Here is a 72,089-nt window from a genome sequence, read left to right as displayed (position 1 = left end):
GATTGTCCTTAGATTTACATAGATGAGGAGGGTTGGCTCAACATCGCCGGCTCAATAAGACTCCCATTTTAGGGATAAGACCGAATAGATACCTGGGGACATAGGGTGCAAGACGGAGTTCACGCCTACCCGATTTAGGGATAAAAGAAAGGTTGTTCTCTCAAGTACTGAATCCAGGTCTTGAACAAGGGGTCCCACCCTTTCATTGGGCTAAGAGATTTTGGTTTAGTGATTGGATCACAAACCAGTTGTTCATTAGAGGTTCAGTAGGGACTTAAGGAATAAGACGTAATCTCGGGGATAAAACAGATATTTGACCTAGCCGTTATTACGAACAACCTGTGAAGGGTCGACTTGCTGATTATGGTTAAATCATGTGGACATAATATATCTACAGTGAGGGGAGTACAACTATGAGCTTTAGTGGAGTGACCCATTAGTTAACGAATGAGGATTAATATGGTCTAATGAGTTTAGCCAATTAATCTTGGATCGTTGGAGTCCATGATCTGTAGGTCCGCGAGGTCCCCTACTAGCTCGTAACGGACTAACTCTAGAATAGTGTGAGATATAATTACATGTTTAATTTGAGAATTAAACGAAATAGAAAATTTTATATATATTTAAATATGATTTAAATTTATATATATTTAAATATGATTTAAATGTATATAGATGGATTTGTCTAAAAATTAATTTAGTACTTGATATTAAATTAATTAAGTTTTATTTAAAATTAATTTATGAAATTAATTTTACTTTTAATTTTTAAAATCAAAACGAATTTTAAAATCAAGTTTTGATTTTTGAGATAAAATTGAAAAAGAGAAAACAAACACAATGGAAAAGCTTGATTTTCCATCATCCATCTCTTTACTTGCTCACACAAAAAGCATTCAACTTTGCCTTGTCTTCTCCAAGCATGAGCTGAAACTCATGCAACTCTCTCCTTTGCATGTTGATCTGCAATATAATGAAGAGATTGGAATGAAAATTGGACATGTAATCTATAGAGAATTTTAGAGAAAATTCAAGTTCAAGAAAGGGTTCTTCATAAAGATTGTTGCTGTGATCTTTTCTTCTTCATCCCTTTATTCAAGCTTGTTTTGAGTCCCACAACTCAATCTAAAGCACCAAGAGAATTTTGGGGAAGATCTTGAGGTGGTATGCAACAAGATTCGGAGAAAATAGCAACTGGAGAATGAGCTTTAAAGAAGTTCTACAAGAGGTATGTCTTGAAACTCACTTGTTTTCTGCAAGAGCATGCTTTATATTTTGCCAAAATTAATGAATTTGAGTGCTTAGATGATTCTTGTGCTTCCGTTGTTGCTGATACAATCCTACAATTGGTATCAGAGTATCATATAAGCATTCAATTCGGTTTAATTCTGGTTTGATGGGTGATTTATATGAGAAATATGAAACTGATGCACTGATATGGTTTTCTGAGTTTTGGCATTTTAATTCCCTTTAATTTCTCATTTAAATTTGTAATTGACTCTTGTTTGATGAGTTTTTATGTGTTAGCAAGAGTCTGTAATTTATTTGGAGTCATTAGAGTTGAAATTAAGATGTAATTGAAGAAACAAGTGAAGGAAGTCGAGCTGTTGTTCCAATTTTTCAGCTTCTGCTCAAAATCGTTATTGAGGTTCAGTTGCTAAGCGATTGTCTAGCTCTAGACGCTACACGATGTGAAGAAAATCTAGATGATCGTATAGAAATGGACGCTGGTTGTTGTGATGTTCAATGCTAAGCGATCGTGTACCTGCAGGAGCTAAACGATGCCTTCAATTTGCTATACGATAGCACTAAGCGACCATTTAGCTTTGGCGTGAGAACTAAACGATACGTTGAATTTACTATACGATCGTTTAGCTATGATGCGCGCTAAGAACTAAACGATACGTTGAATTTACTATACGATCATTTAGCTAGGATGCGCGCTAAGCGATACGATGAAGTGCTACGCGATAGTGCTGAGCGATCGTTTAGATGCGGAGATAAGCAATCGTGGTTACCAAAAGCTAAGAGACACAATGTTGTTCTATATGATGGAGCTAAGTGATTGTTTAGCTGCGAAAGATACTAAACGATGACATGAAGCATTAGGCGATGGTGTTAAGCGATCGTTTAGTTCTATATGATAGAGCAAAGCGATAACTAAGCGATGGAGATAAGCGATTGTGTAATTCTATACGATAGAGCTAAGCGATCATTTAGCTTCGGCATACACTAAGTGATCGTGTAGTTCTATGTGATAAAGCTAAACGATCGTTTAGTTGAGGCAAACACTAAGCGATCGTGTACCCATTTCACAACACAAGGCGATGGAGCTAGACGATTATCTTTAGCGCTACATGATCGGCCTTTGCAAGACTTTGAGGTTGGACTGAGAGCAGCCGGTTCGATCAATTTTCTTAAGGTCCAATCCAGTTTAGCTTCAAAGTGTTTTGGATGGTTCGGTTTAGACTCATTTAGTTCGATTCAAGGTGCTTGGGTTCGGTTTAGAGTGGTTCGTGCGGTTCAAATACGATTTTGAAGCTGATTGTAGTAGTTAGGTTTTTGTTTGCTTGTTTTTGCCAAAATTAAAACTATATCAGTTTGTATTTAAATATTTATGCATTTGATGTATGTTATAATTAAATAAATCTTGTATGTGCATATAGTATGCCATTTAGATTTAAAATCCCACCATAGGAAGCATGTTACATGCATTGAAAGTATGTTATAATTGTTATAATATATAGTATGTATGTTAAGGTTTATTGTATTTAATATAAGTGTTATATTACATATTGAATGCCTTATGTATGTTATGGATGTTTAGCATGTCTAAAGTTTTATAAGTTGTTATAAAATTAGGCGAGACATTTAAAATCCATGAACAACATCTGCATGTTCACGTAGGTGGACCACCTGTTTTAATTGTTAAAACTTATAAAACCCAGGTTACAAACTCAACTGGTATATAATCCTGTCTAAGGTTGGGGGTACTTAAGTTGACGGTTTACGGGACACCTCCTACTTAGGGATTATGGCCGAATTATTGAGCGTTAGTAACCAATTTTATAAGCATACATGAGTGATGTGAGGTAATAAAATGATTTATCACCTAGACATCGTAGGTTAAAATCCAACCATAAGAGTTATACTTGGATAAACCACATAGACTTATGGTTGTTTTATTAGCTGAAAAGAACCTAAGTATAAATCTATCCAAAATAGAATACTTCAGTGGCAGTTTAATAACTTATATATGATAGAGTTATTAGAAAACTTCGGTGGGAGATTAATAACATATATGATACATTATTTTTAGCTTTCACATCTCTAAGAGTTCACAATCCAGATTTAAGCGGTACCTTGTGTCACCCTGGGAGTGACCTCCATTTGGAAAGTATTTTTTAGCTTAAATCTAGATTTCGGTGAATAAGAGGAAGTTGTTCAAACATATGTCTTTTATACGATATATAGATTTCAACTGCTACGTCTATACATAGTTTACACCGTGAGATTCATATGACACTTCGTGTCACCCTGGGAGTGACCTCCATTCAGAAAGTACTTTGTATGAGTCAATATCAAGGTAAATGGAGGAAGTAGTTTATAGTAAGTGGGTGAAGGATATGTGTCAATATATCCTACGGTCTTCTCCATTGGTTTGAACCGTGAGATTCCTATGTTGCGCCTGTTGGTTTGCTTTAGGTGGCCCTTTGCTAGTCGTTTAGCGATGGCTATCCCCTCAGAGGGTCGTAACATAGGATTTAGAACAGCCCAAGCTTCAGTAAAATGAATAGGATCTTATAGTTCCGTCTTGGATGTTGTCTTTTATTTCGGAGGCAAATTCTTACCGTTCTATAGGATCCGAAAATGGCAGGTCACATTTACAAGAATTACTAAGTTGTTAGTAAAGATCTTGACCGAAAACGATAACTAAACGACTATAGGAATTATTCTGGAGAAAATAGGAATAAGAATTATTCCAGAGATAGTGTTTGGTCAAAATTGTTTGTTTTAGTGAAGGAGTATATGTCTGCCCTTCGGTAGCACATATTCTGACTCATTAAAGTATCGTTGCAAATAGATAATGGTTATGAGTACATTATTGTTGGGGTTGATGCCCTAAAGTCTCGTGTCCTATAGTTTGTAAATAGTTTGTACGAACGCTTGTGTTGTTTAATATATAATATTTTACTTCATTTCTTGATTTCTCATTTGTATGTTTTATTTGCTTTACCACAAACCAATGAACATAAAATCCTTAGTTATTTGTATGTAACTTAAGCATGTGTGTGGTGACATACAAGTGGATCATGTATTGAGTGATAACCAAAATGGTCTGTAGTATATGGATATAGGAGGGAAACCTTATTCTGGTAACGCTATGGATGCGACCCGTCACAGATGGTCTGATCCTGATAATTTGTGTAGGGGACATGAGAGCGGGGGCGTCCTATACAAAGAGTTTGTATAAGACTTGTTTGATTGCATAACTGTTTGATTGAATGTGTATGTGGTAATTTTGGTCACAATGATATCGGAAAGATCCAAACGCGCTCATGGATGCTCTTTGTTAAGAGATCCTCCAATTATTACTTTTTGCTAAAACTTGATTTTGGATTTAGTTACAGTTTGCTAATTAGAATTGGTTTGACTTTTATCAGCATATCGAATTCTTCTAGAAAACTCGCTTCCGATTTAAATAACAGTAAAATTAAATCAACAAACAAGTTATTAGTGGTTGATTACACTGATAGAGTTTTAACAAAGGATTGTTCTCTATCTCCCAACTCATCTAAAATCATGAATTATGTAGACAGGAATGTAGAATTTGAACAATAAGATAAATATGATTTACTTGTTATCGAACCACGTTTAGTGGAAAGCAATAAAATCTGGATAATTGATTTAGGTGTCGCTAATCATGTATATACTATCTCACAGGAAACAAGTTCCTGGAGACAGTTGACAGAAGGTGAAACAATCTTTAAGGTAAGGACCAAGGAGATTGTTTCAGCCAAAGCAGTGAGAGATATAAAGGAATTTATAGAAGATAAGTACATTTATTTGAAAAATGTATATTATATTTCTTCTATGAAAAGGAATCTAATACTTGTCTCTTGTTTGCTAGAACAAAATCATAAAATTTATTTCGAAAATGATGAAGTGTTAATCAAAATGGGAAATAAACAGATTTGCTCTGCAAAATTAGAAAATAACTTGTACATGTTAAAACCAACTGAGGTCAAAGCCATTTTGAACATATAGATGTTTAAAACTGTTGCGACTCATAAAAAGAATAAGATTTCTCCAAATGCCTATCTTTGGCACTCGAGACTGGGTCACGTAAATCTCAACAGGATTGAGAGATTGGTTAAGAACGGTCTTCTAAATAAGTTGGAAGACAGTTCATTACCACCTTGTGAGTTCTGTCTTGAGGGTAAAATGACAAAAAGATCTTTTTTTGGATAAGGTCTTAGAGTCAAAGAACCCCTAGAGCTGATTCACTTAGACCTTTGTGGGCCTCTAAATGTTAAAACGAGAGGAGAGTATGAATATTTCATCAATTTTATAGATGATTATCCTAGGTATGGGCATGTTTACCTAATGCATCAAAAGTCTGAAACTTTTGAAAAATTCAAAGAGTATAAGGCTGAGGTTGAAAATCAATTAGGTAAAAAGATTAAACACTTCAATCGGATCGAGGTGATAAGTATATGAACATAAAATTCCAGAACTATTTGATGGAACATGAAATTCAGTCTTAACTCATAGCTCTTGGCACACCTCAGTAGAACAGTGTGGTAGAAAGGAGAAACCAAACCTTGTTGGACATGGTTTGTTCCATGATGAGTTACGTTTAGTTACCAAATTCTTTTTGGGGACACGCAGTTGAGACTACGGTGTATATTTTGAATATGACCCCCTCGAAAAGTGTTTATGAAATACCTTACGTGCTCTGGAGAGAACGTACAGGAAATTTATATCACTTCAGAATTTGGGGTTGTCCAGCACATGTGTTGATGCAAAATGCTAAAAAGTTGGAACACCGTTCAAAAGTATGCCTATTTGTAGGCTACCTAAAAGAAACTAATGGTGGTCTCTTTTATGATCCTTAAGAAGATAAAGTATTTGTATCGACACATGCACCTTTCTGGAGGAAGATTATATAAAGAACCATCAACCTCGCAGTAAGCTAATAATAGAAAGAATGTCCAAAGAAATGACAAATACATCAACAAGAGTTGTTGATAGAGCAGGTCCGTCAACAAGAGTTGTTAATGAAACTGATACTTCACATCCCTTCTCAAGAGTTGAGAATGCCTCGCCGTAGTGGGAGGGTTGTGCAACAACTTGACCGGTACATAGGTTTAACCGAAACTCAACTCATCATACCAGATGATGGTTTAGAGGATCAATTGTCTTTTAACCAAGCAATGAACGATGTGGACAAAGACTAATGGATTAAAGCCATGGACCTTGAAATGAAATCTATGTATTTTAATTCTGTCTGGGATCTTGTAGATCAACCAGAAGGGGTAAAACCCATCGATTGCAAGTGGATTTACAAGAGAAAACGAGACAAAGCCAGTAAGGTACAAACCTACAAAGCTAGACTTGTGGCAAAAGGGTTTACCCAAAGAGAGGGGGTAGATTTTGAATAAACCTTCTCTCCAGTTTCCATGATAAAGTCTATTAGAATACTCTTGTCCATAGCCACGTTTTATGATTATAAAATATGATAAATGGATGTCAAGATAGCTTTTCTGAATGGCTATCTTGAAGAGAGTATCTATATGTCTCAACCAGAAGGGTTTATACAGCAGGGTTAAGAGCAAAAGGTTTGCAAGATTAATCGATCAATTTATAGATTAAAACAAGCTTCTAAATCATGTAATATGAGATTTGACGCTGTGATCAAATCTTATGGCTTTGAATAAAATGTTGACAAACCCTGTATATACAAGAAAATCGTCAACAAAACTGTCGCTTTTCTGGTGTTGTATGTTGATGATATTCTACTAATTGGGAATGAGGTAGAATATCTAGCTGACGTTAAAAGATGGCTAGCTTCGTAATTCCAAATGAAAGATTTGGGAGAAGCACAGTATGTTCTTGGAATCCAAATAGTTCGGAATCGCAAGAACAGAACATTGACATTATCTCAAGTATCTTATATAGACAAGATGTTATCTAAGTATAAAATGCAAAATTCCAAGAAAGGATTTTTAGTTTCAGGCATGGAATTCACCCAATATTCTGCTAAGGCCGATCGTGTAACGCCTGAAGGTAATCGTAGCGTCGTCGCCTTGGGTTGAGAGGTACACGATCGCATAGTATTTGTTGAAAGCTAGACGATAGTTTAGCTCTATCGCATAGGACTAGACGATCGCTTAGTTCCATCGCAGTGCAATAGCTTAGCTCCATCGCATAGTACTAAGCGATCACATAACACCATCGCCTAGCGCATTCAAGTCATCGTTTAGTATCCGCCTCAGCTAAACGATCGCATAACTCCATCGTATAGAACATCACCGTGTCGCATAGCATTTATCTATACAATCGCTCAACTCTGCGACCAAACGATCACTCAGTGCTATCGCGTAGCACTTCATCGCATTGCTTAGCACGCATCGTTACTAAACGATTGTATAGCGCCATCATTTAGCAAAATCAACGTATCGTCTAGTTCCCACGACTAAAACTAAACGATCGCGTAATGCTATCATATAGCAAATAAACGCATCGCTTAGCTCCCGCAAGTACACGATCATTTAGCGTTCAATATCACAACGACCAACGTATATTACTAATTTACTAATTTTGGTAAAAACTAAAGCATGCTTTTCATAAAAATGGGTTTTCAGAACATACCTTTGATGAACTCTCCAAGAAAAACGTTTGTTCAGCTGTTGTCTTCACTTGATATCAACGTGAACCACCTCAAAGCCTTCCCTATGCCCTTGGAGCTTTAGGCAGAGTTGTGGGACTCAAGAACAACTTGAACAAGTGAAGAAACAAGAAAAGCTCACAGCAACAAATTGAAGAAGACAGTTTCTTCTTCACCATAATTTTTCTCTCAAAATTCTGCATTCCCTTCTTCTCCAACAACTCCAATCTTCTTTATATATTTAGATGAACATGCAAAGTGATGGAGTGCATGGCTTGCAGCTCATGCTTGGAGAATCAAAGTAGAGAAGATAATAGTTTTTGTATGAGCATAAAGATGATGGTAATGGAGAAAATCCATTTTCCATTTTGTGCAACCATGCAAATTGTTTTTCCATTTTCTTTTTAAAACAAACAATTATTTTAACAATTATAATTCAAAATTGATTTTCTTAAATTAATTTTATAAATTAATTTTAAAAATTTAATTAATTAAATATCAAATATTAAATTAATTTTTGCATAATAATCATCTTCATATATTTAAATATTTATTATCTTGTTCCATTTAATTTGAACGTTTCAAATTAATTTCTCAAGCTACCCTAAAGCTTGCCCATTTACGAGCTAGTAGGAGGACCTCGCGGACCTACAGATCATGGGCTCCAACGATCTAAGATTAATCGGCTAAACTCATTAGACCGATCTAACCCCCATTCGTTAACTAATGGGTGATTCTACTAAAGCCCATAGCTGAACTCCCCTCACTGTAGATATATTATGTCCACTCGATATGACCATGATTAGTTAGTTAACCCTTCACAGGTTGCTCGTAATAACGGCTGGGTCGAATCTCTATTTTACCCCTGAAATTACCTCTTGTTTCTTAAGTTCCACTGATCCCCTAATGAACAATTGATTTGTGATCCAATCAACAAATTGAATCCCTCTCAGGATAATGAGAGGGTGAGGCCTCTTGTTCAAGACCTAGAATGAGCACTTGAAGGGAACAACCTTTCTACTAACCCTAATCGGGTATGAGTGAATTCCCTCTTGCACACTATGTTTCCAGCTATTCATCCGGTCTTATCCCCAAAATAGTAAGCTTATTGAGCAGAAGCAATTAGTCTACTCTCACAGTTTTCAGATAAAAGGATAATCCCGAACAAACAGGAGTTCAGAGTTAGCTCAAGATTAAGGTTAAGTTACCTAGCTCATCACTTTGAAATAGTTAGTCTTAAACAGTAAACAACATTATAAAGTAAGAGCGACAGGTTTCATGGTCCAATCTTGCACAAAACTCATTTGCACAGGACACCCCCGGATAACTTCGTATGTAGCACTCTATAACACTTTGTAACAACTAAAGAGTAGGTTGCATCCAATAGTGTTACCAGAATAAGGTACCCAACTTTATTCATATACCATAGATCATTTGACTATTTACTCGAACCTGATCTACTTGTATGTCTCTACATAAAGTTCAAGTATTCATATAATAGTCAAGGGACTTAGGTTTATTGGATTTCTAAAAAACAATATATTCAACAACAACTTTATCGAATTCTCAGAATAAGTTATAATGTTTACAAACCACAAGTTTTAGGACATAGAACCTAACAATTCCAATATTGTGCATCAATTTCTCAAAGGTTATGGTTCATAATGATTTTATAAATAAGTCTATTATGTTATCCTTTGAACAAATTTGTTGTACAATGATGTCACTATTTTCTTCAAGATCATGAGTGTAGAACCAAGTGAAATATGCTTTGTTCTATCTCCTTTAATATATTCTTCTTTAATTTAGGATATGCATGATGTGTTGTCTTCGTATAATATTGTTAGATTTTTATAAGAAGACAAGCTACATGTTTCACGAATGTGCTGAGTCATTGATCTTAGCCATACACATTCTCAGCTAGCCTTGTAAATTGCAAGAATTTCAGCATGATTTGGAAAAGTAGCCGTTATGATCTGTTTCACTGATCGTCATGATATAAAAATTCTTCTACATGTACTAAGTAACCTATTTAAAATATAGCTTATATGAGTTAGATAACTAACCTGCATCTTCACAACTAACTAGATCATAATTAGATTTAGGATAAAATAAATCAATATAAACTAATTCTCAAACAAAACGTACTATATGTTTAACTCTACTCCAATATCCTCCTTTGAGAACTCATCTTAGTATGTTGTGGTGGAGCAATTGAAATATATATTGCACATAAAAAAAATTCTCAAATAGGAAATATCTGGCTCATGGTCATATGTTAATTGTAATGGCACGTACTAATGATAAGCTACTGGCCTAATGTGTACAAGTGATGTCATATGCAAAATATCATGTCCTCATATAGATGTAGAAACCTTAGCTCTTATAAGCAATGGTTTAGCAATTAACTACAAATGTTTTATCAATGATTATGCTAAACCATTTTGTGTATGAACATGAGCTACAAGATGTTCAACATTTATCTCAATTGACATACAATAATTATCAAAAGCTTGAGATGTAAATTTACCAGTATTATCAAGAAAATGTTCTTAATTGTATAATCAAGAAATTATGTTCTTAACTTAATTATTTCAGCAAGTAATCTTGCAAATACAAGATTTCGACTTGATAATAAGTACACATATGACCATCTGCTGGATGCGTCTATTAATACCATAAAATATATAAATGGTCCACTTGGTATGTTAATAGGTCTACATATATCACCATGAATTCATTCTAAAAATGTTGGTGATTCAATCCCTATTTTAGTTGATGATGGTCTAATTACAATTTTCCTTGAGAGTAAGCATCACATGATAATTCATTAGATTGAAGAATCTTCTGGCTCTTCAATGGGTGTCCATTTGAATTCACAATCATTCTTCTCATCATTATAGACCTTGGATGACTTAATTTGTCATGCCAAATTGTAAATATTGGATTTATGAACTTCAGGTTCATTGTTGCATATGTTTCAATTACTCGTATATGAATATAATATAATCCATAAGATAAAGCAGACAACTCTTCCAATACATGTTTTTCATATAAGACAATACATATGATATTAAGACATTCAATATTATTCTTTCTATCGGTCTCGATATGATAATCATTGCAACGTATGTCTTTAAAACTAAGTAGAATCTAAAGAACAATGCATTGTCAATTGTAAATTTTGTTCCTTTAGGCAAAATAATATTTGTTCTTCCAAAGCCTTCAATCAGATTTGCAGAACCTAATATCGTATTGACTTTTTCTTCCAGCATTATCAGTTTGGAAAAAAAAAATCTACTTGTAAGTATAGTATGTGTAGTTGCACTATCTGCCAGACATAAATATTCTTTACTCATTTTTAGTCACCCAACATATGAAAATGATCCAAGTTTCTTCATTAAAAGAAAATAATTACAATAAAAAAAACAACATTCGGAATGTACAAAATTTAATATTAACCGAGGGAAAAAATATGAAAATATAAAAAAGGGACAAGATTAATACTAAATATTCTCAAAATCAAAAGAAACTCTTATTTTGCCATCAATTATACCAATTTTCTCTTTAGAAGATTTGAAAAACTTTGTCACATCCAAATATGTTATATTGGATGGGTAAAATATCTCATTATTCTGGTATACAAAATTTGCTATTTTTCCTTTTTCCTTCAAGGAGGCTTGAAAGAGATCAACTAAGTGTTTTAATATATGATAGGTATGTGACCATTGCCAAGTCAGTTCACATCAGAAGTATTTATTTTCAACACTTTTTGAACTCTTATCTTGTGGAGTTTTTATTTTGTGATCATCATTTTATGTGATTATCTTGAAATTTGAATAATTAGAACGACCACTACAAAAATAGTAATAATTTATTCCTCTGCCATGGTCACGACCTTGACCACCACTATCAGACCCCCTCCTAAATTACCCTCTAAATCTGAGAAGGGTTGTGAACACAGCAGTTGTCAATCCTCTTATGACAACTACTGTCCAACCTGTTCCTATGCACTTATCCCCTTAGCACTTGTTAAACCTCATTAGCAGTTTATAGTTTCTACATCTTACCATAATCTCGTCATCAACCATTGCACGTATATATACATTGCTAGTCAGCTATCATACCAACATACATTAACATGTTTTGGAAACTTAAGTTTAATACAACAATGATTTGACACAAGTTCTACCATTTCCTATATGATATGTACAAACAAAACCAAATCTGATGGTGTTGACATTCAACATACGGAAGTAGTTAGGATCTTAAGCACTCTAACTACATGAATTTTAAAGATTAAGCATTCATATTCATAGTTTTCCAAAAATTAGGGTTTATAGAAGCAACCTTTGCAGAACCTTTCAAAGCTCCAATCTCCAGCTGAATTTTCCTCTCCAACAGCTTATAGACCACCACAAGTGTCTTCCCTACTAACTCTGGCCTTAAATTAGATTGTGGGATCCAAAATTAGAAGAGTTTTAAGGAAAACTTGGAGACTTTGAGTGTTTGTGGAGAACTTGAAAGAGAACACTTTTTTCTCAGAAATCAAATGCATGAAAAAGCCCGCAGCTGAATTGAAATTGATTTTATTCAAATTCATCATGCAATCATATTGCACATTAGTTTGACACCAAAACAAATAAAATTAAGTGGAGTAATAGGTGGGATAAGAGGAAATTCCCCACTATAATAACTGTACTCATTTTTATTGATTTTTCTTAAAAATAAAAAATTTAAATTCTTAATTTTAAAATTAAAAATGAATTTTAAAAAAATATTAATTCACTAATTATATTTAAATAAAATCAATTTTAAACAAAATTAATTCTTACAATTAATTTTAAATAAATAATTAGAGAACTTAATTAATTAATTTTAAGTTAATATCAATATTAAATTAACATAACACCTGTTCCAAACATGAATCTCTATTCATGTAATTAATATTTATATCATATTTAAATATTTTTCAACTCTCCAATTTTGTTTAATTCGATAATTAAACGTTTAATTCTATCATATATAATTAACAATTCTCGTAATTCAAATTTGAATGTTTCAAATTCTATCATCACACTTTTCTAAGGTTTAGATGAGCTAGTAGGGGACCTAATGGACCTACAGATCATGAACTCCAATGATTCGAGATTAATTGGCTAAATTCTTTTAACCAAATTAATCAACATTCGTTAACTATCGGGTCACTCCACCAAAACTCAGTAGCTGCACTCTTCTCATTATAGATATATTTATGTCCACTTGATTTAACCCTAATCAGTAAGTTGATCCTTCACAGGCTTCGTATTTACAACTAGGTCAAAATTACTGTTTTACTCCTGTAACACATCTTGCTCCTTAAATCTCTGTTGATCTACTAATGAACAATTGGTGCTCTTACCAATAAATTGAGTCCCTCTCAGTCATAGTGAGGGAGGGCTCCTCGTTCAAGACTATGAGTCAGTACTTAAGGGAACAACCCATCTATTATCCTTAAAAGTGGGTAGGAACGAGTTTCACCTTGTAAGACTATGTTCCCAGCTATCTACTTGGTCTTACCCCTAAAATAGGAGGCTTATTGAGCGGCGATGTTGAGTCACTCCCACCGTTGCAGATTAAAGAATAGTCTCGAATAAACAAGAGTTCATAGTTAGCTCAAGTTTGAGATTGAGTTACCTTAGGTCATCGAATTGAAATAATCAGTTTAACAGTAAACGGTGTTATAAAGAAAAATAACTATTTCGCGGTCCAGTCTTATGCAAACATCTTTTGCATAGGATGCTCCCACTCGCATGTCTCTACATGAACGATTTTGGGATCATGTCATTTATATCAAAATACAAAGCGGGTTGCATCCATAGTGTCCCTATGATAATATACTCAACCTTATCCTTATACTTATAAATCATTTTGGCTATATACTCAAACATGTGTTAGGGTTGATGTCCTAAATCTCGTAGGGTCCTATAGTTTGTAAACACCTATATGAACAAACTATTTGTGATATAATAATATGAGATATTGTATTCATTAAAGTCTATGAAATATTAGATATTTTAGTTGCATTAACCACAAACTAATAAATTAAGACCCCTGGTTGTCATTATAACTTAAACATGTATGTGGAAACATAGAAGTGGATCGTGTTTTAAGTCATAACCTAAATGGTCTGTAGTATATAGATAAATGAGGGAAACCTTATCTTGGTGACGCTATGAGTGTGGCCCGCTTTGAAGATGTTACAAGTGTTGTAAAGTGCTACAAATGGGTTGATTCTGACCATTCATGTATTAGATATGCGAGCGGGGATGCTCTATACAAAGGAGTTTGTATAAGATCGGACCACAAAATGTTTAGTCTTGTTATATAACGTCGTTCATGACAGAGACTTTCATTTCACTAGGATGACCATAGGTAACATGACCTTAATTATGAGTGAGTTGGGAACTCTTGCCTATGAGGGCAGTCATTTGATTTGCATGGGTGCGAATGGCCAGATTGCCGACTCAAACCTACCATTTTGAGGATTCGTTTGGTTGGGAGTTGGGAACTCAGCTACACAAGATGGAATTCACTCCTTCCCCAAGTAGGGATAAGTAGATGAATTGCTCCCTTAAGAGTTGATTCCGGGGCTTGAACAATGTGACACCACATCTTCTCTCGGCCCGAGAAGGGTTTATTTATAGTAGGACTATGATTTATTGTTCATTAGAGGAATTAGTAGTACTTAAGAAATTAAATGTAATTATAGGGGCAAAACGGTAAATTGGCCCGACTGTACTTACGAGCAATCTGTGAAGAGTCATCGTACTGTTGATTGGTTATGTCCAATGGACACAGAAATATATTTGTAGCGCGAAGAGTGCAACTATTGATTTTTAGTAGAGTGCCCGACAGTTAACAGATGGTGGATATCGTGATTAAAGAGTTTAGTCAGTTATTCACGTATCGTTGGAGCTTCAAGTTACAGGTCCATAAGGTCCCCTTGGTAGCTCAATTGATTCATGTTGAGAATCAGTTTTTGGATTAGTTTAAAGTGTTCAAATTAACAAGAGGGAATTTGATTATATATGATATAATTAAATTAATTCAATTGTATATGATATAGTTGATTTGATGTATTAGATACATTAATTGGAGGAATTAATGTTAAATGCCATAAAGGAGAAAAAGAACTATGGTTTATATATTGCATGAGATGTGATATTAAAACTATAGGTTATGAATATATTATTTATTTATAATTAAATCAATTATGGGATAATTGATTTCAGTTTTTTCTCCTAATAACCAACTTAGTGGAAAGTTGTGATCAGTTATGGAAACTGATGGATAAAATGAAAATCGGTTTCATTTTTTCATAAACGAACAATAAGTGAACGCACATTAAACAAATAGCTATAAGATAGCTTGAGAGAGTAAACGATGTGCATTGAGCTTTTCTATACGATAGTCGCTCACTTCTGAACGATCAAGTACCTAAAACTACATGATAGTCTCCTGTCTTGTCCCACTTACTCGATCGTCTACATGATCATGTAATTCCTCCTTCCCTCTACCAAATCCATATAGAGCCCACAACTCCTGGATTCTCACACCGAGAATATCAAGGTAGCCTCGTGGTGTTGTTTGTTTGCTATTCGAGGGTCAAGTGTTGCTCGTTGCTGTTCGAGGATATTGTTGTGTTGTTGAGCATTCGTGCTATTGAACGTTCGTGTTGCTAGAACGAGGGATACAAGAAGAAAATTTCTTTGAGGGTATATTCCCTCGATCTTTAGTGTTATTTTTCATGGAGCATGTTGTAATTGAAAGTTTATACATAACTATTGTTGTTTGATTGTAAATGTGTATGTTTTGTCACAATGGGGTTTGAAACGATCTTGCTTCCGCTCACTGGTTCTCTTTAGTAAAAGTTCCTTCAACATGATCACCTTTTATGTCTCCACATAAAGTTCAAGTATTCATGCTATAACAGGGGTTCATTAGTGTATTGGATTTAGGCTATTATTGAAGGAAACAGTGAAGGTCCTGAGCGGAAGTGGAGATTAGTCCAAAATCCCATTTTTTTAATGGAAACTTATGCATTCAACTTTAAATTTAAAACATGCAATTAGAAGTTGAGAAAAGAGATAAGAAGATACTAATCATTGAAGATCAACCTTCTTCACGTGAATAATTTCTCCAAACCCTAATTGGCCACCACCAATCAAAACCTCATGTACTCTTTAGGATGAGAATCCAAGGAGTTGTATGGGCTCTTGGTATTTTGGAAGGGATGAAAATTGATAGAGAGGAAAATTGAAAGGGAAGTAGATGAGAGAATTGTTCTTGAAGAGATAAAAGAGATTCTATGTTCTTCTCTGTAAAACTCAAGAGATAAGAAGAAGGTAACCACTCCTCTGCACACTCCTCACACACGCACGTAATAGATAGAAAAAGGGGGAGAGAGTTACAACCCTCTCCCAAAATTATTTTTCAGAAAATAAATTAATTAAAGAAAAACTATGTTAATAAAACATTTAATATGTATTTATATGATAACCACTTTATCATACAATATATAAATTAAACTTTATGTTATATCAAATAGAACACATAACCTATAGTTTAATATTGTATTAAATACAATATAACCTATAGTTTTCATTCTCCCATTAATGCATGGTATTTAGTATAATTCTCATTTATACTAAATTTAATTATATGAATCCAATTCACATATTTAATATTTGAATGATATTCAAATATTTATTTCCTCTCAAGTAAATTTTATATTATAATGTATCAAATATAGTATAGTAATTATATCATATATAATTAGATTAAAATAATTATATCACATATAATTAATTTGAACAATTCAAATTAATCCAAAATTGGTTCTCATTTAATCCCTATTGAGCTATAAAATGGACCTCATTTAATATTCGAAAATAACATGTTTGTCTGGCTATGTGTTGAAAATCCTATGCAAAACTTGTCAATTAAAAAATCATTATTAAAACTTGTCAGTCACTATCTTAAATTACTCATCCAAGAGTCCGTAGGCTTCTCCTATTTGCATTTTCCTTGTAATAAGAAGAGGTCCCATGGTTAGTGTCATTAGCTCATTTTTGTGTTTAACATATAAACTTAACTTCATTGCATACGAGTAATGTCTTCGCGACATGACTAAGCTCATTGCATCGTTTATACTTAGCTAATTTACCTTCTACTTGGCTTCTGATAGGCAACCCTCGCAACCGGGTGCTCGAAAAATCACGAAGACACGCCTTTGTGCCTATGCGATGAATGTCCGCTGCTTACAATCGTATACATCTTTACTAATTGTCTATGCGATTCTTCGCATCCTTTGTCTGATCAACTGCTTGCTTGTCCTTTTCATGCAGCTGCATGCTTATTCATTCACAGCATCATTTCCAGATTTCAATCTCTAGCTTTAACAACTTTAAGTCCAACCATTATTTCACTAAAGTTCTTTCTAAGAATTTGCTCATAAACACTTTAACTTCCTAACCTTAGAATTCGAGCATCAAATTATTCTAAATAGGCTAGAAATCCTCTACTCTTATCGAGCTTGCCGAAAATTCCTTCAATACAATTGAGCTTCAAGTGGCAGCAATACTTTCTCTTAGGCATCTAAATTTTTTGGTAAAATAGCATCCTTTTTTGCAAAGCCTATTTATACTTGAGCTTGCATGTAAATCTTGTCTTAATTATATGCCACATGGTATGGTAATCCTCTATTAGCATTTCTAAGGCTGCCTTTTAGTCCACTTACTAATTGATTAAGCTGAGCTCTTCAGCTTAAGTTCATCGAATTGGGTTTGCGATCACTTAAGCCCTTTCTTAGTCATTACATACTCATATCCATTATTGCATTATCTTACCTTAAGCATTTTTTGTAAGACTTACATAATTAACCTTTCCTCATTAACTTCCTTAACTTACTTTATTGCATCATATGAGTGACACTATCATCGCATCAATCCACGATTTTTCCTCGTTTATCAATGTCCAGCCTTCTGGCCGATACTTACTTCGCAATCCTTCTAATATTCTGCCTTTGCATCCTCTTGGAGTGCTTGATTAGGCAACTTAGTCGTTCGCCCATTGCCCACATTAAACTTCACGAACCACATATGAATTTGGTCGCATACTTCTTTACCAACCTTAGCCAACTCTTACTCACACAATAGCCCGCTTAACTTCTTCTATGACCTTCACCACATTTCATGGACCATACATAGCCATAATGCCTCCTTCTTGGACTTTTGGCCGCATAGCTTGACATGACTGTTGGGGTTGATTCCTTAAATCTCGTAGGGTCCTATAGTTTGTAAACATTATTGAACAAACTCATTGTCTATTTAATAAAATATATGATATTTTATTCAAACCCATTGTCTATTTAATAAAATATGTGATATTTTAGTTGCATTAACCATAAACCAATAAACTAACATCCAAGGTTATTTTGTAAGTTAAACATGTATGTAGAGATATACGGGTGAATCATGTTTAAGTGATAACCTAAATGGTCTGTAGTAGATGGATAAGGTTGAGTACCTTATCCCGGTGACACTACGAGTATGACCCGCTTTGTAGATGTTACAATTGTTGTAAAATGCTACAAATGATTTGGTCCTGATAATTCATGTATAGACATGTGAGCAGGGATATTCTATACAAACGAGTTTGTATAAGACCAGACCATGAAATGTTTAGTCTCATTATGTAACGCCATTCATAATAGAGACTTATATTTCACCAGGATGACCATAGGTAACATGACATGAATCCTAAATGAGTTGTGAACTTCTGCCTATGAGGGCAGTTTTTTGATTTGTATAGGTGAGAGTGGTCAGATCGCCGACTCAACAAGTCTACCATTTTAGGGATTCGTCTGATTGGGGAGTTGAGAACACAGCTACACAAGAAGGAATTCACTCCTTCCCCGAGGTCGGGGTAAGTAGATAAACTGCTCCCTTAAGGGCTGATTTTAGATCTTGAACAATGTGGTGTCATACCCTCTCCTGGCCCGAGAGGGGTTTAGTCATAGTTGGACTATGATCTATAGTTCATTAGAGGGATCAGTGGTACTTAAGGAGTTAGATGTAACTACAGGGGCAAAACGGTAAATTTGACCTAGCTGTACTTACGAGCAATTTTTGAAAGGTCATCGTACTATTGATTGGTTATATCCACTGAACATAGAAATATATCTGTAGTGCGAAGAGTGCTGTCAGTCTTTAATGGAGTGCCTGAAAGTTAACGTATGGTGAATAATTTAATTAAAGAGTTTAATTAATTATTCATGTACCGTTGGAGTTTCAAGCTACAGGTCTATGAGGTCCCTTGGTAGCTCAATAGAATTAATTGAGAATCCGTTTTTGGATTAATTTGAATTGTTCAAATTAGTAGAGGGATTTAATTATATATGATATAATTAAGTTGTTTTAATTATATGCGATATAATTATTATAATGTATTTGATACATTATAGTTTAGTGAGAGGAAATAAATATTTGAATATGATTCATATATTATTTTATGAAATGAATTCATAGTTGTTAAATTTAATATAAATGTGATTTATATTAAATACCATATCAGAGAAAAAAGAAACTATATGTTATATTGTATATATGTGATATAATATTAGATCCATAGGTTATATGTTATGTGTGATATAATATATATATATAATATGATAAGTTGGTTATCATATTTATATTTATATATATTTAATATCATTTTTATTTTATTTTAAATAAAAATGTGTGAGGAGTTACAACTCCTTCCCCCTCTTTTCTTTCTACCCACGTAAATGGGTAGTTGGAGTATTTGGTTTTTTGAAAGATAGGAGAGAGTCTTCTTCTTCTGGTAATCTTATTATTGAGATTAACAGTGAGAAAAGAGACAAAAGAGTTTCGTGTTTTGGAAATGTTGCTGAACAATTTGCAAATCTTCTTTTTCCTCTCTACTAAGTTTCCTTCAATCCAAAATAGCCAGAGCCCACCATTCCTGGGTTCTCAGCCTGAGAATACCAAGGAAGTCTTTCTGGTTGTGCTCGTTCTTGTTCGAAGTGTTATTGAAGAAAGTCTTCAAGTCGTTCATGTGTTGTTTGAGGGAATCTTGAAGAAAAGTTTTCAAAGGTAAGGTTTCTAAAACCTTTTGTTAGCATGTTGTAATTTACATATAAATGCATATTTTGTTTCTTTCTTTTACTATAAAATTTATATTCGATGAAAAATGGGATTTGGGATGATCTTGCTTCCGCTTACGGTCCCTTCAGTTTGGGATCCTTTAATCACTCCGTCTCATTGAGCTCCCCAAGAACTCATCCTCCCACACTTAAAGTATATATTTATTTTTCTCTATCGTCCAAGTACCCGAGAGCCTCACATTCTAACACTTAGAATATTTTCCTCATATTAACCTTTACATACAAACACAATAAACCTTTCATATATTTAAACTATTACAAATATCACAATACATACTTACAAGAGCTTAAATACCTAATTAAGAGTACTTAAACATAATTAACTAGTAAAAGAAGGTTATGGGTTTACAACGACCATGATCATTACTAAAATTCATAACATTCACTTCAGGGAATGGTGTCGTTCTGGTTGGTCGAGATTCATGATCTTCATCAATAACTCATTATTTTGTTTGACCACGAGAGGACATGGAATTAGTTTGAAATACTGTTTAAAATCATTCTCTCGATATTTCTACTATAGGAACATATCCGAAATGTAGAAAAACGTCTTCTCTAACACATTGATTAAAATCATCCATTTATGACAAGTTTAGGAAGAAAACTGTTTTCCGATGACCCTATTTTTATGGCATCCATGTGTATTTTGGTTCCAAGCAATAGTGATAAATAATTATTATCATTAATATCAAATGCTACAAATTCTAATTTTATAATATTTGCATAGTAACATTGTTACAAAATATTATATTTATATAAGAAACTTAATATATATCAAATATGTAAAACAACATTTAATTTATTAATTATAACGAAAAGAGAAAAGAATAGCATACCTTTAAAACCTACCTTTAGTGAGGAAAACGATAAGAGCTCGTACTGATAACGTGTTGTGAACTTGAGGAGCACAATGGGAACACATATACCAATAAAATATAATATTAAAATAAATAAATATAATATAATAATAAAACAAATAAATATTAGAATAAATTAGACATAATATACAAATATATGAAATAAATAAAATAAAAAGGATGGATTTTTCCACTTTCTCCAATATTTTTGGATTTTGCCCAATGTGTGTATTTTAAAACTCATAAAATGCCACTATTTATAAGCGATTTGGCAAGTAGGGGTGGATTACATGGACATTAATAATGTGTAATGTTGAGACATATGGACAATACTTTGAGAAATGAGGGCATGACATATGGTCAATGGACATTAAGCATGAGCCTTTAATAGGCATCTATTATCATAATATTTATAATACCCCCCATAAATGCCCATTACATATATGAAACATGCCTCGTTAAAACTTTACTAGGAAAAAACTCATTGGGAAAAAAATTCTAGTGAAGGAAAAACAGTACATGTTTCATATAATCTAATACTCTTAAAAAGAATACAATATATTTACTCCTCCTCATAGAAATATCACTTGAGATCTCCAAGTCGCCGCATTCCAATGTTGTGCACAAATTTTTTAAAGGTTGTTGTAGGTAATGACTTTGTAAACAAGTCCCCCAAGTTATCCTTTAAACAAATTTGTTGTATAGTGATGTCACCATTTTCTTCAAGATCATGAGTGTAGAAAAGTTTTAGTGAAATATGTTTTGTTTTATCTCTTTTAATATATCCTTATTTGATTTGGGATATGCATGTTGTGTTGTTTTCGCATAATATTGTTGGAAGATTTTTAGTAGAAGACAATCACATGTTCCACAAATGTGCTTAGTCATTGATCTTAGCCATACACATTCTTGACTAGCCTCGTGAATTGAAATTTTTTTGGCATGATTTAAGGAAGTGGCTGTTATGGTCTGTTTCACTGATCATGAGAAGAGCCATTTTCATTTTCAAGTAGTGTTCGATCGATTATGTATTAATCAATATTCGATTGATTAGTCTGAGGTTATCGATAAAAAATATTTGTCTAAGTCACTTCGTTTCTTTTTGTCCTTTTTTTTGTCCAAGTTTCTTCTCTTTTTGTCTAACTCACTTCCTTTTTTCTTTGTGAGTTTCGGGAATATCCCCATTCATAGGTCTGAGATCCACATCTATGAATTGAAAGGTCTGAATGATCAACCCTGCAATCAGTTGTTAGAATCAGTCTGAAAATCGTTCATTTGAAAAAATGGAAACCCCCAAAAATCGAAATTCTTGATCAATGGAGGAACAATATCACCATTTTTGTTCAATTCAATAAGATACCAAAGTGGATGATTGACTCATTCCATACTAGAAATAATCGCAGGAAATCCTTTGATAACACTTCTTCCTATTTCTCAATGATATCCCATGATCAAAACAATTGGCTAAATCCCGTGAAACCATTTCATAGAAGTTCATTGATATCTTCTTTTTATAAAGCAACTCGACTTCGATTCTTGAATAATCCACATCACTTCTGCTTCTATTGTAACAAAAGTTTCCCTTTTTATGTGGATTATGTGGAAAAGGCCTGTATCAATAATTATGATTTTCACGTATGGACAATTCTGTTCGTTCGCAACAAAATATTTTATTTGTGCGGCGGTAAAAAAAAACATGCTTTTTTGGAGAGAGATACTATTTCACCAATCGAGTCACAGGTATCTAACATATTCATACCTAACGATTTTCCACAAAGTGGTGACGAAAAGTATAACTTGTACAAATCTTTCCATTTTCCAATTCGATCCGATCCATTCATTCGTCGAGCTATTTACTTGATCGCAGACATTTTTGGAACACCTCTAACAAAGGGACAAATAGTCAATTTTGAAAGAACTTATTGTCAACCTCTCTCAGATATGAATCTATCTGATTCAGAGGGGAAGAACTTGCATCAGTATCTCAATTTCAATTCAAACATGGGTTTGATTCACATTCCATGTTTTGAGAAATATTTACCATTCGAAAAGAGGAAAAAACGGAGTCTTTGTCTAAAGAAATGCCTTGAGAAAGGGCTGATGTATAGAACCTTTCAATGAGATAGTGCTTTTTCAACTCTCTCAAAATGGAATCTATTACAAACATATATGCCATGGTTCTTTACTTCGACCGGGTACAAATATCTCAATTTGAGATTTTGAGATACTTTTTCATACCTATTGCCGATACTAAGTAGCAGCCACAAATTTGTATCCATTTTTCATGATATTATGCATGGATCAGATATATCATGGCGAATTCTGAAGAAAAAATTGTATCTTCCATAATGGAATCTGATAAGTGAGATTTCGAGTAAGTGTTTACATAATCTTCTTCTATCCGAAGAACTGATTCATCGAAATAATGAGTCACCATCGATATCGACACATCTGAGATCGCCAAATATTCGGGAGTTCCTCTATTCAATCCTTTTCCTTCTTTTTGTTGTTGTATATCTCGTTCGTACACATCTTCTCTTTATTCCTCCCCCAGCTGGTATTTTGCCTGTATGGTGTTTACTGGGGGGGACCCTCGATTCGGAAGGTATGTCACTATCGGGCTACTATCGAGATATACATGTCTGCCTCCCTTGAAAGCTCCTGGTGTTGCGACTATCATCGGTAAGTTGCGTCGGATCAACATCGGGATTAGAATCCATTGCAAAAGCAACTAAGTCAACGTCTATTTGCTCTGGATCTACTGGCCCGGACGCTTGAATCTATTCCACCGCAAACAACTGAATATACTACTGGCTTCCGCTGCTTCTGTTGTTATTATTCTCACCTGTCACTACGTCACCTCAGCAGCTGGGACTGGAACTACTTCCTCATCTGGCATTCCCCAACCTTTTCTATCGAGATCGCCATGATATAAAAGTTGCTCCATATGTGAATAGATAACCTGTTTGAGATATAATCAGATAAATATTCAAAATATGCATAACCAACCATATCAAAATTTGATTTATTTGAATAAAACAAACCCATATCAATCGTTCCTCGGAGATAACAAAGTATATGCTTAATTTCGTTCCAATTACTTTTAGTTGCAGAATAACTATATCTTGCTAATAAATTTACTGAAAATGCAATATCTAGTATTGTATTATTAGCAAGATACATAAGTGCACCAATTGCACTAAGATATGGTACTTCAGGACCAAGAAGTTCTTCATTATCATCTCGAAGTTGAAATATATCTTTCCTCACATCTAATGAACAAGCTTCCATTGGAATGTTCAATAGATGTGCTTTGTCCATATAAAATCTTTTCAAAACTTTTCTTATATAAGTTGACTAATGAACAAATATCCTATCTGATAAATGCTCAATTTGCAAGCCTGCACAATTTTTTTTTTCCCGAGATCTTTCATCTCAAATTCTTTCTTAAGATATTCTATTGCCTTTGAAAGCTTTTCAGGTGTTCCAATTATATTTAAGTCGTCAACATATACAATTATAATAGCAAATCATTACTGTGACTTCTTTATAAAAACACAAACATTGTTGGGAATGGTGTCCTAAATCTTCTGGTAGTCTCGTAGTTTGTAAACTCTGTAAACATATTGTTATTAATAAAATAAGTGTTATCTTATAAGTATTTACTCAATCCAATAAACTAAGATCCGAGGTTATTTTATGTAAATTTAAACAAGCATGTAGAGACATATAGATGGATCTTGTTTAAATTAATAACCGAAATGGTCTGTAATATATGGATAAAGGAGGGATACCTTATCCTAGTGACATTATGGATACAACCCGCTTTGTAGATGTTACAAGTGTTGTAAAGTGCTACAAATGGTCTGATCCTAGTCATTCATGTAGAGACATGCGAGCGGGGGTATCCTATACAAAGAGTTTGTATAAGACCGGACCATAAAATGATTAGTCTCTTTATATAATTCCGTTGATAATAGAGACCTACATTTCACTAGGATGACCATAGGTGACATGACCTGAATCCTAAGTGAGTTGAAAACTCCTGCTCATGATGGCGGTCCTTTGATTTGTATGGGGGTGAGTGGCCAGATTGCCAACGCAACAAGCCTACCATTTTGGGAATTCGTCTGATTGGGGAGCTGGGAACTCAGCTATATAAAATAGAATTCACTTCTTCCCCGATGCAGGAATAAGTAGATAAATTGCTCCCTTAAGGGCTGATTCCGGGTCTTGAACATAGTGGCCACACCCTCTCTTGGGAAGAGAGGACTCAGTCATATTGGGACTATGACTTATTGTTCGTTAGAGGAATCAGTGGTACTTAAAGAATTAGATGTAACTACATGGGCAAAGCGGTAAATTGGCCCAGATGTACTTACGAGCGATTTATGAAGGGTCATCCATGGTTGATTGGTTATATCCAATGGACACAAAAATATATCTGTAGTGCGAAGAGTGCAACTGTCGGTCTTTAGTGGAATGCCCGATAGTTAACGAATGGTGAGTATCATGATTAAAGAGTTCAGGTAGTTATTCACGTACCGTTGGAGCTTCAGGCTACAGGTCCATAAGGTCCCCTTGGTAGTTCAATGGATTCAAGTTGGGAATCAGATTTTGGGTTAGTTTGAAGTGTTCAAATTAACAAGAGGGGATTTGATTATATATAATATAATTAAATTAATTAAATTATATATGATATAATTGATATGATATATTTGATACATTATTAGATTGGAGGGATTAATATAAATATGGTTTATATTAAATATTATAAAATAGGAAAAGTACTATGGCTTATATGTTGCATATGATGCAATGTTAAAAATATAGGTTATAAATATAATATGATAAGTTGGTTAGTGTATTTATTTATAATTTATTAATTATATGATAATTAATGTTTTTTTTTTTCTCAATAACCGACTTAAGTGGGTTGTTATTCACGGTTTTATGGTAACTGTGAGATAAAAAGAAAAATGGTTTTTCAAATTCATACGAATCGTCTCACAAAAGAATACTATCGAGTAAAAAGGTTTTACTACATGATAGTTTAATAGAGACTAAACGATCAAGCGTCGAGTAACTTTACGATAGACTTCTTCTTCTACACGATTGAGTATCAAGTCTATACAATAGACTTATTCTACACAATCGTTTGATTGCATACTCGATCGTCTACTTGGTCGTTTACCTCCTCCTTCCCTCTATCCAAAATCATACAGAACCCACAACTCCTAGATTCCCACACCGAGAATATCAAGGTAATATTGTGGTGGTGTCTTGTTCCGTTCGAGGATCAAGGATCGAGTTGTACTCGCTGGTGATCAAATATCTTCCAGTTGATCGTTGTGTTCGTGCTGTTTGGACGTGTTGGTGACTGATCGAGGGAAATACGTGAAGAAATAGTTCTTCAAAGGTGTTGTCACTCGATCCTTTATGTTTAAATTAAGAAGCATGTTGTAATTTATTCTTTGTGCATAATCTTTTCTGTATGACTATAAATGTTTGAATTCTTTCACAATGGAGTTTGGAATGATTCGCTTCCGCTCACTGGTTCTCTAGTATTAGAGTTCCTTCAGACATATTGGATTGTTTTGATATCTTCCTTTCAACAAATATCCACTTAGGTGATTGTACCACATTCGTCCTGATTGTTTCAATGCATATAACGATCTCTGTAACTTTATTAAATACAATTCCCAAGAATTTGATTTATGTGTTTCAGGTACCTCAAATCATTCTTGAATTCTCATATAAATATTATTATCAAAAGATCCATATAAATATTCGTGACTACATTTGTAAGATGCATGTCCAGAATTTTATACAGTCAGGTCAATTAAATATCTTAATGGAATTACATCCTCCATCAGAGAATACGTCTTCTCATAATCAATACTAGGTCTTTGTAAAAAACCTTGTGCAACTAGTCTTACTTTATATCTTCTGACTACATTATTTTCATTTATCTTTCTTACAAATATCCATTTTTATTTTATAAGTTTGACACCTTTTGTTGTTTGGACTATTGGTCCAAAAACTATACATTTTAAAAGTGAGTTTAATTCTATCTCGATTGCTTCTTTCCACTGAAGCTAATCTTTTCTATATCGACATTCTTCAACAAATTTTGGTTTAAAAACCTCATTTTCAGATATAATATCAAGAGCAATATTATACACAAATTTTTTTCAATAACTACATGAGTCCGATTCCATTTTTCCCTGTCATGATATAGTTTATTGAAATCTCATTATTATCTTTAGGTATTTCACCTTCCTCACTAGTTATGTCAAAGTTTTTTTTTGGGTATTTACATCCTCAACCAAGTCTTCTTGACTATTAATTAATTTTCTTTTTTCGAGAATTTTTATCTTTGGAACTCGTTGGTCTACCACACTTCTGACGTGTTTCAGACTCATTAGTGACAACTTGCTATGTTAGGATATCAATTTTCGATGGAACATTTGCAACTGGTATATGTGATTTAGTTACTTTCTTTGCATCTATAAATGCATATGGTAACTGATTTGCTATATTTTGTAAATGAATTATCTTCTGAACTTCAAGTTCACATTGATCTTTATGGGGATCTAAATGAGACAATAACGATGCATTTCATATAATTTCTTCTTCAAACTTCTTAATTTCACTATCTAATGTTAGAAAATTTGTCTCGTTAAAATGACAATCAACAAATCGTGCAGTAAATACATCACCCATCTGGGGTTCGAGATATTTGATAATTGTTGGGGAATCATATCCAATATATATTTCTAGCCTCCTTTGAGGACCCATCTTAGTACATTGTGGTAGAACAATTGGAACATATACTACACATAAAAAAAATCTCATATGGGAATTATTTGGCTCATGGCCATAAGATAATTGTAATGACGTGTATTTATGATAAGCTACTGGTCTAATGCGTACAAGTGACGCTGCATGCAAAATAGCATGTCCCCATACAAATGTAGAAAGTTTAGCTCTCATTATCAATGGTCTAATAAATAACTGCAAATGTTTTATGAATGATTCTGTTAAACCATTTTGTGTATGAACATGAGCTACAGGATGTTCAACACTTATTCCAATTGACATACAATAATTATCAAAAGCTTGAGATGTAAATTCACCAGCATTATCAAGACGAATGGTCTTAATTATATAATCAAGAAATTGTGCTCCTCATTTAATTATTTGAGCAAGTAATCTTGCAAATGTAAGATTTCAACTTGATAATAAGCATATATGTGACCATCTATTGGATGCGTCTATTAATGTCATAAAATATCTAAATGGTTCAATTTGTGGGTTAATAGGTTCACATAGATCACCATGAACTCGTTCTAAAAATGTAGGTGATTCAATCCCCACTTTAGCTGTCGATGGTCTAATTATCAATTTTCCTTGAAAGCAAACATCACATGATAATTCATTAGATTAAAGAATCTTATAACTCTTCAATGGAGGTCCATTTGAATTCTCAATAATTCTCCTCATCATTATAGATCCTGAATGATCTAAATGGTCATGCAAAATTGTAAATATATCTGGATTCTTGAGTTTCAGATTCATTGTTGCATATGTTTCAATTACTCATATATGAGTATAATATAATCCAGAAGATAGAGCAGACATCTCTTCTAGTATACGTTTTTCATTTGAGACAATAGATATGATATATAGATATTCCACATTATTATTACTATTAGTCTCAATATGATAACTATTGCAACGTATATCTTTAAAACTAAGTAGATTTTTTATTGACTAGAAAAAATGCATTATCAATTATAAATTTTGTTCCTCTAGGAAAAATAACTTTTCCAAAGCCTTCAATTAGGTTTGCAGAACTTGATATCATATTGACTTTTGCTTTCAGCATTGTCAGTTTGGAAAAAAAAATTCTACTTGTAAGTATTGTATGTGTAGTTGCATTGTCTACTAGACATAGATCTTCTTTACTCATTTTTGAGTCACTCAACATATGAAAATGTTATAGGTTTCTTCATTAAATGAAAATAATAAAATTAAGAAAAACAACATTTGGAATATACAAAGGTTAACATCTACTAAGAGAAGAAAAAAAAAATCAAATCTAGATATTTTCAAAGTCAAATGAAACACTTGATGTTCCATCAATTATGTCGATTTTCTCTTCAAGAGATTCAAATAAGTCTGTCACATCCAAATTTGTCACATGGGATAGGTCAAATATGTCACTATCCTGGTATGCAAAATTTGCTGGCACATTTTTCTCTCTCTCTCTCTCTTTTTCCTACAGGAAGGCTTGATAGAGATCAACTAAGTGTTTTGATGTACGATAGGTACGTAACCAATGCCCAGTCATTCCGCATCGGAAGCATTTATTTTCAACACTTTTTGAACTCTTATATTGTGGAGTTTTTCCTTTGTGATCATCATTTTGTGTGGTTATTTTTAAATTTGAATCTTTAGAACGACACCACAAAAATAATAATTATTTATTCCTCAACCACGGTCACGACCTTGACCACGATTATTACTAAAATTCACAACATTCACTTTAGGGAATTGTGTCGTTCTGGTTGATCGAGATTCATGATTTTTCATTAATAACTCGTTATTTTGTTCGGCTACGAGAAGACATGAAATTAATTTAGAATACTGTTTAAAACCATTCTCTCGCTATTGCTATTGCAGGAGCATATTCGATAAATGAAATGTAGAAAAATGTCTTCTCTAACATATCAACATTGGTAATTTTCTCTCCGCATAATAACAATTTCGAACTATTTTAAATAATGCAGAGTTGTAATCATTTACTGATTTGAAATCCTGTAACCTTGAGTGCATCCACTCATAACGAGATTTAGGAAGAATAACTGTTTTTTGATGATCATACCTATCTTTCAAATTTTTTCGCAAGATATGAGGATCTTTCATTATAAGATACTTCATTTTTAATCCCTCGTGGAGATGATGACGAAGGAAAACTATGGCTTTTGCTTTATTATGACTGAATTTTGTATTTCTTTCTTTAATAGTCTCTCCAAGATTCATAGCATCCAAATGGATTTCGGTATTAAGCATCTATGACAAATAATTATTGCCATTAATATCAAGGGCAGAGAATTCTAATTTTGTGAGATTTGTCATGACAACACTATCATAAAATATTGTATTTATGTTAGAAATTTAATAGATATTAAATATGAAAAATAACATTCAATTTATTAATTATAACGAAGAGGGAAAACCGACATACCTTTAGGACCTACCTTTAGCAGGAAAAACGATAAGAACCCATACTGATAACATTGTGAATTTGAGGAGCACAAGGGAACACAAATGTCAATAAAATATAATATTAGAATAAATTAAATATAATATATATAAATATATAAAATAAAATAAATAACAAAAGTAAATAAAATAACGAATTAAGGATTTCTCCACTTTCTTCCGACTTTGGAATTTGGTCCATATGTGTCTTTCATAACCCACAAAATGCTGCTATTTATAGGCAATTTGGCAAGTAAGAGATAGATTACATGAACACTAATAATGAGTATTTACAAGACACATAGACAATGCTTCGAAAAAATTGGAACATGACACATGGTCAATAGACAATAAGCATAAACATCTAATGAGCATCAATTTTCTATAATATTTATAATAGTTTTATGTTTTTTTTTTAAAAAATATATATCAATATCTATTATCTACATTTTATTTGATATTTTTATAAACTTAGAGGCATCTACAAATTTATTATCATCGAAATTTAATTTTAAAATTGGGTGAGACTTAAGAAATAAGAGGGGAAAAAACATAATTATTATTTATTAATAAATAAAGAGCAAGAAAAAAGGGATCATGTCGGTGGAAACAGGTAATTGGACGACCAAACACACGCACGCTGCAAGAAAAAGACAGAGAGGAATTGGGTTTCAAACTTTCAACGTTCAATGGGAATTCTTTTTTAATGAAACTTTTTACAAAAGAAATTTCATTTTTTTACAATATGTATATATTATAATAATGTTTTCCTCATCCAAATCTGAAAGCACTCGAGTCTTTCTCTGATTCAGACTCTTTCTTGTTCAACTTTCGGCTTCACCAAGTCAGTTTTTATGAATTGTACTAAAAAATGAATTCCAGAAGAGCGATAGCATTCTCTTGAAACTATTTCTTCATTCTTCAATTCTCTTTTTGGGGTTCTTCACTATTGAATCGAGAAGTAAGAACTGCTTTGTTTGCTGAATTTGCTGATTCAGGTTCTCGAAGCTTATTTATACCCCTCTTTTTAATTTTACCTCGTTTTCCTAAAAAAGCACTTTTGGGTCTTGCTTTTTGTGAGCTTTAGCATGATTATAAAAGGGATTTCATTGATTGGCTCTAGGACGCACGCACGCTTCGGTTTCTGATCTTTTTATGAAGTGGGGCTCGCTTGTTTTTGTATGAGAATCAAGGGAGTTTTCAGAATTTTGGAGAGTGGTGGCTCAATTTGAATCCTACCGAGTTGACCCAGATTGGAATTTTCAAGGTATAGGTTCCTTCGAGTGATTCTCGTCTCAATTGACTTGGATTTGACTTGGTTTTTTGGGATTGTTTTTGCATTTGTTTCTGTATTCTAATTGTTGATATCGGAATTTCCTAAGCTTAAGCGAATTCTGAACTGGATTTTTGCGTTCTTGTTTAGAGTATACTTTCTGTTCTGCGGTTAGATAGGAATTTATCCATCTGCTTTAGCTTTTCAGAGGAGAATCACTGGCTAATGTGTGTTCATATGTGAAATAAGTTGATAAATTGACTTGGGTTTCTTCCAACTTGCCTTCTTTCAGGATTAGTGGTGAAGGGATCCTATTAGATTGGATCATTGGCATGTGAATTTGGATGAACTAGTTGCTTTACAAGCAACTGAATAATCTAAAGCTCTGGAATAATTTTATCTGTAATCAAATCTGGTGATTGGGATGGGTTGCGAGTGTTCGAAGTTCTCAGATTGTTGTTTTGGTTCAGAGGAAACCAAACCAGTTGCTCGTGTTCCAGATAATGGTAATAAGTTTGTGTTTCTTAGAGCTTCTTGGGAATTCTAATGCTCATGTTTTATGTTCTTTTTTCATATTCAGAAAGTGTAGAGAAGAGCGAGTTTGATCTGCCTGCATTCCGTGAGTTCACCATAGATCAATTGAGAACGGCCACATCTGGATTTGCTGTTGAAAATATAGTATCTGAGCATGGGGAAAAGGCTCCCAATGTGGTTTACAAGGGGAAGCTTGACAGCCAGAGACGAATTGCTGTTAAAAGATTTAATAGATCAGCCTGGCCAGATGCTAGGCAATTTTTGGTAAGTACAATCTCCATTCCTCTTTGTTATGTAGGCATATCATGCATTGAAATGTATTTCACCATATTTGTGATGAGTTCTGTAGACTTGTTAAGGTATCTAGTTTGGTGGGAATGACCCTTCTTTTAGATAATAAATATTTTACTGAAGGAATGTGAGATGCACGATATCAACCCACTCTATATCAAGATAATTACAAAACTTTCCTCATGTTTCCATTAATTGAAACCATTTCAAGTTCCAATCTCAGGCTTATTATATTCTGTTATGATATCTGGTTGAAAAGGTCAAGGGACCTAATTTTAACTAATTTGTCTAATCTACCTTTTTTTTTTCTTTTTTAATCAAGAAAAACTACTAGGACTACTACTACTAATTTAACTCTCTCTTAAATGCTGACCAAAAAGATTATTTTGTTGATATATTCCATCCTGAGCGTTTTAAAATAAATCATAATGAAATTTCTCTGTCATGATCTTTTTCTGTTTCTCTTCAACATTTTCTCTTCTGATGTTCTATTTTGCCTTGGCCTAGTTCAGCTACTTCTTCGGTTGACTATAATGTACTTCTTTGGTAGTTTATATTCAATTTGATTGGCCTTTTTCATTTGTATGCACTCGGTTAATACTGTAGTATTGGGTTAGCATTATAGTTCTAAAAACGTTTTCTTCCACCTGGAGTTTTACCCAGCAAGCTGCTTTAGACTAAATGGTTCTGCTTGAATGCGGAATGGGAATGCGTTTGATTATAACATTTACATGTTTAGGATGAAGCAAGGGCTGTTGGTCAGCTTCGGAATCATAGACTGGCAAATTTACTTGGCTGCTGCTACGAGGGTGAAGAGAGGTTGCTTGTTGCTGAATTTATGCCAAATGAAACATTAGCAAAACACTTATTTCATTGTAAGTTTATTGAAATTATTATTCTTTTGTTGCACTTGAACTACATATTTATACTTCTTTTGCCTAATGGGAGAAGTAATTTAGCTTGGCATTTTTCTTGTGAGGTGGTGGGAATTCATTGTTTATTGGCTCAATCCCTATGACCTTCTTATTTGCATTCCCCTCCCCATCCCTATATTCTGAATCGTGATAGGATGTTAAATATATTTTTTTGTCCTTAATGTATACACCAATTTTTAATATGTCACAGAATGTTCTAAAATTTTCAATTTTATCCCTACTTTTTAATTAAGTATCTAGATCTACAGTTCGGCAAATTAAATTTATTAACTATATGTTGTCATAGTAGAAAATATTGTTACTTGATAGTGTAGTGACACAATAAAGAATGAAAATAGAAGGGGTAAAATTGAAAATGTTAGAAATATCAGGGACAAAGTTGAACATAAAAAAACCTAATGCTGATTAATATAGGCAATTCATTTATTTAATTGTTCTTAGATTTTAGTAATGCTTTTAAAATAGAGTACACTTAGAAACAGTCAGAAAACTTCCATACTTTTTCTAATGTGATTAATGAATTTGTCAAGTCTTACTTTGTTTTAATTCGTTTATTAAAAGGACAGTGTTATAAACAAATCATAGAATCGTCCCCTCCAATTCAGCAACCAACACACAAAATAATTAATAGTTACAGAAGTCCATTAATTTTATGCATTTTATCAGAAGGATAGACCTCCAATTCGGTTCACTTATACTAGGAGGACATTGCCTGATGTGATGCACAAGTAAGATAGAAGTCTGTAAGTGAGCATATGTGCGGGTGATATTAGAGGCATGCTTTGTTTCCTAAGTATTTATTCATTTCTTTTATATTGTCATCTGCCACACATTGTTTCCTAAACTTAATTATGTGATATTCAGGGGAAAATCAACCTATGAAGTGGTCAATGCGGTTAAGGGTGGCACTACATCTTGCGCAAGCTCTAGAATATTGCACCAGCAAAGGGCGAGCACTTTATCACGATCTAAATGCTTACAGAATTGTTTTTGATGATGTGTGCATCATTTTATTTTTTCTCCACTTCATTTACCTCTCATGTTATGATTTGAGTAATTTGTTCACGTTAAGCATATTGTCTTTCAGGAAGGAAACCCTCGACTTTCATGTTTTGGCCTGATGAAAAATAGTAGAGATGGAAGAAGTTACAGCACAAATTTGGCATTTACTCCCCCTGAATATTTAAGGACAGGTATATGCTCTCTAACTGGATGAACTTTTTATTTTATTTTATTATGCGAAATTATGGTCATATATTGGGGTCAAAGTCAAAGCTTTTGCTGTCAGCTTACGTAGGATATTAAAATTTTATAAGTTTTTGGACTACCAAATTTTATAGGGTTTAACAGATGTCTCATGAGATTAGTTGAGATTAGTGGAGGTAATCATAAGTTAGCTTAAACACCTATAGATGTAAAAAAGATTTTGCTCATATTTTATCGAGAATGCATTATTTTTAGGTCTTTCAGTTGCCCTTACCTTCAAGGAGGATGTCTTTGAACCCAATCTCTTCAATTTGTGTGGATTATAGAAGTGAAACTTTCTTTGTGTGATGCATTGTATCATTCTAGTGAAGCCTCATCAGTAAATTGAAATCTACGGGAGATATCTTCTTGCTTTAGGAACCAAGCTGGTTCCTATAAAAAGAAAAGATCCTTAATCTGTCTATTTATCCATATGGTCAATTTGTTGTCTTGCCAACAAGCAAATGTTATTTCATGAATATCACTTGACATATAAGTAGACATCTTATTTATGTAACATTTATCATCTTATGCACGAGGAAAGGGAGACACTTAATTTTCTGCTACCGTCTAGCTTGGAAGATGTGTTAGACAGCTGTCTTATTTTGTGTTTTTCTATTATCATTTATGCATTGTCGATCCATTTGCACGATGAGTTCTCATGTTTCATCAATGTTCTTTATTTTACCTGCAGACTTATTGATATACTTTTCTTTAGAATATTACCTTCATATGAGGAGAGAATTTGAACCTACAACCTTTTAAGAAAAAGAAATTAGAGTTGTGTTAACTGTTGAGCTATGCCCATGTTGGTTACACACTCCTTATTGAGTAGGCTTTTGATATACTCACAATTTTTCTCTACAGGCGGAATAACTCCAGAAAGTGTCATATACAGCTTTGGAACTCTTTTGCTTGATCTTCTAAGTGGAAAACATATTCCTCCGAGCCATGTAAGTATCTTGTTTCTGGAAAAGCTGTTTCTGAATTATTATGGAGTGAGATCCTTCAAGATCTAGCATTGTTTAGTATGGAGAGAAACAATCCCTGTATGATTTGGCAGCTCTGTTATTTTTATATTTTATATTTAATTTGCACAATTAAGTTATTAACATTCCTTTGACACAATCTCTCAGGCTCTGGACCTCATACGGGATAGAAATCTTCAGATGCTTACTGATTCTTGTTTGGAAGGGCAATTCTCAAATGATGAGGGCACTGAATTAGTGCGACTTGCTTCACGATGTTTACAGTATGAACCTCGAGAGCGTCCTAATACAAAGTCATTAGTTACAGCATTGATTCCTCTTCAGAAAGATGTCGAGGTTGCATATCCCTCCTCTTGCTTGAGTGCTTGCACATATATTGTTTCAAGTATCTCCCATATGGTCTCTTGTGGTAGCTTGTTACTTGTAAGACGCATAAGCTCATATTTATTCTTTGAGCTGCTAGATCTTGGACAAGAAGCACGGTTTAAAGATGCTAGCATGAGATCTACGATATTTCCTGGCTGTTTGGTTTCTTTGCTTAATATGGATGCAAGCCAAAACTGAAAAAATAGATAAACCAAAAAAATAGTCGGTCGGTTTGGTTTGGATAGATTAGTTGGTTTTGGTTAACTTGATGGGATCAATTTTCAAAAAACTTGGTTTTGCCGTTGGGATTTATTTATCTCAACCAATGATCACTTTAATTGGCTTCTGTTTGTACGATATAATAGTTAATAACTTTTTGACTGTTGGTTTGAATGAGCTTATTGTTAATTCTTTGACAGGTTCCTTCTCATGCATTGATGGGCATACCACATGATGCTGCAGCTATGAATCTGTCACCTCTTGGTGAAGCTAGCTTAAGAATGGATTTGACAGCCATACATGAAATCTTAGAAATGATTGGGTACAAGGATGATGAGGGTGCAGCAACTGAGGTGTGGCTCTGACAAATAACTTCTAACCAATAAATTTCCTGTTCAATAGATACCAATCGAACTATTTCCTGGTGGTTATTTAATGTGGCCAAATCTGTTAAGTAACAGTGACAAAATGAAAATTGAACACTGGTAGTTCGATGCAATTACAATTTCACCCCTTGCAAGTTTGAAAATGAGAATTTCAACCACATGATATAATTATTTGTAAAACATGCCCCACTGCTGATGTAACATAAAACTATAGTGAGCGTCTGCAATTACATTAAATTTAAGGGGTATGTTTTGCTAAAGAAGAGCAACGTGCCATACGTTTAAAATGGCTCATCATCGAAGCGTGGGGAAAAAAAGAAAAGAGGGCAGGGTAGTTTTTTTTCCTTCCTAACAAACTACACACTTGAATATATCATTTCTATTGAACTATTGGGGGTATCCAATTGCATCAGAAGCAAGTCTATGCTATGCATTGTTCCCAAACTCTGGCTTCCATCCCTTAAATCGTGAAGCGCTAGTGTCCGAGTTCACTTTCATCACCTTTTGGCCTCATTAAGCTGCTGGTTACAATTCACTTGGGTCACTTTCTTATATATATGCATTTTCAACATTGTTTTTTCTGTTCATTGTGAGTTTTATCTGTCCACTAATTCCTTCACGATAATGATTTGGGATGTTTGGAGACACGTCTTGGGTCCAAGCCCCATATAGAAAATGTAATTATTTAGAATTGCAATTATCTCCTAAAGCAAAGTTTCAGGTAAGAAAAGCCGCACCAAGTATAAGCAAGGTGGGCCATGAGCATATCATACAAAGAGTGGGCCTTTGGTAGTCCAGTTATAAGAAAATATACAAAATATGATCTTATCTGTTCATTGATTTTCTGAGTGATCCAATCTGAAATTTGCTTAGCATTCAGTATATTGTCTGTTAATTGCTGTTGATTTTGTGTGGTATGCAGCTTTCATTCCAGATGTGGACCAACCAGATGCAGGACACGTTGACTTCAAAGAAAAAGGGTGACGTTGCTTTCCGGCAGAAGGAGTTCAGAGCTGCAATTGAATGCTATACCCAGGTCCAAATCTTCATGATTGCTCATGTTATATTTAGTTGTTTAAAATGGTCATTCCGTTGGTAAAAATTACACTACTTCACAAGGTTAGATCGTGATAGGACTTGCTATTCTTACCCTTAATATGAAGCTGGTGGCATATTGTTTGCACAAAGATCATGGTGAAAGGGAAGTTCTCTTTACAAAATCTGTAGGGATGACCTTTTATAACTGCATGCCACATTTTCTTAAGAAATTATTTTGTTAGTGTTGGAATGTCTTGAATCTATTATTGGTGCTTTTTATTCATTTATGCATTAATTTACGTTTTTGGGTATAAGGTTTAGAGAGGTACCATATGTAAACCCACTAATCCTATCAACGTCTCTATAATATGTATTATATGATATTTTTATCTGATAAAATCGATTTCTTCCTTTAGTCGTAGAGTTAGCTAATACACCGTTAGTGAACCACGTAAATCTCTGTGTCGATTTCTTTACTATTGCTTTCTTACTTTCTTTGATTGTCAATTTCATAACAATTTGTCTCAATAACAAAGGGCAGATTCACTCCCTCTCTTAGCTGATCATCTAATCTTTGAACTCTCTGTTTAGTTGACAACAAAGGGCTTCTATTTCTTTTTGAGGGCTCTTATTGGTTGTATCTGGTTGTAATGGTTGTAATTGCTACATTTTGTTTATTTTGTTCCATTGAAATTTGCGCTAGTCTCTTTTCATTTTATCAATGAAAAGCTTTGTTTCCTTAAAAGAAAAAAGTGTCTCAAAAAGTTTTTTGATTATATTACTGCAAATCTTGAAGCACTTGCTATTGTGTTGACCATTCCACCCTTCATTACAGTTCATAGAGGTTGGGACCATGGTTTCTCCAACGGTATTTGCACGTCGGAGTTTGTCCTATCTGATCAGCAACATGCCAGAAGAAGCCCTTAATGATGCAGTGCAAGCCCAAGTAATATCTCCTCTTTGGCACATTGCATCCTATCTACAGGCTTCTGCACTTTTTGCTCTTGGAAAGGAAAATGAGGCACATATTGCGCTTCGGGAGGGTTCCGTCCTTGAAAGTAAAAAGAGTGCAACAACCTGACAATTGGCAAAATGAAAGACAAAATTCTCTTCATTGAAATTGCTGTTCTTCTGAAGACGAGAACAGATCACTGTTTCGTACATACCGCAAAACGTGGCCTAAAGATTGACAACATCTAGAGTATGAATGGAAAGAAATGGAGGTACTTTTACCGCACCATGATTCATTCATATTGTCAAGTTGAAGGTTTTTAACATCGCTTCTGAATGGGTTGGTTTGCTGAGTTTTCTGAGGGTGTTGGTAACTTCCTTTCTTCAAAATACAGTAGTCTGCCTGCATTTGTTCCTTTGTTTTTCTTTTATTTAATACTAGCATATTGAGATATGGTTGATTTATGTTGCTTTCAGAACATGATTTATCTGTAAAGAATTCACTATTTAAATTGCATTCAAGGTTGAAATGGTGAATGCTTTTGTTAACTTTCAATGCTTTTAATTTATGTAGAAAAACCGTTGTTGAGTGGATTGAGGGTGACACCAGTTACATTACATGATATTACTTATTCTTTCCTAATAAAATTGAATACTTCAAGTTTCCTGCCTGTTTTTATGATTTTCACCTTTTAACAGTGAAGGTAAATTTAATACCATATCATCTAACACTTCTCACTTGTGGGCTTGAAATATGAAGAAGACCCAACTAGTGGAAATCAATATTAGTTGGGGAGAAAACAACATTGCAGGGGTTTGAACATAAGACCTTTCTAGATCACCTGTTTAGATACCATCTTACATCACCAATATACCTAATAGCTTAATCTGATAGGTGAATGCAAATTTAATATCATATTATCTAACCTTTCTCTTTTTTAACCTTTTTTTATAAGAAAGGAAATATATTGCTCAACAAAAAGGAAGAACAACCTAGAGCCAGGGGAAGAAGGCTCCCCCTCCCAAAGAGGTCTACTCCACACAATGAGAAAATGATCAGAAATTATCATTAAATTGTTCTGGCAAATATATGTTAACAGAAACTCTTTTACTGCAAGGAATCTCAAACATTTCATTCAACCTTTCATCATACTTACATAACTCATTCCATATATCAATAATTTAATGCAACAACAAATTTAGAATATCAATACACCCAAACCCATCTCATCAAACAAGAACTTATTCACTCCAAAGCCCATATACTTGGCAACTCAAACAGAGACTCAGCAGGACTCATCTTCCAGTTTTCCTTGTCTCCTATTAGCGCTCCAACATGTCCTCTTCCTCCTCCTCATCCTCTGCCACAGCATCTTGATACTGCTGGTACTCTGATACCAAATCATTCATATTACTCTCAGCCTCTGTGAACTCCATCTCATCCATTCCCTCCCCTGTGTACCAATGCAAAAATGCCTTCCTCCTGAACATGACTGTGAATTGTTCAGAAACTCGGCGAAACATCTCTTGTATTGAGGTCGAGTTTCCCATGAATGTCGAAGACATTGACAACCCAGTTGGAGGGATGTCACAAACACTTGATTTAACATTGTTTGGAATCCACTCAACAAAATAGGATGAGTTCTTGTTCTGTACATTTATCATTTGTTCGTCGACTTCCTTGGTGCTCATCTTGCCACGGAACAAAGCTGAGGCAGTTAGGTATCGACCATGGCGAGGATCAGCAGCACACATCATGTTTTTGGCATCCCACATTTGCTGGGTGAGCTCGGGGATGGTGAGTGCACGGTACTGCTGTGAGCCACGAGCAGTCAAGGGTGCAAAACCAACCATGAAGAAGTGGAGGCGCGGGAAAGGGATGAGGTTCACAGCTAGCTTTCGGAGGTCGGAGTTGAGCTGGCCCGGGAAGCGAAGGCAGCATGTTACTCCACTCATGGTTGTTGAAATCAAGTGGTTGAGATCACCAACTGAAACACACAAAAGTCCAAATAAACAACCATTACATCTCAATTAGAACGCCACACAACATGTTCTGCCAGAATTCCCACAGCTCGAAACCAACTTGCTGATTTAAGAGTTGGTTCTCTTGGTGTGTAACCACACTAGATACAAAAGAGTTGAACGATCCATTTTAAGTATTAAGTTAACCATAAATCCAAAGACTTGATCTAACTAGTGAAGATATACTTTATCTTTTAAGTTTTACATATATTCTTAATATACTCTTACTTGTCGGTCCGAAAATTACCTTGAGATCCTACTAGTTATTATGGAGAAAATGACATTGGAGCCAATTAAACACAAAATTTTAGGTCAACACTATCATCTTTAGACTCTAAAGCTTAAGTTTGATAAACTAGTATATTTAATCTCTTATACACATTCTTAACGCTAAAAACTCACACCGTGGTGAGAGGATGAAATTTCTAGCAGTATAACTTAGACAAGAATGTGATATTGAGAGAGACTTACAACTTGGATTGGTGAGCTTGAGGGTCCTAAAGCAGATATCATAGAGTGCTTCATTATCCAAGACCATGCATTCATCAGCATTTTCAACCAGCTGGTGCACAGAGAGAGTGGCATTGTAGGGCTCAACCACTGTATCTGAGACCTTAGGTGAGGGGAAGACAGAGAAAGTTAACATCATCCTGTCAGGATACTCTTCCCTGATCTTCGATATCAATAGGGTTCCCATTCCAGATCCAGTCCCTCCTCCAAGTGAATGGCAAACTTGAAAACCTGTTTCACACAACCATCCATTCAAACCAAGATTAGAGTTAAACCTTTGTGTTAAACACTTCTATTCACAAATATACGGGTTTGTTTGGAATAACTTTCTAAGTACTTAAAAATACTTATTTTGCATGAAAAATCATTTCAGAAAAGTCTCTCTTAATTGACCATCATTATAAATATTGTTAAGTTAATGTTCTATAATAGAACACCACCCACTTTTCAGCTTTAGATTATAGAATCAATCCACATTCACAATATCTCAACAAATCAGACAAAGTTCTTTCGTTCTCTAAGGAGCATTTGTTAACTTCTTCCTATTCAAATGGCCACAGAAATGAAGCACAAGAAGGAAAAATGTCAGTCATACCTTGTAAACAGTCACAATTCTCAGCTTCTTTGCGAACCACATCAAGAACAGAATCAACCAGTTCAGCTCCTTCAGTGTAATGGCCCTTAGCCCAGTTGTTTCCAGCTCCATTTTGCCCAAAAACAAAGTTATCAGGCCTAAATATATTTCCATAAGGACCTGTCCTGAGGCTATCCATGGTTCCTGGTTCAAGGTCAACCAAAACAGCCCTTGGAACGTATCGGCCACCGCTCGCTTCGTTGTAGTAAACATTAACTCTCTCGAGTTGGAGGTTACTACTTCCGGTGTAATTTCCGGTGGGATCGATCCCATGTTCATCACAAACAACTTCCCAAAATTTAGCCCCAATTTGGTTTCCACATTGTCCTGCTTGAATATGGAGGATTTCTCTCATTTTTCAGAGTGAAAGTCCAACAAAATCTGTAAGAAATATGATCTTTGAAAGGAAATGGCCAATTGGTATTCTGATCAAGCTTCAGAAGATGGAAAAAGACAGAAAAACAAGAAGAAACTGGCAGATGCTTTGTGAGTTTGCACTGGTGAATGGGAAGAGAGGGATATATAAGGAGTTTCTTTTTGAGATGAAATGAACGAGTTTACTACTCTTTATCTTGAAGAAATAATTGTGGAAAAGGATAGTGAAACTGAAGATCAAAGACATGGAAGAAGATTCAATTAATAATTTCATGTGGGAATGTATGAGTGAAGAGAGACCTGTCAAATTCCAAATTGGAGTTGTATGAGCTGGATGACAAGGAAGGTGACAAGAAGAGGAGAGTGCTAGTTCTTGTGTCTTTATTCATAACTTAAATGACCAATTAATCCAATCCTCTTATCTTCATGCCTCCCTGTCTAAATCATTGGGTTTACGTAAGATATTTTCAAGTTTGTTTGCTAGACCATCTAGATTATATTTTATGTTTTTTTCAATTTACTGATTTCAACGAAGATGCATTTGGTAGATGTGTTTTTAAAAATTGTTTTTAGATTTTGTGATCCAAATTGTACAAATTTTGAAAGAAAAACATTTTTATTTTTTATATTTTAACATTGAATTTGAAAAGTTAATGTAAAATTGTATTAGAAAAGATAGAAACTTTCATAAAAATAATACATTATGTCATGAACTCAATTCATTAATTTACAACTGCATATTCATCCTCATATGTAATGGATAGTTACAATTAGTTTTATAATTTATAAATATATTATAAAATACATTTTGAACAATTGTTTAAACTAAGACTAAATTTCTCATTATATATGAAGACGTGAAAAATATAACTCTATTTTCATTGAACTTATTATTTTTTTTTTATATTTATGTTTTCAAATTGACTATCAAACAGATTCCATATTTTGCTTGGTGTCTAGTGTTCTCTAAGCTCTAAGTAGGTTTATTGTTTTTTTAATAATTAAAAAAAATTATATAATATATCTATATATTAAATTGCTAAGTTAAATGTGTGTTTAGAACAACAATTTTATTGTCTTTGCATGGTCTGTTCTATACATTTAAGTTTTGAGTTGACATAGTTATTAATATTATCTAGCTTGGTAAGAACTTGAGATGTTTAAATATACAAGTTTTGGGAGCTTTAGTAAAAATTACAGCAATTTATTATAGTCTTTACATCCTGATTATAAATGCTATATATTTTCAATTTTGATCCATTGTGGTACTTATGACCTTTGTTCTTTAATGATTATTAACTAAAAAGAAGAAGAATGTGCAAAACCTTGTTGATTATTATTAGACATTAGATTAGTGGAGTAAAAATGGGTCTTGAGATTGTTGGTTTGGTGGGATGCTTGACATTTTAGCCATTAGAAATGGATTTGCACCTTAAAATTGATGTTTTTTTTGTTCCTAATTTGGTGTAATTTGGTGGAGATTTGGACTTAATCCATCACCCACACTTGTAATCATTAATAATTTTCTCCCAAAAACTGAAGAACAATAATGAACTGATTCTTTGAAACTAAAATGGCTAATAAAAGAAGGTTAAGAAAACAATTGAAATACAAATGAATTTGGAAGTTTTCATGACTTGCGTCAACCTTTTATGATCAACTTTATTCGGCTACTATTGCAACCCCTAAACAACTTATATCATTCAATAGGTTCGTGGCCAGGAGAAAGCCTTAGACCAAAAAAAAAAATTTTTTTTTTTTAATCCCGGAAGAAAAGTTTGAATTTAGTCTTTACGGTTTGATAAAACCTCGCAAATAGTCCTTTTAGTTGGATAGAATCTCATAATCCTTAATTCTAATTGTAAATCATAAAAACTAAATTTTAACTTTCTTCATACCACCATCGGGATCAGATCAGTAATTTATTTATTTTTTTATTTATTTTAATGGAACAAAGGTTAGAGGTTGCCTCCTAGGATCAAACTTAATGGTCATAATTGTGTGGAAAAACCATATATCATTGGTTAAATGACAAGTGAGATTTAGAGAAACACTCTTTTTTTTTTTTTAAGAAAAAAATTATCCCTGATGGTACTTTGAAACTACAATTTTGTTTGATAACTTTAACTATAAATTGGAAAAAGTCTATGTGTGGAGCCCCACAATTAGTTTCTCTATACTTATTGGAAAATGCATCTTAACCTCACCATTGTCTTTCTCTATCTTCAACTATTCAATTATAATGTCCAAATTGTAATCTTCTCTTAATTATATATTATATATTATTAAAAATTAAACAAAAGAAATATCATTTTACCATCTAAACTTTGACCTCTAAGTTTTTAAACCATAAACTACTGATGGTGTCATTTTAAAATTTAACTTTCATGAATGTCAGTGATAAATTGACTTATTTCACACAATTCTTCTAATAATCCTATATTACATTATATTTAGATAAATATAATATGAGATTTATAATTTTATCAATTAAATTCTAAATTTTCATAAGCTAATCAATTTAGGCTTTGAATTAAAATTTTCTATGAAAATTGTCCATGCATCCATCTAAATGTCCATTTTATTAATTCAGCATTTGAAGAAGTATATACACATGTACAAATTGAGTACTTTGACGATTTTTAAATGTAATCTTAATAAAGATTCTAAATTGATTAACTCAAAATAATTTATAAGTTTAACTAAAATAATATGTTTCAAATGGTATTTTTAAGCTATTTTGAAAGTAGGTATCAGAGTTAAATTGATACAATTATTAATCAGATACGATTTCAGTAAAAGATATTAATTATTCTTATAATGCAAAAAAAAAAAAGTCCTAACCATAGAAAATGGAGCACGTATTTAATTTCTCCCTAAAATTAGCTTAAAGAGAAGACATCCTTAATTTTGTCTTACTCTACTATTATATCAAACAATCACTTGAAAATTAATTTATTAGTTTATTCAATCAATTGACATAAACAAGTTGGTGCATTAATTATGAAGGGAGATGATATGGAGGTTGGGAATGGAAAATAATGAGATTTAGTCTTCTAAAATTGAAGGGTTATTTTCTTGCAAATGGCTTATGAGAATAGAAGTGATTGAGTAATTCAATTATTGAAACAATGGATGGAAGTGCTCTGTCATCATGTGTGCAGCTTTGTAAATAAGGATTTTGTGGGATTTTTGTGTAATGATGTCCCACAAGAAATGGAAGGTAGCTATTTGCTATGAATTGGAATCCAATGTTAGAAGACATTATATTATAGTGTAGTGATATTTTGGACTTTTCTTTCTTAGTTTTATTTTTTTTTTAAAAGAAAAAGCAAATTACCATTATGCAAGCAACAAGTGATGGAAGAGCATGGGTGGAAAAAAAAAATCTATACCCTTTGTTTGGCTAATAAAATCCAAATGATAACTATTTCAAATTTGATTTTATTTGAAGCAAAATTTATTTCTGGATGTGTATTAGATTTTTTATTTTCTATTCTTAAAACGAAAAAAGAAATACTTCTTTGGCCAAAGATTTTGGGTTCAATTTCCAATTGGTCCTTAGGTTTCAAAATATTATACAATTTAGTTCTTAAAGTTATGAGTTTGGTTTCATTTTAGTCATAAGCTCCAACATATTACAATTTTACTCATGAGATTTGAATTTTGTTTCAGTTTGATCCCTAAATTTCAAGGTTTACACTTTAAAATTCAATTTTTCATCAAATACTTACTTTAAGTCATTCACGCTAATTTCTACTAATTAATTTTTTTTTTTTTTTTTTTTGAAATCTAATACCAATGGAAAATAGTAAAACCTAGTCAATTATAGCTTCTTTAAATTATTTAATAAATATTAATAAAAAGCAAGTATTTAGTAAAAAATTGAAGTTAAAAGTGTATATCTTAAAGCTTAGGGATGAAATTAAAATATAACTCAAATCTCAATAGTAAAGTTGTAATATTTAAAAGTCTAGCGACTAAAGGATGAGTGTAATATTTTAAAATCCAAACCAAAAAGTAGATTCCCCTTTCAAAAATTAAATTTATTTCTTTATTTTGTTATCTATTTTTTAGTAGCATTTTCAAAATTTGAAATTAAAAAAAAATTAAAATCCAACTTCAAATTTGGTCATTTAAAGATTTTTTTTTCTCTCATAAATCTCTATTAAAAATGACCCCTAAACTTTGATATTTCACATTTTCTTAAAATTGATAAAGCTAATATACATGAATTTGAATTGTGTTTGATCATTGAATTTTCATTTTCTTGTCCAATGAATCAATGAATGTTAAGAAACACCAAAACCGATTGGATATAAAATTAAAATTAAAAGTTCAAAAACTTTTTGGATACAAAATAACCATTTTGAAAGTTTAAAAATTTATTAGACACAAAATCTAAAGTTTATAGACCTACTCGAACATTTTAAAATTCAAAAACTCATTATTTGTACTTTAAAATTTTGCAGTCCGAAAAATAAAGAGCAGGGAAATGGTAGGAATAAATCCAATCTCTGAAGTTTTGGTGAAGAGATCATTGTCAAACCATGCCTTGTTTCCTTACGTTTTAAAATCTCAGCCTAAGTTACCAAATTTTTATTTCCCATCTGGAAAATGACTAACTTTCAAAAGATCCAACTATAATATTACTTGATATATTTACTATTAATACTTGCATTCTGATTTTTTAATTCACTCGTGTTTAGTACATACCCGCCCCCCCCCCCCCCCCAAAAAAAAAAAAAAAAACTTAACTATCACCTATATATGTTTGAACCAAAATATTTACAAATATAACAAAATTTTACTATCATATCTACGATAAATCACGATAGACTAATATTTGTGTCTAATCATGATAGAAACAAATAATAATCAATCACGATCTATCATAAATACACTCATATTTTTGTAAATATTTTCAACAATTTTATTCATAAAAGACCAACTGAACCTTTAAGTTATCTAACTAAATTATAATAGGAGACAACAACTCCAAGGTAAAAGATCTAATCTCCAATCTCTATGGAAGAAAGTCAAGATAGATAATTATTATTGAGTTAAACTTTGACAAAAAAAAAAAAATAATAATAATAATAATAAGACCAAATTCAAAATTACAGCTAGCATGGAAATAAATTTATACGTGATAAATGGTACATAATACAAAAACTGAAATGAGATGAGATAATGAAAATACAATGACGAAGACATTTAAAAAGTACCAATGTAGATTGAAATTTAACCTAAATAATAAAATATTGAACAAATAAATTACTAATAGCAATACCGAAAACTAAAATAACTCAAGGTCAGCGCCAGCTAATTAGAAGATCCAACTATAAAATGTCCAGATCTACCAAAAACATGAAGGAATCCAGACAAATCCACACCTATATTTGTCCATTTGTTTTAATTTTCACCTAAAACAGAGTATCCATCAACTAAAACTCAGTGAATTGACTTTATAATGGTTGAAACACTTTTTTTTTCATTTACAAAAGTCAATTCAAAACAACACTAAGTTGGGAATGTTTTTTCTTCTTACAAGGCCAATGGATGAACACAAGGTTTATTGCTTACTGTCAATGACATGACAGAAAAATGGCTCAATAAGCTCTGATGCTTCTCTACAATGAACATCCTCTAGTTTTCTCTTTTTTTTTTCTTTTTTTTTTTTGGTATGTGGGTTACAATGTACCACATTCAGAAGGACATCATAGAATTACAACAGCTTTATGAATACCACCAAAGCTAGGGAGAACTTTCGGTTTCCCAAAAGGACACGACGTTATTGTTCGTGTATCAATTTCAATAATTCAAAGAGGAATGAGAATTATTAAAACTGAGATGCGCAAGAAAACTAGGGGAGCCTTATACATTAACAGGACAGCCTAAAGTGGTCCATTACAATGTTATAGTACAAGAGACGCAGCTCAATATAAAAGCTCCTCGAAAACTGGATCGACATTTTGTCTCCATTTCCCATTATACAATTCCAACAGCTTTTCAGCTGGTGTCACACCTGTAATACAGATTAAATCCATAGAGGGGGCAATTTTAGGGCTCTAAATATGTAAGCAAAACAAGGAATTTGATAAATTATAATAATAGTCATATAGGGGACAATTGGCTTGGACTGGACTTATTTGACCAAGCATCACGTTCAAAATGAGTAATTTGGTTGTTTTTTTAACTAATTGGGACCACTCCTTAAATAGCTTAGGCCGACCTCCACTAATCCTCAAAGGGGTTCAACCTTGCCAAGACACACAGACATCGATACGACACAATACGAACACGACACCATGTCATTTTTTAAAAATCTAAGACACAGATACAGCAAGAACACGGTTATTAAAATATACATTTTAAAAGATATATATCATTTTTATACTTGAAGAAAATTTGAAGTAAATGGATCGATGCATTTATATGCTTAAAAAATTAGTTTGATGTATTTCACACTTAAAATTTATTATAATTGTCATCATATGTGTCTTTTTAGTCTATTTAACAAATGTTCTATGCATATCTAACATATTTGTTGCATTAACAAGTGTCTGACACAGACACACAGGACAAACTAAAGTGTTTGTGCTTCTTAGGCCAAGAGTACGCTTTAGAAGACAACAATGGTTTTAAGTGCATGTTTGGCAGTTTGGGATTGATTTTGAAATTATTAAAATCACTTTTGCCACATTCAAAATTACTCTGAAACTCGTCTTTAATCATACAAAATCAATTTAGTGTTTTATTTTTCACATTTAAATGCAATTTTCGTATCATCAAAACTGATTTTGAATGATTATGCATGTCTCTGAGCGTTTTTTAAAAATAAAAAATTGATTTCAACTATTTCAAAATCACTCAATTTTGGGGATTGACTCTAGGATCTCGGAGGACATTGCCAAACATTTCAAATGCTTACCATCAAGACAACTAGCATTGTAGTTTAAGTAAGGATATTAAAGAAAGAACTCTGGTTTCTTAAAGCATTGAATATATACTAATAAAAATTAACATCTCACCTGTTCTAGCTACTTCAGTCACCTCGTTCAAGAAGCCAGACTCCTTGAAACCTCTTCTCTCTAAGCCATCCTAAAGTGTGGAAATTTTGTTTCAGGCTTAACATTAGTAGTACCAATAATAATTATAAGACCAGCATTCACAGTAGAAGAAAATAATTTTTGCCAGATATACCTTTGCTAACTTAACAATATCTTGAGCAACGTGCTTCAGCAACCCATCACGAAATGGCGTATTTAGACCAGTTATTGGAACCTAATATAAAAAGACAGCATAATTTTGGCATGTACCATTTATTGCAACACGTCTCAATTTCATAACCTAGTTCAAATCGTAGGTAACTAAGTATACTCCTTGCCTAGAGATTAATCCAGATTGCTAACATGGTCTACAAAATACAGGAAAAACATTCATGGACTTCAGATATCATCAGCTCGGCTGTGGGTGTCATGGAAAGGGCAAAGAATAACCTCTTACAAGCTTGCATCAGTTAGACAGGAACCATAAGTCCACAATAGGTGGCCCTATATAAGGACGCCCCATAATACGTTTGGTCCTGTCCTGTTGTTGAACACACTAGGTTCGCAACTCGAAACACACACACAAAGACACACTGAAGACTATATAAAAGCATAAACAAACACAAATACACACATGCAATTTTGTAACAATTTTTAAGAGGGAAAGAGAGAATTTGCCAATGTTTGACAAACTACTCTATGGGAAACCATCCATTTCCTTGATAGACATCCAATGGGCTCAACCATTTTCCAAAAATCAGAATAAAAGAGCCAGAGGCTGCCCTGCTTCTCACAAGTTGCAATCAGATATCAAATAGAAAGTTATTCGCCCTAAGGTCCTATTACCTTATTCCTCAACATCTGTCTTTCTTCCTGTGTCCAGTCAGCTGTTATGTCTAAAATATTTTGCAGGGAAACTTCGTCATATAACAAACCAACCTGACGTTTGAAGAGAATAGAGATAACATTAGCAGTACTCTAAACATTTGGTTTTATACATAGAATAGTTACAAATCATGTAATAAACGTTAATGGAAAGAGGATAAGTTCAAGAAGAACATTAAAAGAAGTTGAAATAAGGAACTACCCCCAGACAAAAGAACAACCCCAAATTTAAAAGCATCTATTAAAGGATACACATCATATCCATGTCTAATAAGAAGTCTACACAGCCTGATTATATCGTGAAAATTACCCAAAATGCTGGCAGAGCACATAATCTCCTCCAAGGTCCTCCATCACTACCCCTCATCTCCAAATATCTCTTCAGTCTGACCTGAGCAATGAGGGGAAAATAGATCATAGAATCAGGTCATAACAAGCATACTGTTGGAGTAAATTGATCACATGATACCTCCGGAAATATTGTAGTCAAATGATTTTCCCAATCAGTAAGGGTAGGAAGTTCTCCAGGAACTGGAGGGAGCTTTCCTGCCATAAAATCCTGCAGAAAGACATTCCAACAATGCCTTGATAAGTAATACCAAAAAAATACAGATTAAGATGAATAGAAAGGAAGAGACAGACAGAAAGCTCTGCTTAAACGACTATGAAGGGTATGCATACCCTGAAGGACATTCCAGAACAGTCAATATACTTCTTTTTCCGATATATGAAATACATTGGAACGTCAAGAGCGTAATCAACATACTTCTCAAATCTGCATTTTGACAATATCAAGTTTGAATAACCACAACCCCAAAAAAGAAAACTGAAAATGAAAGATTAGAAGAAGTTGTTACGAGTAGAGCACCAAGGGGCTGCAAAGTAACGGACAAAAAATAAAAAAATAGAAACACAATCCATAAAAAGTATCATTGAAACCATAGTAAAAAGCTGAAGTTATTTTCTACAGACGAGCAAGTGGAAGCTCAAAGTGGGGGAGCAGAGTTTTTCCTATCTGTCGTTTTTCTTTTTCAAGGAAAAGAAGCATTAAACTTTCCTTAAGTAGCAAAAAACACATGAGAGGAGAGAAGATTATACCCTATCACTCGAGGCCAATGAAGATTACAGGTTTAATTTCTATTGAGCCCTCAGTTTGAGAATGTTTATTTCTAGTCTTGAGGCTTGAGTTTTGAGTTAAGTTATCATTTGGTCCTTAGGTTTCAATATTTTACACTTTTACTCTAAAGTTTTAACTGCTACTAACTTTGGTATTTTACGGTAACTTTTAGTACACTAATTTTAAATAATTATGATGATATTTTTTTAAAATTAATTTCAATAGTGATGGAAAATTTATGGAAACTAATTTAATCACAACTAAATCAATTCTTCTAAATTACTTAATAGACATTAACATCATGGACCGAACTTTAGAGTAAAAGTGTAAAATATTGAAATCAAATTGAAACAAATTGAAACATTTTGAAACCTAATTTAGTGGAAAATCGAGGTTAAGAGTGTAAATCTTGAAGCTCTAAGAATCAAATTGAAACAAAACCTAAAATGCAACAGTAAAAATGTAATATTAAACCTAACGTCTAGATAGAAATTAAACTCAAAATTTAGGAATAAAAGTGTGACATTTTGAAACCAAATATCAAGCAAATGGAAACTAGATGCAAAACTTAGGGACCAAAAAAGTATTTTTCCCTTTTTAATTATCCTTTTTTTTTTTTTTGAGATAGGAAGAATAAGCTTCATCGAACAATCATGACACATGCTACAAACTGCCGATTGGTTTTTCCAAATATACGAGTCTCCACTTTCCACCTCAAAAATAATCATACTATCTCTTTTAATATATGTGAGTGTCTAGGATAACTTCCGCATCTCAGCATATAGTTGACAAGAATAACTCGCCTAAGTCATGGAAGTTTAAAAAAGAAAACACTGAATAATCATCAACATATAGTTGGAAGTTTAAAAAAGAAAACACTGAATAATCATCAACATATAGTAAGGAAAACGAAAGCCGAGGAAAGATTTTAAAAGAGAGCACTTGTGTGAAAACACTCAGTTCTAAAAGTGGCAGATTACCCAAATGAGTCATCAAAAACAAATGGAAGCATCCCAGTGCGGTCATTATCAGTATCAGTCCAGATCTGGCTGTTCAAATGCAGAAAACCAAATCATTACAAAAGGGAGAAAAAGGGAGAAAAAGGGAGAGGGTCTGTGAAAGAAACAAGACCATGGGTAATGGGAGAACCTTCTCATGCTCAAATAACCATTTGGCTTTCCTTCAGTAAATGGTGAATTGGCAAACAGAGCAGTTGCTATCTGATCACTTATCCACGTAGTTAGACACAGTGGACACAACTTTTAGAGGAAAAAAATGCAAAAACAAAATTTCTCACAGGTTGTAAAGCAAGACCCGCTCGGAACTTTTTGATCATGTCAGCTTCTGAATCAAAATCTAGATTAACCTAAAAAAATCATCATAGAAAGATGCTTGAATAATTTATCTAATTTAGAAATTGTAGCCTTGTTGACCTAATTTAGAGGAGATATATTTGAATGAAACCAAATTCCTAAAGCATTTATCTTTATCTCTCACCTGCACAGTGCATGTCCTAAACATCATATCCAGTCCAAGCGAACCAACTTTGGGCATGTAATTCCTCATAATCTCATATCGTCCCTAAGACCAAATAACTATTAATGTAAAATATGTGAGGAAAGCAAAACATAGAGAGAAAGTTAGTGAAATAGGCATGTAAGGAACCAAGTCAAATGCCAAATATAATAATCCAATGGCAATGACATATTGTTACTCTATTTATTCTCTCTTCTTCTCTCTCTCTCTCTCTCTCTCTCTCTCTCTCTCTCTCTCTCTCTCTCTCTTTCCCCCATCCCTCCCCCTGCCACCAAAAGATTGAACAGGATATTTTTTCATTTAGAAACTATATTTAGTTTGTAGTTATACCTTGGGCATTATAGGTATGTCTTCCCGTCTCCATTTAGGCTGGAATCCAATTCCTAAAAATCCAATGTCCATTTCTTCAGCAACAGCTTTGACCTAAAGAAAACAACTATAGTAAGAAAATCGACAATTAAAATGCTAATACACACCTCATATAGATATTCGAATCAGTATCAACTCTCTATAGTCCTTTGGCATCAAGTAAATAATTAATAGATGAATGCTTGGAACTTCTGAAAAAATAAAACGTTGAGAGGCATCAAGAATAAACAAAAAATGCCTGCACCTCAGGCAGGACCAACATACAGAAAGGACAAACCTGGTAAAGGTGTGAATTAACTTCAGCACAGGTTTGATGCAAAGTTTCAAGAGGGGCACCACTAAGTTCAAATTGACCACCAGGCTCCAGGGAAATACTTTGCTTTCCCTAGTCCATAGTAATCTCAGGTTATTCAAATGAATTCAAAGGAACAAAATGAGAATATTCTTCTATTATGACATCAATAGAGCATTTACGAAGGAAAAAAATTCTTGATGTATTAAACAAGTTCATGAGTTGCATATAAACTAAGTTTCTATTTCCCCCTTGTTTACAGGCAGGGGTCGTGGTTTACCTGCTGGAGCCCGATAATGTTGTCACCCTCCATTATTTTTTCCCAGTCAAACCTCTCTGCAATCCCATTTAGCAATCCAGCTATTTGGTCATACTTCATGGGACGTAAAGTTCCAATCTCAAAACCAAACTTCTCATGCTCTGTACCAATTCTGCAGGATACTCAGGATTAAATAATCAAAAAGTGTATGCCAACATGATAAGGTTTCCAAATAGCAGAACAGGTAAAGAAACAGCCCAAAAAAACCCATGCATCCCGAATACAGTGACTGGCATTAAGAAGTTATATGCAGGAACCTGATAGAGGCCGAGGGATAATAATATCTCACTAATGGGCTTAAAAGTACATTTAAATGGACTAAGGATTAGGGAACATGCCATTCATCGAAAGACAGTAACAATATATGAATCGGATTATGTATCTAACTATAACTCAAACCTTCGGAAAATTAGACCTGAAAAGTTTATAGTCAAATAAACATATGATTCATAAAACAAGCAAACAACGGTGAGGAAAACAATGTTACACGAAATCGAATCTATTCAGTTAGGCTAGCCACTCAAAAGATGGCTTTCTGATTTAAGTACAGGAAGGCATATGAAATATTAACCTCCACTTTTCCTTAGGCTTGCATCCAGAAGCTAAATAAGCCACGAGATCCTCCTTTGTCAACGGTTCAGTAGCTACTGTAGCGTCCTCGGTTGGAGGACTGGCAGCAACAATCACCCTGCCTCCTCGCTTCGACGCCATCCTCACGCTGTCTATATGCAAACCATGCGTGATATTAGCAGAGCTACACGATAGAGAAGATGAACCAATAGGATTCTCCTTCATCTTCAACGACTCCATATGAGTCGGGAAATTGAAAGCCATACTTCCTCCTCTGCATCGTACTGTCTCAGCACCAATCCGGTGAGCCGAACCAGTGTGTGACGCGAGAGCCATAGCGCGATTCTAAACAATGTGCAACCGCTCAGTTACTATCTATCCAAAGGAAAAACCATAACAAAACAACAAAATACAGTACAAACAAATTCATACTACAAAAACCAGCTTCACAGAGACGATAACAAAAATAAAAAACCAAAAGGAAATTCAACTGAAAAACACAACAAAAATGGATCAAACAAGGAGATTGTTACCTGAAAGAGTAGAATTCTTCGGCGTTGATTTGGAAATCCGCTTTTTCTTAAGAAATTGGAGAGCGAAAGATGCCGAAAGAAACTTTTGTTTTTGCTTTCTCGCTTTTCCTATATTTCGTGTAATGAAATGGAGATAGAGAGAGATTAAAAAGGGTCTGACGTCTGAGAAATAGAAGGAGGTGGCCGGATACGGTGCGATGCGGTGTACGCTTTTACTCTGAACCACTTACTTACCTTTTGCCACGTGGCTTCCTTTTTTTTTTTAAATACTTAGATTCTCCAAAAATTCGGACCCTGGGTATTTTTTTTATTTAATTTTTGTCGATGAACGTGCCAAGAAATATATAAGATTATAATAATTATCTCATCTCTGGCTACAATAAATATTATTTTAAATTTCTCATTTGTTATCGTTTTTTCTATTTTACATTCATCATTATTTTTATTATTTGCTACAGTTTTCATTTTCAAACTAAAATAGTTTATACCTCAAACACATACTGTTTTAACCCAAACTAAAATAATCTACACCACAAACACAAATTGTTATAAACCTAGCATAATGACTAACTCTTTGTCCCAAACGTCGTCTAAGTTTTTATTCTATGGTTTTAAAAGTACAAATGGTCTCTAACTTATAGATTTAAAATTAAGACCTTAATCATTTGGTTTTTTATTTTTCGTTTTTTAAAATCAAGTTTATAGACATTATTTTCACTTCCAAATTTATTCATTTGTTATTTACTTTTACCAATAATTTAACAAACAAAGCCAATTTTTGAAAAAAAAAAAAAATTAAAAACTTGTTTTTGGAATTTGGAATTTGGTTAAAAAGTCAAACATATTACTTAAGAAAGATGCAAATGAGGAAATCAATTTAGTTTTTAAAAATCAAGAATAATAAATGAAATGGTTACCAAATGATGGCCTAGATTTTATATTTGATAAAACTATACAATTTTAATTTTATCTTGAATAGATACGTGAATTTAAAAATATATATTTACATTGAAAAGTCATTGAATTATTAAACACTAAATTCAAGATTTTAGAAATCTATTAAACATGAAGATGAAAATTTAAGAATCTATTAGATACTTTTTAAAGTTTGAAAATTTATTAGACATAAAATTGAAAGTTTTAAATCTATTTAACACTTTTTAAAGTTCAATGTCTCATAGAGACCCACTTCGAACGAAGTGAAAAAAATCAACTTATTTATATAAAATTGAAAGTTTTAAAAATATATTAAACATTTTTTAAAGTTTAGAGTCCCATAGAGACCCACTTGAAATGAAGTGAATTTTTTTAAAAAAACTCAAGGAATGAGGGAGGGAGTAAGAAAGATTTGTTCTCCATTGGAAGAATGTGGATGAGACTATATTCCTTGTCCTCTCCCTTATTCTCTCCATTCCACTTGTGCATGTGTGTTGTTGGATGAGACAGTTGTAAATATAATAATCAAATCCAAAGTATTAATAGATATAACAAAATTTGCGAATATAGCAAAATTTTGATCAACTCTCAAAGTTTATCAATGATAGATTATATCGCTTATAAAAATCTATCGGTGATATAGTTTATTGCTAGTAACAACTCTATGGTTCTATGTTGGTAGACTCCTAACAATGTAGTCTATTGTTAGTAGAGTTTATCGGCGATATAGTCTATCATTAATAAATTTTATTATATTTACAATTCTTTTAAAATACTGCTATACACTTAATTATTATCCTTAAAAGTGTTATCACTACCATTGACTTTTTTTTCTAAACATTAAAAAAAAAAAAAAAAAGTAAAGTTATATTCTTTAGCCCATTTTTTCCTCCGTAAAGGTTTGTTTTTAAGTTCTTTAAAAGTTATTTTTCACTTTTTAAAATCTTTTTATTTGATCGAGTGGATTTTAAATTTTGATAGTTGTTTCGATTTTTACGTTAAACTTTAGTATGTTATTGCAATTCTTACTTTTTAATAAACTTTCACTACGATAGCCATTAAAGAATACAAGTTTTGTTCCCCATTTTTATTAGGAACATGTTGTTAGTTTGTTAAACACTTTTTTTATACGGAAACCAAAACATCCTTTAACAGGTTATAACATTGAGCATCATAATTGATGTCCGACCAAAGCCATGAAGACAAACATTGAGCATCATAATTTATTGTAAATTTTATTATTGCACACACTAACATAAGCCTCATATATGGGATTTATATAATAGGACTATAATCAAGGACGAAGTAGTGTTGACCTTCGAAGAGCTTATGTTTCTGTGCAGGCACATGAAAAGTCCTCACTCAGGTTGGTCATTGAGTCATGTACTACCTTTTGATCAATTTGAGAGCATTTTTCATAGGATCTTAGAGCTGACCTCACTTTGCTTGAAGCCATTATATTGATTTTTATTGCGTTATTACTTTACTTTACCCATTGTCATAAGCTTCCTACCTAAGCTTTACCCAATAGGTTTGGAATTGAGGATGGAGTAGTGTCGACCTTCGAGAAGCTTATGCTTCCATCAGGCACACAAACAAGTTCTCAATCAACTTAATTTTTTTATCTATGACTTTTTGACCAATTTGGGGATCATTATCATTTAAGGCCTTAGAATTAGCTTTACTTTATTTGAAAGATTTCTGTGATGTTTTATATTAATTTTCATCATCATATCCTTTTATTTACACTGAGAGTCATTTCATCATCATGCATATAATCCTAGGTTTATAAACCATATTTGATTGTTGTATCATTTTTTAACTAGCATTTTATTTTCTTTAAAACCTCATTAGCTATTCCATTTAGCTATTTCTTCTTAAAATATTAACGAATATTGTTCACATTAGGCTTTTATAAATGCTTACATTATCAATGAAATCATACATACAATTCATACTAATAATTAATGAACTTTGACTAATTAAACCATTCTCTTTCTTTAAATGGATTAAAAGAGTCAAAGTTTTTACAAAGTAGCTCAAAAGATCTCCACCCCACTATTATTATTGGACTGGAAGGAAAGTTGGGATAATGGAGGACCTCACTAGCCAAGTACAAGCAATCAGAAAGGAAGTCGAAGAGTTAAAAGGATAAATGATAAAGGTTTTAGAATTGCTCACTTCAAGGGATGAGAAGGTAGTAGTAAGAGCATCCAAACAAGCAGAGGTGGAACATAACCACGCTTCAAATAAAATCTCTCCTTATCTACGTGGTTTACTCCAGAGAAGCTACCAGATCCATCATTGGTAGGATTGAAGACCTACATTACATAAGATCCTAGTCAATCTCTACAATAAATGAACCATTTGAGCAACTTAGAATCCACCATAAATGTAAATGGCTACAACAAGAAGATTTATGCAGATGTAGATAATAAGGGGAGGATTGGACTTTCTAGAAGAAAGATCATGTAACACCAATATTTATGAAGGTATTGAGGCGACATAACTATGTCTAATCATAGACATCATTAATGCGGAAGGCTCATCGTGAGACCTTGTTTGTAGATATGCTTACTAGAGGACTGGCAAGAAAGTCTCAGGTTCACCTTCTAACTTCTAACTCATCTTTGACTCTCGAGTCAATAACGAATCGATTCCACCCAAGTTCAAAATCCTAGAATTTGAAAAGTAGAATGGGACAACTTGCCCAAAAACCCATCTCGTCATGTATTGCCGAAAAATGTTGGCCCACGCCTACGACGACAAACTATTGATTCACTGCTTTCAAGATAGCTTGATTGGCTCAGCTACTTCTTGGTATTTGCAGTTGAGTAGCTTTCATATTCATAAGTGGGAGGACTTGTCAAATATGTTTTTGAAATATTATAAGCACAATATTGATTCAGCTCTAGATCGTTTAGATCTCTAACGTACGGAAAAGGAAACAGTAGAGAATTTCAAAGAATATGCTCAAAGATGGAGAAAAATGACCGCTTAGGTGCAACCTCCATTGACTGATAAAGAAATTTCAACAATGTTTATAAGCACTCCATACTACGACAAATTGATCGAAAGTGCCTCAATAAACTTCTTTTACATTAAAACAATTGGAGAAAGAATAGAGAATGGGGTTAAAAATGAAAGGAATACAGATGATGCAAATGTAGAAGCTAGCACCATCAAAAGTATAGTTCTACAAGAAGAGGAAGATGATGAAACGCATGAGATTAGCTTGGAGTAAAGCATTGATTAGCCATGCGCCACTACCATCATTTAAACAAGTGAATTGCATTCAAAATCCTTAACGAAGAGAAAAAGGTCAACTAGATCCACTAGTTTAACGATCGACAAAGAAAGGGCAACAGAACACCTTGGTCACTATCATCTAGAGAAGTGCAACTCCATCTGATGAATTGGATTACCCATGCTCGCGAATATCTGAGCTTCATAAGTGGGAGGTTAAAGAGTTTTCAAAGATCGCTTGAGAAATACAAGAGTAATTGTCGTGGCAAAGTCTTTGTAACAAGGACACTTCTTTTGTTGAATTGGATGATATCTTGATAGTTGTACATGTCATATTTTTCACAATTAAATGGATTGTTGGCTTTCATTTTTCAAGTATATTTTTTGTTATATTTATCCTCCCTATTGGTCTGTCATGAAAAAACATATGTGATTAATCAAGAAATTATAAGCGAAATCAACATCAAGGTTGGATATAAAATTCCATATCTTAATCTTGATCAAGGAATGTAATTAAAATATTTTGTGCCCAAACAACCTCAAAACCACAATAAGATGATTGGAAAATTATCAGGCCAGAGCCATTGAAAGTAGTATGAGCATGCATTTGATAAAAAAAAAAGTATGTTTATTCAGCCATCATACCTCCACTTTGTGAGTATAAAGATACATTAGGTTATACATGGATTGGGTACAAAATTTGTAGCATTAGCTACTCCCTATTGAAATTTGAGTTGATGAAGTGGAAGCATCCCACAAAATATCAGGGTTATTAAGAAAATTGATGGTCTTGATATGCTATCATTTGTTTACACATTAATCGAGACAATCTCCCTTCATTTATTATGTGTAGGGTGAAGCTAGTTTTTCCCATTGAAGATTCAGTATCATCCGTCTAAGCATAACTATATTTGAAGACACGAATTACAATGCAGGATATCTGATATTCGTCATCTTTACTCGCAAAAAAGAATAACTTTTAAAAGAGTCATCCCATTTTATTAAAGACATCTAGGGTAGTCTCTCCTTATTTAATATATAGGATGAAACCAACTTTCTGTATCGAAGTTATATGTCATCTGCTTGAGTAGGATTACATTGCAAGCCATGGAATGTTCGCAAAAAAGAACCAGGTTCGAAGAGGATCCTCCCATTTTATTAAAGACTATCAAGGACGATTATGTAGGAGATAAATATAAATAAATAAATAAATAAATATATATATATATATATATATATAGTATATGTGTGTGTGTGTATGTATGTATGTATGTATAAGTCTTTGAAGATTTAAGGACTTTAGCCTTTTAAGTTGATAAGGGTCTAAGTCACAAGATCACTTTGTCTTTTACAAATCCACGTTTTTACTATCCGTCTAAAGATTAAATATGGTGTTTTATTTGGTAAATAATCATTCTAAAGAGATTTTCAAGGCAAGATAGAAGTCAGATTACAGCTCAAATTTGTGGTACCTAATTGTCAGATTTTATGGAAAAATAAATAAGCTATTTTATATGATTTAACTTGTTTTCTTCTTTTGAAAAGAATCTAGAGATGTGTTAAAAGAAAAACCTCATTAAAATAAGCATATTTTAGCAAGCATATACATGTATACATATATTCATGAATGACATTTATCATTATATTTTTAGTTGTGGTAGTGCTTGTTTATTCCTGGCCTCCAGCTCATTTTATTATGTCATGTGGTGCTTGTTTACCCTTGGCCTTGGCACTTTTTGCTGTAATGACACTTGTTTATCCCTAGCCTTCAACTTTTGTTTACTTTATCATGAGGTAATTGTTTATCCCTAACCCTCGACACTTTTTGTTGCTATGACGCTTGTTTATCTCTGGCCTCCAACTCTTGTTTACTTTATCAGAAGTGCTTGTTTATCCTTGGTCCTAGATATTTTATGTTACGATGACACTTGTTTATCCCTGACCCCTAGCTCATTTTTATTTTGTTATATGGGCTTGTTTATCTTTGACCCTTTACACCTTTTTGTTGCAGCGACACTTGTTTATCTCTAGCCTCAAACTCTTTTATTTTGTCATGTGGCGCTTATTTATCTTTGGCCCTTGACACCTTTTCGTTGTAATAGCACTTGTTTATCCTTGACCTCTAGCTCATTTATTTCATTTTTTTATCCCTGACCCTTGACATCTTTTTGCTGTGATGGCACTTGTTTATCCCTAGCCTCAAACTCTTGTTTATTTTGTCATGTGACACTTGTTTATCCCTAACCCTTGACACCCTTTTCCTGTAAAGGTACTTGTTTATCCCTAACCTCCAACATTTTATTTTTGCTTCGATGGTGCTTGTTTATCCTTGGTCTCCAGTACATTTTATTTTGTCATGTGGCGCGTGTTTATCCCTGGCCCTTGAAACTTTTTGTTGTGATGGTGCTTGTTTATCCCTAACCTCCAACTCTTATTTACTTTGTCATGAAACACTTGTTTATCCCTGGCCTTTGACACTTTTTGCTGCAATGACGCTTATTTATCCCTAGCCTCCAACTCTTGTTTACTTTGTCATGAGGGGTGCTTGTTTTCCCTGACCCCTAACACTTTTTGCTGCGATGACGTTTGTTTATCCCTGGCCTGCAACTCTCTTTTTATTTTGTTATGAGACGCTTGTTTATCATTAGCCATTGACACTTTTTTTCTGTGGAGGTGCTTGTTTATTGCTCGCCCCCAACGTTTTATTTTTGCTGCAATGGTGCTTGTGTCCTTGGCCTTCGACGTTTTTATTTTTTCATGAGACACTTGTTTATCCTTAGCCTTTGACACTTTTTGTCGTGGAAGTGCTTGTTTATTCCTGGTTCCCAATGTTTTATTTTTGCTGTGATGACGCTTGTTTATCCCTGGCCCTTGACACCTCTTTGCTACGTTGACACTTATTTATCCCTGGCTTCCAGCTCTTTTTTATTTTATCATGTGACACTTGTTTATCCCATGCCCTTACTACCATTAATATTGTTAGCTTTTTGGCCCTTAATCTCAAATTAATTAATTTCAATCAATTAATTAATCAATGTTTTGATGATAACAAACTCAATTTTTAATTATTGAAAATCTTAGTGTTTTAATATGTCCATAGCGTAGAGCTCAGAACAACGATTCCAACACCTCTTGAATCACTAAAATCGGAGCTCAAATGAAGACGAACAAGTCTATAGAGAAAATACCGTGGTGGATGACGTGGCATAACCAAACCATTTGCATGTAGACATGTGGTAGCATATTGGTTGAATGATGGATCATTAAGAGATTAACATATGATGGACTTTTGATTTTTGGATTGATTTAAAATAAAAAAATTGAAATTAAAAAGAAATTTAAAAGGAAAATAAATTTAATATTAGTTTATGTTTGTGTCTAACGGCTAGTTTTTTACACATGGTATGTTTTTTTATTTTTTGGATTAATTTTAAAAAAGAAAAGGAATTTAATATTATATTTTGTTTGTATCTAACGACTAATTTAGTTTAAAATCTCCACCATTGATTTTTCTTTTCCAAAATCCAATGGTCCAAATTAATCGTGGTTTCTAAAAAAATTTCCATCTCTATATAAACCATCTTCCTCTCCAAATTTTAAACCAACAAATTTTACATTTTATAATCTTCCAAAACTCAAAAGTTCCGTTGTTGCTCTCTCTAAGTTCCCAATTTTTTTTTTCATCTTATTCTTGAAAGAGTGGTATTGTATTGTGAGGATAAATTTGTTGAGTGCTTAAACTTGTAAATCCACTATAGTGAGAGTTGTATTATGTTCTTCAAAAATTCCAACCTTTGTAACGGTTTGATCCTAAACCGTGGAAAGGATCGAGTTTGCTCTTGAACCCGTAAAAGGAGCGGTGGTGTAACGGTTGGGCTGTAATCCATGGAAAGAGTCGGAAAGATTTTATTCAAATTCCCAAGAGGCACTTGGGGAGTGGAGTAGGTCGAGTTTGATCGAACCACTATAAAAATTACGGTGTCTTTTTCTCTAACTCTTTCCTTTTTATTTTTGCAATTAATTTAAGCAATTTATTGTATGTTTTAGTTTGTTCTTATTTATTTGCTAAAATTTGATAGAATTAAATTATCACATTTTTGTCATCTTATTTATTGCATAAATTGAATTTTTCTTATTATTTATAAAAAGTGTATTAATTAGTTTAATTGGGTTAGTTTAGAAAAAAAGTTTAATTAAACTCTATTCACTCCCATCTAGGGTTGCCATATCGATCCAACAATTAGTATCAGAGCGAGTTGCTCTTTATGAAATATTTATTTCTTGATAAACTTAATTGTTTTTTAGCTATGACAACTTTAGGTTTTATCCCTTTTACCGATAGTCAATCTATTACAAAGTCTCGTTTCTTTAATGATACTAATTATAGTTATTGGAAAAATAGAATGAGATTTTTCTTGCTTTCTATTGATTATGATTTATGGGATATTGTTAAGGAATGTTTTAAAATTCCAACAAAAGATGTTGATGGTGTTAGCACTATAAACCTAAGGAAGAATGGTCAATAAATGAAAAGAAAACATGCTCTTTAAATGCCAAAGTTATTAATTGTTTATCTTGTGCTTTGAATAAAGTTGAGTATAATAGAGTATCTATTTGCAAAACCGCTAAATAGATATGGGATAAATTAGAAATTACTCATGAAGGAACTAGTCAAGTAAAAGAAACAAAGATTGACATGTTAGTTCATCAATATGAAATGTTTAAAATTGATGAAAATAAAGTTATTTCCGATATGTTTATTAGATTTACTAACATTATCAATGCTTTAGAAGGACTTGGGAAAAAGTACTCAAATCTTGAGAAGATAAAGAAGCTATTGTGGTCTTTACCTAAACAATGGGAGCCTAAAGTCACCGCCATTCAAGAGGCAAAGGATCTCAAATCTCTCTCCATTGATGAACTCATTGGCTCGTTGTTGACGTATGAGATAAAGATCAAGAAAAACATGGAGGATGAGAAGAAAAAGAAAGAAAAGAGTATAGCTTTAAAGACCATCTCTTTAGAAGTTGACTCCCAAGATGAAGATGACCTTGATGAAGATGATGTTGCCTATCTTTCATGTAAGTATAAGAACTTTATCAAGAGAAAGAAGCAATTCAAGAAGCACCTCTCCAACCAAAAAGAGTCAAAAGGTGAAAAGAGCAAAAAGGATGAGGTAATATGCTATGAATGCAAGAAGTCGGGTTATATTAGAACCGATTGTCCTTTTCTCAAATCATCCAAGAAATCCAAGAAGAAAGCAATGAAAGCTAGTTGGGATGATAGCGATGAAAGCGAAAGTGGGAGTGATAATGAAGAAGTGGCCAATTTTTACTTCATGGCTCATAATGACAAAGAGGATGAACAAAATGATGAGGTAACTCTAAAACCTCTTTCTTATAATGAATTGTTCAAAGCTTTTGAAAATATGCAAAATGATTTAGAAAAACTTAGTTCAAGTATGTTGTGCTTAAAAATAAATACAATATTTTATCTAGTAAAAATAATTTTTTACTTGAAAAAATTGCTTGCTTAAAAGAGAATGAGCATGATGCTATGCATATTGATGAAATGAATATCTCTTGTGACAAGCATGCTTTTGATTGTGATGAGAAAAATGCCTTGCTTGACAAAGTTAAATTTCTTGAGCATGATAGTTGTGAAAAAGATAATTTGATTAAATTACTCAAAGAAAAGGAATTTAGTACTTTGCAAGAACTTGATAAGGCTAAAGAATCTATTAAAAAGTTGACAATAGGTGCTCAAAGATTAGACAAGATAATTGAAGTAGGCAAGCCTTTTGGTGATAAAAGAGGTTTAGGCTATATTGATGAATGTTCTACTCCTTCAAGTTCTAAAACTATCTTTGTTAAAGCATCTCATAATATGCCTAAGCTTGTGTCTAAGCATGTTAAATCTAACTTTGTGCCTATATGTCATTATTGTGGTGTTGAAGGCCATATTAGACCTAAGTGCTTTAAATTGAAATATACTCATACTACTTCTCCAAGAAGAAATTTTTCTAAAAGCGCAAAGTTTCACAATGCTCCAAAGAATAATTTCTCCAAGAAAAGTAGAGTGCATAAATTTGTTGTAAGAGATAAATCTTTGCATAATGTTGTTTGTTTCTCATGTGGCAAGTTTGGACATACAACTTATTTTTGTTACTTGTCTAAATCCAATGCCTTAAATGACTATGCAAAAATGAAATGGATTCCCAAGTTTGTCAATGCTAACCATCTAGGACCCAAACAAGTGCAGGTATCAAAGAATCAAACTTGAACATTTGTGTTTGTAGGTTTGTTTGAAAGCCTCTAAGAAAAACAAGTGGTACTTGGATAGTGGTTGTTTGAGGTACATGACGGGAGACCCATCCAAGTTTTTCTCTCTCTCCAAAAAGGATGGAGGTCTTGTAACCTTTGGTGACAACAAGAAAGGTAAAATAATTGGTAAAGGTAGTATAGGTAATGAATCTTCTATTTTAATTGAAAATGTACTTTTGGTTGATGGTTTGAAGCATGATTTACTTAGTATTAGTCAATTGTGTGATAAAGGCTTTAGAGTTGTGTTTGATAAAAAGAATTGCATCATTGAAAATGCTAGTGATAGAAAAGTTATATTTGTTGGAAATAGAGATGAAAATGTTTATACTATTGATTTGAATGATTGTCCTATTAATGATAAATGTTTATCGGCTTTGCATAATGATTCTTGGTTATGGCATAGAAGACTAGGACATGCTAGCATGCACTTAATTTCAAATATTTCCAAGAATTCTTTGGTTAGAGGTCTTCCCAAATTTAAATTTGAAAAAGACAAAGTTTGTGAAGCTTGTCAAATGGAGTAAGCAAACTAAGTCCTCTTTCAAATCTAAAAATGTAATCTCTACAACTAGACCCCTTCAACTATTACACATGGACTTATTTGGCCCTTCTAGAATTGCTAGTTTTGGAGGGAACTATTATGCCTTTGTGATAGTTGATGATTTTTCAAGATTTACTTGGGTTTTGATGCTAAAACATAAGGATGATGCTTTGAAAAGTTTTTCTAGTTTTGCAAAAAGAGTTCAAAATGAAAAGGTTTTTTTTTTTTTTTTTAATTTCTAAAATTAGGAATGATCATGGAGGAGAATTTGATAGCAATGCTTTTGAAACTTTTTGTGAAGAAAATGGTTTTTCTCATAATTTTTTCGCTCCAAGAACTCCTCAACAAAACGGTGTAGTTGAAAGAAAAAATCGTACTTTGCAAGAATTTGCTAGATCAATGTTGCATGAGTATGGTTTACCTTTTGGGCGGAAGCCATCAACACCGCTTGTTATGTTTTAAGTAGAGTTTTAATTAGACCTTCTTTGGATATAACTCCTTATGAACTTTGGCATAACAAAATTCCAAATATTAGGTATTTCAAAGTTTTTGGTTGCAAATGTTTTATTTTGAATAACAAAGGAAAACTTAGAAAATTTGATTCTAAGATGGATGTTGGTATTTTCCTTGGCTATTCCTCTACTAGTAAAGCTTATAGAGTTTTCAATAAAAGAACTTTAGTAATTGAGGAATCTATGCATGTAGTATTTGATCAATCTTGCAATGTTATTTCTAATGAGTCTATTTATAGTGATGTTTTAGAAGGAAATTTTGGAGATTTACTTGTTAGTGACAAATGTAAGGAAATTGTTTCAAATAAGCAAGAGGTGAGCTTAATCGAAAAGAACGAAGTTGGTTCTTCATCCATGCCTAAAGAGTGGAGGTATGCTCCTTCCCATCCCAAAGAATTAATTCTTGGTGATCCCGAACAAGGTGTGAAAACTCGTTCCTCTCTTAATATGTTTAATAATCTTGCTTTTATTTCTCAAATTGAACCAAAAAGTTTTAAAGATGTCGAAAATGATGAATTTTGGATCTTAGCTATGCAAGAAGAATTAAATCAATTTGAAAGGAATAAAATTTGGGAGTTAGTCCCTAGGCCCTCTCATGCTTCTATAATTGGAACTAAATGGGTCTTTAGAAATAAAATGGATGAAAATGAAAGTATCATTTGAAATAAAGCTAGACTTGTAGCTCAAGGTTATTGTCAAGAGGAAGGAATAGATTATGAAAAAACTTTTGCACCCGTTGCTAGATTAGAAGCTATTAGAATGTTGCTTGCTTTTGCTTCTTATAAGAATTTTATTTTGTATCAAATAGATGTGAAAAGTGCATTTTTAAATAGTTATATCATGGAGGAAGTTTTGTAGAACAACCTCCGGGGTTTGAAAGTTTTGATTTTCCTAATCACGTCTATAAGTTGAAAAATGCTCTTTATGGCTTAAAAGAAGCTCCAAGAGCTTGGTATGATAGACTTAGTAATTTCTTACTCGAGAATGTATTTAAAATGGATAAAATTGATACTACTCTTTTTATTAAGACTAAAGAAAATGATACGCCTTTAGTACAAATACATGTGGATGATATTATTTTTGGTTCTACTAATCCATCTTTGTGTGAAGAATTTTCTAAGTGTGTGCATAGTGAATTTGAGATGAGTATGATGGGAGAACTTAGCTTCTTCCTTGGACTCTAAATCAAACAACTCAAGGATGGTATTTTCATAAGTCAAGAAAAATACACAAGGGATTTGCTCAAAAGGTTCAAATTCAATGAAGGTAAAATTGCAAAAACTCCTATGAGCACATCCACTAAGCTTGACAAGGATGAAAAAGGTAAGTGTGTGGATATAAAAACTTATAAAGGTATGATTGGATCTTTACTTTAATTAACCGCTAGTAGACCGATATTATGTTTAGTGTATGTCTTTGTGCTAGATTTCAATCTTGTCCTAAGGAATCACATTTACATGCCGTTAAAAGAATTTTTAAATATTTGCTTGGTACTATTGATTTAGGCTTATGGTATCCTAAAAATGTTGAATTTAATTTGGTAGGATATTCCGATGCGGATTTTGCGGGTAGTTTACTTGACCGTAAGAGTACTAGTGAGACTTGTCAATTTCTTGGTAGTTCCTTAGTTTCTTGGTTTAGTAACAAGCAAAATTTGGTTGCCTTATCCACTACCGAAGCGGAACATATTGCAGTTGCTAGTTGTTGTGCTCAAATTCTTTGGATGAAACAAACTCTTTGTAATTTTGGATTAAAGTTTGATAATGTGCCTATATTTTGTGATAATACTAGTGTTATTAATTTGACTAAAAATCCTATACATCATTCTAGGACTAGGACTAAGCACATTGATGTTAGGCATCACTTTATTAAAGAGCATGTGCAAAATGATAATATTACTCTTGAATTTATAGGCTCTAATAATCAATTAGCGGATATTTTTACCAAGCCTTTGAATGAAGAAAACTTTTGCAAAAATAGGCTTGAGCTCGGTATTATTCATTGTGATGCCTCTTGATTTTATAATTTTACTTGTTAAATCTTTTAGAAGGCATTTTGATAGGGGGAGATATGGAAAGCATGTGTTAATATTCTTAGGGGGAGTTGTGCTAAATTTATGTTCATGTTTTTAAGGGAAACATTTATGTAGTTCTAAATTTTTCTTAATTTTTTTTTTTTATGATTCCAAAGGGGGAGAAGTTTAAGAAAAATATGCTATAAATTTGTTATGATTTTGATTGTATTAATTAGGGGGAGAATTTATTTTTTTGAGTGAATTTCAAGAATGATCTTTATGGTGATATGTTGAATTTTATTATGTGCTACATATGGTTTACATGTATTTCAAGCTATTTTTCTTGAATGGTTTGTCATCATAAAAAATGGGGAGGTTGTTGACTTTTTTGCCCTTAATCTCAAATTAATTGATTTTAATTAATTAATTAATCAATGTTTTGATGATAACAAACTCAATTTTTAATTACTAAAAATCTTAGTGTTTTAATATGTCCATAGCGTAGAGCTCGGAACAACGATTCCAACACCTCTTGAATCACTCAAATCGGAGCTAAAACGAAGACGATATAACTGAAACAAGTCTATAGAGAAAATATCGTGGCGGATGACGTGGCATAATCAGACCATTTGCATGTAGACATGTGGCAGCATATTAGTTGAATGATGGATCTTTAAGAGATTAACATATGATGGACTTTTGATTTTTGGATTAATTTAAAATAAAAAATTGAAATTTAAAAGAAATTTAAAAGGAAAATAAATTTAATATTATTTTATGTTTGTGTCTAACGGCTAGATTTTTTACACATGGTATGTTTTTTATTTTTTGATTGACTTTAAAGATAATGAATTTAAAAAGAAAATGAATTAAAAGGAAAATGCATTTAATATTATTTTATGTTTATGTCTAATGGCTAGTTTTTGACACATTGTATGTTTTTTTATTTTTTGGATTAATTTTTTAAAAAAATGGAATTTCAAAAGAAAAGGAATTTAATATTATATTTTGTTTGTATCTAACGAATAGTTTAGTTTAAAATCTCCACCATTGATTTTTCTTTTCCAAAATCCAATGGTCCAAATTAATTGTGGTTTCTAAAAAATTTTCCATCTCTATATAAACCATCTTTCTCTCCAAATTTTAAACGGACAAATTTTACATTTCATAATCCTCCAAAACTCAAAAGTTCCATTGTTGCTCTCTCTAAGTTCCCAATTTTTTTTTATTTTATTCTTGAGAGTGTGGTATTGTATTGTGAGGATAAATTTGTTGAGTGCTTAAACTTGTAAATCCACTCTAGTGAGAGTTGTATTGTGTTCTTCAAAAATTCCAACCTTTGTAACGGTTTGATCCTAAACCGTGGAAAGGATCGGGTTTTCTCTTGAACTTGTAAAAGGAGCGATGGTGTAACAGTTGGGCTCTAATCCGTGGAAAGAGTCGGAAAGATTTTATTCAAATTCCCAAGAAGCGCTTGAGGAGTGGAGTAAGTCGAGTGTGACCGAACCACTATAAAAATTACGGTGTGTTCTTCTCTTGTCTTCTTCTCTAACTCTTTCCTTTTTATTTTTGTAATTAATTTAAGCAATTTATTGTATGTTTTAGTTTGTTCTTATTTATTTGCTAAAATTTGATAGAATTAAATTATTACATTTTTGTCATCTTATTTGTTGCATAAATTGAATTTTTCTTACTATTTATAAGAAGTGTATTAATTAGTTTAATTGGGTTAATTTAGAAAAAAAAAAATTTAATTAAACCCTATTCACCCCCGTCTAGGGTTTCCATATCGATCCAACAAATATGTTTGAAGTATTTTATTTCGACCAAATAGTGGCTACACCTTCGTCCACCATCTAATTCTACTAGGATGTACCGGGGGGGGGGGGGGGGGGGGGGGGGGGGGGGGTTTCTTGATTTTGTGTTTTACTATTTTCTAGGTTTTGTGTGAGCAAATAATTTAGTTAGTTGAGTAACTAGTTTGGTTGAAAAAAATGCAGAAAAAGGTAAGTTTTTTTTTAATTGGATTTAATTTTCGAAGTCTACATTCCTTAAGCCAAGTTTTACATTGTTTTCAGATTTCAAAATCTAGCAAGTAAAATTTAGGCTTTTTGGATCTTCTTCAACCATGGGGGAGGTTTTTTTTTTTTTTTTTTTTTTTTTTTTTTTTTTTTTTACAAAGAAAGATGTAGAAAAAGAGAGGGGGAGACAATATAAAGACAGAGACAGAAAAACCATAAAAAATTTAAGTCACAAGAGAAAGCTATAACACAGAAACCCTAAACACAGAGAAAGGGGAGTATAAAGAAACCCTAGGAGGCACAATTATTAGTAATAATAATAATAATAAAAACACTAGATCTCCCCCCTCTCTCAAACTTTTTCTCCCAAACTTTTTTTTTTCCATTTTATTTTCCACACTCTCTCGATCTCCCCCTTACGATTCTTTTTCTCTGACAAATTTCTCCTTTATCTAACTTCTATTCACTTTTTTTTATTATTATTCTTTTTATATATAAAAAAAAATCTTTATTCTCTAGGCTTTACCACTTTTCTTTCTTTTCTTTTGGCTTTTTTTGTTTCGTTCTTTCTAAATTCACAATATATTTTTGTCTCGTGAAATTAAAGCTTCATAGTTATTTTGATTTTTTTTAGCTTGCATTGTTCGTGCATAAGAGGAAAAATCATATCATCGTCTCTTATATGGTAAGTATCCTTTTATTTTCGTTAGAAATGTTTTTAAATGTATGTTTATGCATCTCATTTACATTCACTCATGATGTCATCCAAATTTTTATTTCGTAAAGCATGTTTAATTTATGAAAATTTTGGATTCATAGTCATTTACATATATATTGGAAATATTTGTGGCATGAAACTCATTATATAATGATCTTAAATGTCATTTTTGTCAAGTGCTTATCCATGCATTTTTCGTTTTTAATTCATCAAATGAGTCACAAGCGCGGGAAACACTTGAGCAAAAATATCATCTCATTTGAGAGATTATGCATCGAAGGACGTGATCGTCACACAAATAGCTTCAGAGCACAATGTTGTTGATCTATTTACAAAGACCCTCATGGCCAAGGTGTTTGAGGGTCACCTGCAGATTATGAGTCTATGGGACAAACCACGTTTAAACTAGGACAAATGGGAGATTTGTACTGGGTGCATGTTATGCCCTAGTTTATTGATTTGTGTACTTCGTATTTTAGTATGACGTTTACGTTGTACGCCCCACTAGCTTTAGGTCAAGTGGGAGAATGTTGGGGTTGATTCCATAAATCTCGTAGGGTCCTATAGTTTGTAATTGTAATGTATAAACATTTTATTTATATAATAAATATGTGATTTTTTATTTAAAAAATTAGTTGCACTAACCATAACCAATAAACTAACATCTAAGGTTATATTGTAACTTAAACATGTATGTAGAAATATACAGGTGGATCATGTTTAAGTGATAAACTAAATGGTTTGTAGTAGATGGATAAGGTTGGATACCTTATCCTGGTAACACTTCGAGTATGATCTGCTTTATAGATGTTACAATGATTGTAAAGTGCTACAAATGATCTGATCCTGATCATTCATGTGAAGACGTATGAGCGGGGATATTCTATACAAAGGAGTTTGTATAAGACCGGACCACAAAATGTTTAGACTTATTATATAACGTCGTTCATAATAGAGATTTATATTTCACCAAGATGACCATAGGTAACATGACCCGAATCCTGAGTGAGTTGTGAACTCCTACCCATAAGGGCGGTCATTTGATTTATATAGGTGAGAGTGGTCAGATCCGCGACTCAATAAGCCTACC

The 72,089-nt window shown here is 33.0% G+C and overlaps 2 protein-coding genes and 1 pseudogene across 5 annotated transcripts; 1 reads left to right on the top strand and 2 right to left on the bottom strand.

The window, feature by feature from the left end:
* The first annotated feature begins 30,844 nt into the window (after positions 1–30,844).
* LOC120067927 (serine/threonine-protein kinase BSK7) lies at positions 30,845–39,023 on the top strand. 3 transcript variants are annotated; one of them, XM_039019569.2, is made up of 12 exons: positions 30,845–31,245; positions 31,371–31,514; positions 31,813–32,026; positions 32,101–32,318; positions 33,085–33,220; positions 34,145–34,278; positions 34,368–34,473; positions 35,393–35,478; positions 35,662–35,850; positions 36,300–36,452; positions 37,408–37,521; positions 38,359–39,023. In XM_039019569.2, the coding sequence occupies exons 3-12, from the start codon at positions 31,945–31,947 to the stop codon at positions 38,602–38,604; spliced, it is 1,464 nt and encodes a 487-aa protein (XP_038875497.1). In that variant the 5' UTR covers positions 30,845–31,245; positions 31,371–31,514; positions 31,813–31,944; the 3' UTR covers positions 38,605–39,023. The 3 variants fall into 3 exon arrangements, with proteins under 3 accessions (XP_038875497.1, XP_038875500.1, XP_038875499.1); XM_039019572.2 differs by having other exon boundaries at positions 30,981–31,245; positions 37,610–39,023; XM_039019571.2 differs by having other exon boundaries at positions 31,001–31,208.
* Positions 39,024–39,787: 764 nt separating this feature from the next.
* LOC120067928 (tubulin beta chain-like) lies at positions 39,788–42,366 on the bottom strand (annotated as a pseudogene). Its single transcript, XR_016525271.1, has 3 exons — positions 41,602–42,366; positions 40,968–41,237; positions 39,788–40,462 (listed from the first exon to the last, which is right to left on the bottom strand). The product of XR_016525271.1 is annotated as a tubulin beta chain-like (transcript).
* A 5,208-nt stretch (positions 42,367–47,574) lies between these two features.
* On the bottom strand, positions 47,575–54,829 carry GSH1 (glutamate-cysteine ligase). The gene is made up of 16 exons (XM_039019224.2): positions 54,689–54,829; positions 54,157–54,500; positions 53,547–53,697; positions 53,252–53,359; positions 52,936–53,028; positions 52,567–52,650; positions 52,367–52,435; positions 52,219–52,289; positions 52,050–52,118; positions 50,634–50,727; positions 50,422–50,511; positions 50,263–50,343; positions 49,914–50,006; positions 49,222–49,302; positions 49,050–49,119; positions 47,575–48,043 (listed from the first exon to the last, which is right to left on the bottom strand). Exons 2-16 carry the CDS (start codon positions 54,489–54,491, stop codon positions 47,955–47,957), a joined length of 1,578 nt encoding a protein of 525 aa, XP_038875152.1. The 5' UTR covers positions 54,492–54,500; positions 54,689–54,829; the 3' UTR covers positions 47,575–47,954.
* Between the last annotated feature and the right edge of the window lie 17,260 nt (positions 54,830–72,089).

The sequence above is a fragment of the Benincasa hispida genome, chromosome 12 (genome assembly GCF_027475165.1).
Source record: "Benincasa hispida cultivar pf3 chromosome 12, pf3_genome.v1.1, whole genome shotgun sequence".
NCBI classification, from domain to species: Eukaryota; Viridiplantae; Streptophyta; class Magnoliopsida; order Cucurbitales; family Cucurbitaceae; genus Benincasa; species Benincasa hispida.
The sequence above is the reverse complement of the archived record's forward strand: the minus strand, read 5'-3'. Positions and strand labels throughout refer to the sequence as shown.

Coding starts and splice junctions, on each gene's coding strand:
- LOC120067927 (XM_039019569.2), top strand. CDS start 31,945: ATGGGTTGCGAGTGTTCGAAGTTCTCAGATTGTTGTTTTGGTTCAGAG. Junction 32,319..33,084: donor CAGATGCTAGGCAATTTTTG/GTAAGTACAATC, acceptor TTACATGTTTAG/GATGAAGCAAGGGCTGTTGG. Junction 33,221..34,144: donor AGCAAAACACTTATTTCATT/GTAAGTTTATTG, acceptor TGTGATATTCAG/GGGAAAATCAACCTATGAAG.
- GSH1 (XM_039019224.2), bottom strand. CDS start 54,491: ATGGCTCTCGCGTCACACACTGGTTCGGCTCACCGGATTGGTGCTGAG. Junction 53,360..53,546: donor ACATTATCGGGCTCCAGCAG/GTAAACCACGAC, acceptor ACTATGGACTAG/GGAAAGCAAAGTATTTCCCT. Junction 50,007..50,262: donor GTGCTCTGCCAGCATTTTGG/GTAATTTTCACG, acceptor TTCAAACGTCAG/GTTGGTTTGTTATATGACGA.